This window comes from Microtus pennsylvanicus, chromosome 10 (genome assembly GCF_037038515.1).
Source record: "Microtus pennsylvanicus isolate mMicPen1 chromosome 10, mMicPen1.hap1, whole genome shotgun sequence".
Classification (NCBI taxonomy): Eukaryota; Metazoa; Chordata; class Mammalia; order Rodentia; family Cricetidae; genus Microtus; species Microtus pennsylvanicus.
This window is the reverse complement of record NC_134588.1, coordinates 25,597,436-25,651,947: the sequence shown is the minus strand read 5'-3', so window position 1 is coordinate 25,651,947 and position 54,512 is coordinate 25,597,436. Positions and strand designations below refer to the sequence as shown.

Genomic DNA, 54,512 nt, shown 5'->3' with positions numbered 1-54,512 from the left:
CCTGTTGGGGGCTGGACAGTAGTGGAGACTGCTAGAGGCCCTGATGATGAATGTGGGCATTTTGCTCCTTTCCTAGCCAGGATCATACCACACAAGGTCAGTTGTGTACTGATGCCAGTGGCCCAGCTAGGGTGCTGTAGTCTAGAAACTAGTACTTGACATTCCCTGTGTATGTGTGTGTGTCAATGTTTTGTTTGCCAACCCAGAATGTACCTCACTAAAGGGGAACTTGAGCTATCTCGAGTTCCTGTGTTTCTGCTATCTGATGCTCTTTACTGGTTTGTTTTCTGCTTCCCCATTTGAGGGGTGTAAAAGGTGCCATTAATAAATTTGCTTGCCTGGCTCATCAGATTTTGCAGCCCTCCTGTCCCTAGCTTTTGATTCTTTTCCTCCTTTCATTATCTATTTCTTTTTCATCCCTGGTCCTCCCCCTTTGGACCCTGTCCAGAATGTTGGACAGGGCAACTACCATCTGGGCCACATCCCATCCCCTTTTCTTTTTTAATTAACTTATTTTAACTCTTCTATCACATTGGGAAAATGCAGGTCAAATATTTTGTAGCTGCCCCCAAGTCCTTTCTTTTCTTGACGCTTCCTCAGAATTTGAATCTCTTATTTGTGTAATTTCTTTCACTTTTGAATTTTTGACAATAGCATAGGAAAGAAGCCAAGGTCTTATTTGACATATTCAAAAGCCCTGTTACCTTACCCACTTCTAATGGCACAATGATCACCTGGCTAAAAGAATAATTATCAAGTTTTTATATTAGAAACTTCTTGCAAGTAGAAGTGTCATGTGTAAGACTTAAGTCCTCTGGAATAAAAAATTAAAACTACAGAAGGATCTGATGTCGCATCTGATTTTCACTGGTAACTCCAGCATCCATGGATGATTCTTGCCTGAAATCATCATTGCTGTGATTCTGCCCTTGCTTATTTTTCTAAATCTTTAACTCCTTCGTACACTAGCTAGAATTCTGCTGAAAGGAGAGTCACATCTTTACTTGTTCATTTATATGCACACTCAAACTATTCTTTAATTCCGTAAGCTATCAACTGTTACCAATATATTGGCTTGAAGCATCTCAAGTTTGATTGGCAGGGGCTTGTCCATGCTGGGTCTTGAGTCTTTTGAACGTGTCACTGTTATTTTAAAGTACACATTTTCCAAAAACCCTTCATTTCTGATACTTGGGAAGATCTCTCGTGCTCACCTATTTTTCCTGCTTCCACTTTGAAAAGAACTATTTCTCCAAGGAATCCTAATTTCATTCACTGAAGAAAGGCATTTAGAAATAAGAATCTTGAGTTCCTCAATTTCTCTAGTGTGTTCAAGGCAGGTGTGCGAGTGTGTGTGTGAGTATGTGTGTATAAGTGATAATCATTAACTTCATATGCAAACTAGTACTCACAAAAAGGGCTTCCCAGAGAGCTAGTAAAACATTATTTCTGGGTGAGTCTTGGAATGTTTCTAGACCATATAAATATTTGAAGCAATGGTGTAAATAAAGACAATGAACCTCACAATGTGGGCAGCCATCATCTAATCCATTGAGCACCCACCCAAACAGGGTGGACGGATGGAGAAAGAGTGGATTCTTGCTCTCTTCTTACACTGGGGCATCCCTCCTCTTCTTTCCTTACAAGTCAGAGCTTCTGTTTGACTTATAAAGGGTCCAAGAAGTTTTGACTATAATTATGCTATTAATCGCTAGAATACCAGCAACAAGTCCTTGAGGGGAAAAGTTAGGTAACACAGTTAATAGAAATATTAACAACTTTATATATAGTTCGTTCACAATGGTGATGCATAGTAGTTCTAAGACTAGTTAAAGAAGAAAAATACGAAAATGGGTTGCATTGTTTATGGTGTCCTCATGCCGTAAGTTCAACAAGTCCATGTTGTTTTACAGACTTCTTCAAAGAAACAGCAGTGAAATGCTTGAAGAATTAGTGTTCAAATAAGATTGTTAGTAATTTTGAGAATAGTGTGAAGTGTTGCAACATAATTATGTTCAATTTTCGTTATTTTGTTCGTGCGTATTCAAATATTATGGCTGAAGCCAGATCTAATATTAAATGTAAGTAATTCAAGCATTCAGGGGGCTGTAGCAGGGGGGGGGCATGACTTTGACAGTGAGATCTTGCCTCAAAAAAAAATCCAAAAGTTTATTGCCAAAGTTCAGTATTTCTCAATATCTTAACTATTTGTGTTTGTAAACCTACCCCAATTAACGTTCAATTTGATCAGGTAGAACTGCAAAACATGGAATTGAAAATCTTTACTTCTAAAGTTGTAGGCTGGAAGCTGTTTGTTCATTCCTGGCTGCCTAGACCACGACATAATCACTCAAAAACTATATTATTTGCAATACTGTTTGGCCACTAGTTTAAGCATATATATATATATATATATATATATATTTACTCTTATATCTTAAATTAACCCATTTCTATTAATCTGTGTATCGCCATGTGACTGTGGCTTACCAGGTAAAGTTCCTGAACATCTGTCTCTAGCGGAGGCTACATGGCTTCTCCATGACTCCGCCTACTCTCTCTCTGTATCTTTCCCAGCCTGGCTCTATTCTGTTAAACCACTGGCCAAAAGCAGCTTCTGTATTTATTAACCACTAAAAGCAACACATGTACAGAAGGGCTTTCCACACCATAAAGTGAGCACACAATGCACTGGAGTCTGCTGCTGAGCCCATCATGCTGTGCCAGCATCCACAGTCCAGCCATGATGACCTTGATGTGACATTCCCCTCTGTGTGCTGGGACTATGTTTGGTTAATGGATAAAGAAGCTGCTTGGGTCTATCACAGCGTATACAGGAGTTAAGGCGGGAATTCCAAGCAGAGATAGGGGAGAAAGTAGGCGGAGTCAGTGAGACACTATGTGGCTCCCCAAGGAGAAAGATGGTGGAACCTTGCCAGTAGAACACAACTTTGTGGTGATGTACAGATTAATAGAAATGGGTTAATTTAAGATATAAGAGTTAGCTAGAAAGATGCCTAAGCAACTAGGCCAAGCAGTATAACATAGTTTCTGTGTGATTATTTTGGTCCTGGATGGCCAGGAATGAATGAGCAGCCTCCACCTACAACCTGACTTATCTCTCACTCAGAATCGGACCATGAATCCCTCCTTCCCCACCACCAGTCCATTTCAAAGCTGCAGCGGAAGTATTCTATCCGGCACAGACGTCTATATTCTTACTCTGTAAGTATACAATCCTTCACTGCGAAACTACAAGTGACTTGAGCACAGACATTACGCTGTGCTTATATTGACAGCCTCAGCATTAGTGTAAGATAGTGTGTGCACAACCCAATCGCTGTAGCTTCTGCTACTCTAGGAAATACCAGGCAAACATAACATATGCAGGTATAAGTGGACATGAGCTTAGTCTCATTACTTTTAGGACAGCTTAAAGAATGCCCCACCACCAGAAATCAATTCTGATGATGGTACCTTGATAGAAACATACACCTTTTGCTCCAATGCATGTTCAAGTCTTTGCATATGGAACCTGCTTTAAAGTATTTCAACATCAAGACAAAGAATACAGGCGAAGCAATGGATTCATAATTGTTTTTAGCCTCACTGCGTGTATATTACAGAACAGTCTACGATTAAAATACAACTGAAGATGATAAGATTATATTCAAAGCCTATACATTAGTGTAGTCACCTTTAGGTGAATCAGTAACAGAAAAAATATTAGAGGACAATGTGCCCAAGAAAGTACAATTTCAAAAGGAGCTAAAAATAATTCACATGAGGATAATCAAAAGACAACATCCTTACTACGTAAGAAGATGAAAAGGAATCTCTTAGAAATAAAAAAAAATCACATTTAAGAAAGAAATTTCAAATATTACATGAGACAAAAGTGTGATTATTTATTTATTTCTATTTTAAAGAAAATATTTTTTATTACATATCTTGATATACATTTAAAACCAAGATGGTCACTAATATAAATAAGTATAAATAGATTTATCTTAATATTACAAAAGAATAAGATTTACAATTTGGCTATAAACATATCACTGCAAAATTACAGAATCTTTTCATGTAGCGGTTATGACAGCTCTGGACACTATTTATGACCAGTCAGTGAGGACACCTTCCTAAGGCTTTTTCACAGGAGAAAACAAAACAAGAAAGGATTTCCCTGAGAACAAAACTGCAGCTTATTCTTCAAAGTAGTGACTCATATCTGTACGTTTGAAAGGAGACTAGTCTTCAACCAGCCCCTCTTCCTATGCTATCAACTTAGTCAAAAGGCTCAATGTTCTATCATCCATCCAAAGGCTCAGTGTTCTATCTATCTATCTATCTATCTATCTATCTATCTATCTATCTATCTATCTATCTATCTATCTATCTATCTATCTATCTATCCAGCTATCATCTATCCATCCATCATCCATCATCTATCTATCTATCTATCTATCTATCTATCTATCTATCTATCTATCTATCTATCTATCATCTATCAATCTATCTATCTATCCATCCATCATCTATCCATCTATCTATCTATCCATCCATCATCTATCCATCCATCTATCTATCTATCTATCTATCTATCTATCTATCTATCTATCTATCTATCTATCTATCTATGATGTTTGTTTGTTGAGACAGAATCTCAGGTATCCCAGACTGGCCTGAAACTCACTAGGTAAACAAGAATGACCTTGAATTTATGATCCTCTGGCCTTCTCCTCCCCTGTACTGGGATTATAGACGCGCCCTGAGGAAGGAAGCCAGACAATTATGCATGGTAGGCAAGCTCTCTACCAAGTGAGCTATCCCCATCCCACTGCTGGCTTGTTAGGGTGCTCTTCCTTAATAACATCTTGTCAACTCATATTCATGGAAAGTCCAAATGAAAACACCTTCAGGCAAAGGGTTAAACTAAGATGTTCCACGCCTGTGGCAATTTTGCTTAGAAGAAAGAAGATTTAGTTTAGGGTCTTTATTCTACTTTTGCAGTCTCATTAGTATGTCTAGCTTTCTGTTTTCATTGTAAGCTGGAATAATGTGATAGATCAAGCAAAAGAAGTGATTTCCCTTTCTCCAAACTCCCATTCTAAACATGAAAAACTCCACATTTTTCCATACCTTTAGAAAAGTAACCATTCAGTGTTATGAATTTTCTAGTTTTGAAATAAATTCGAGATACTTATGTGTATCAAGAATACCAGCCCAAGCAAACTCCTTTCTTCTTGGTTTGTTCACGTACCTAACACAGCTTAAAGACAGTGATAGCATGCCAAACAAAGAACACTATTCAATTTATTGTATCCATTCATCCTAGACATTCTAACAAACTAGAATGTACAACTCTGGTTGTATATTTTTTCTTCTTGACTCTTCTTTGGCTTAGCCAACTAGCCAATGAGTAATAGCATCATCGCATGCAAAACTGTCAAGGTTATTAAACATGTACGCCCTGAAAGTTAAAGGAAAAAAATTAAAATCAAAATGATTTTAAGTACTGATGATAAACATTAATTTTGGGGGTTGCTATGTGATAAAACACTAAAAGAATTGGCTATTAAGAACTCAAAAACAAAGGTTAACATGATGAAGTCAAAGGGAATAGAGAGCCTTCAGTTTACTTCAGTATGCCTCCACTCTTGGTTTTTTCGCAGCCAAGCTAGAGACAATGAAGGCACTCTGAGATTAAAGAGTCAATGAAAGTCCCCTGAACACTACGTGTGAGGGAGAGGAAAGTTTCAAGAGGTTAAGACACCCAATAACATTTACATTAAGCTATTTTCAAATAAAAACATAATCTACAATCTATAAATAGTCATGTATCTTAACATGGATGTTTCTGGAACACTGGAAAGTCTCAAAGTCACCAAGCAAATAGAAAAAACACAAGATAAGCCAACCCATTTATGGTGGAAACTGCCGTAACAAAACCATTTTTACTAAGCCCTAAGTATCACCATTCCCTCTCTCAAATATTTCTGGTATTATGAAAACCTAAAAATTGTAATATATGAGTACAAACAAGATGAAATGATATATCAGAAATTGATGCAAGGTAGGTGGTGGGAGGGCAAGGTAGAGGAGGGGCTTAAACCCACATGGAAACCTACTATTTATTGTGGAGGCTCCTAAAATATATACATATACAAAATGAGTTCAGATGGGTTTACCGTTAACTATTTCCAGGATAAATATTTAATTTACCCTATAACTACTGGGGGCATAGCAGGCTATCAAACAAAAAGCCCAGTTCTGGGTGTGGATAAACTGCTGCCATTCTACAGATGGATAGTTTATAATCAGATTACTCGGCAACAATAAAAACAGAAAGCCGGGGCAAATGCAGACAGTACGAGGGGCAGGTGAGTGGCTCTTGTCGGACACTTTGGCCGAGGCGTCTGCACCAGCAGCTTTATTTTTCATGTGATTGCATCCATTATTGCTATGCTCTGAACCACACTCTCAAATGCTCTGTGAAAGTTATGTCTTAATGCATTTGCTACTGTAGAATATAGAATATTTAACTGGTATTAAATGCCTGTGAAAACTACTTGCCTTTCTCCGCTCGTCCCGCAATATCCCAAGACCTAACAATGGGATATTTTTAACAAAAGATGGACTCTTCTAGTGGTTTAAATAATATTCATACACTTTATATACATTGTTTTGGAAGAATAGAAAATACTGCTCCTTTAAAAGCAGCCATCTCTTGGCATCTGCTATGATGTGAGAGACTGGTTAGAGGAAACCCCAATGATTCTAAAAATCTGCAGATGCCTAAGCTCATTCTATGAACTTGTATAGTAATTACAGATAAATCAGAATCTGTAAACCTTTAATAAAAGTATGCACACAGACTGGAGATGAAGCAGTTAAGGCCACTTCTTTTCCAGAGGATCTGGGCTTAATACCCAGCAAAGATAGTTCACAACCATTTGTAACTCTCGTCCCTGGGAACTTGATGGCCTCTTCTGGTCTCTGTGGGCACTGATGGCATGAAGTTTACAGACATACATGCAATCCAAACACCCATACGCGTAAAACAAAACAAAAAAGAAAGCATGGATACTTAAACACTGTTCTTAGATTAATGAGAACAAAAAGAGATATAGAGGGTAAAAAGAAAAATAGTCTGAGGTAACCATTAAAATGGGCAATTTAGTAACAGCATTATATAGTAGTTACTCTAATTAGTTAACTGATTAAAATAGGCAGGAATTAAGTCAGTTTAGAAGTAACTCAAGTGTACATAAATTATTTGATTTCTGAGTAGTTAAACCTCCAAAATAAAATAGGATGAATTTAAATTACTGCACTTGACCACAGGATATGAGCGCCCATGACATTCACAGTTAGTATGTACATTCAAAGCACATCAGATATTTCAAATAAAACTGGCTTTTCCTCTGCTGTTGTCTAACATTTGGACGTTTGCCGTATGTTTTCTTTTATTCTCTTTGCAGGTGATCATCCTCAGTCAAACCCATCAGGTAGATTTGCATTTTTACCGTCTTAAAGATGAAAAGGTCAAAGGACTCCAAGCCCCAGCCCGTAAACAGATCACTTGGGATTCAGGCAGGCAGCCAGAATTCAGAACTGGTCTGGTTGGCTACACTTCATGCCTACATACTGTGTGGAAATCTGCTTAATCACAGGCAATTTCAACATGTAATGAGACACCTTTTCCTGGATTTCTTCACTTCTGTACAATGCACAGATATTACCATTAATTAAATTGAGTAGGACAAAAAAGGAGCAAATCGCTCATGTATCGTGAAGAGAGACTTTGACCTTACAGTCAGTTTTCTTTGAAATATCATTGCTATCCTTAAATATACTTGGGGACCGGGCAGGGCTGTCCCTTCAGGGCAGTAATTATAAGGAAAAGACAGCATCCAAAAAAAAGAATCGAGCTAAGGCAACTATTTACTGACACAATATTCAAACCTAGCTGGAAAAAAAAAGAACTAAGAATAAATTTTTTAAATCATCAAAATTTCTTCTCACCCTAATTTTTCATAGTGCTAAAAATGACTAGCATTGGGATATAAATTACAACATCAGCAGCAACAAATCATTGAGAGGGGAACTCTGGTAACACAGAAGTACTAGCAATGACCTACCCTGGAGTTTTAGGATGATAACATATAGCAGTGAGAAGGCCAGGTCAGAAATAAACAGGAGAAATGAATTGCATTTTTCATGTGGTTTCCTCATGCCAGAGACCCAGTAATAAATACTGCACGTCACTCACTTGTCTTCTTGGAAGGAGAAACGAGTAAATTACTTGACCCGTCCCAGTGCCTCAGTAGTAGGGCCTGATGTCACTGGGAGCAATGGGCGGTGTGTCCACATAACCTTGCTCCAATTTATACACTCTGCTTAGCAGTCAGTGGAAGGTGCTGACAAAAGATGCAAATTTAGATCTAGAAGGTACCTGGGAATTCCCTCACATTTGGTAGGTAAATATTTTGAACCTCAGGGAAAAGCTATATACGTTTTATAAAGAGGCCGTTTGTGGAGCCCATAATCAAAACACTGTGTCCCCACGGGGAAGATGCTTGGGGGAGTGCAGAGCAAACAGCATTGACTTTGCCTACAGCGTATGCTTGTCAGGGCTCTGCCACTGCACGCACAATCCCATCTAGGTTAGGGATTTACCTTACTACAAGAGCCCTTTGGGGGGAAAAACAGCAGAGGGAATTTGGTAAGCACCCCACTACTTTCATAGCCTGGTTTGCTGCTGTTTGCTTAGTTCTGGTCTGGGTATGGAAGGCAGGGTCTTGCACACAGTGGGCAAATGCTCCTCCTGCTGTCCCCTTGCATCAGCCTTTCCTCCCTTTCCTTTCTGCCCCGCTCTCTGTCCCTAGACTCCACTCATTTGATGTGTACTCCAAAGGGAACCGCAGAGGACAAGAGAATAGCAAGCAAAGCAGACACGTCTAATAACTCAGAGACAGATGTGTCACAACTTAAGAATCAGTGATTCCCACAACCGGGGGACTTTCACAGCGTCTCACCTACTGTTTCTTTAACTGATCCCCCAGCCCCACACTATTAGTTGAGAAAGACAATTAAATCCGGATTGCTCAAAAGTTTTGAGTTTCCCTTCCTCTCACAAGTTCTTATTAATCTCATCATTTCAATGTCTAACTTAGAATTTGAAGAAAAAAATGAAGATAGAAAATATAAACATGAACCTGAATGTCAGGGTGGCAGAAATAAAAAGCTATTTCTAAAGCATGAATCAACACGTGTATGCTCAAATAATCAAGATTTTTGTTTATTATTGTTGTGCATTGCAACAATAAAAACCTTACTTTTAACCCAAAGTTCAGGCCACAATTTTGATGGCTCATAACATTTGGATGAAATATTAGATATGCTGGAGAGACGGCTCAGAAGTGGAGAGCAAGCAGTCCTCTTGTAGAGGAGCTAAGTTCAGTCCCCAACACCCATGAGTGGCTCACTACAGCTCCAGTGGATCCAACACTTCTGCATTTATGTGCGCAAACCTACACACATAATAATAATAATATATGCATGATTCTTAAAATATGTGGAATTATTCAAAAAACTGTATATCAGGTGAGGTTCTAATTAATATACAGACTATCATTTCCTGGCTAAAAATCAGTCAGACATGTTTCTGCCAACTGATGTTCCTTAATTGGTGCTTGTCACATCGTGTGGGCTTGCCCCATCTTTTCACAACGTCTCACTTGTGAATCTAGCAGCATGAGATGTGATCCATCACGAACAACTGAGACTTCAGAGTTTAGATTTGGAAAAAACAATTTTTATATATGTAAAAGTACAGGAAAAATATTTTTATATGCAAAAAGTACAGGCATATAGATAGAATAAACTGATTTACAGTGTGTGGGTGGAATTAGTATTTCATGTGTGGTGATAAGTCAGGGGGAAAATGCCTGAACAGATTCTTAGCAGAGGAAGACAAGACAGAGATGGGGAAGGGACTGACCCTGGCAGAGCCAGTGTCAGAACCTTTAAAATCCACACCAGTGGCAATTCTAAGCCAAATTAAAGAGATCTAATGATTTCTACATTCACTTAGAGGAATTAAGTGGGGAAAATTGCAAATTTTCTAGTATATTACCATATAACCCGCAAAAGCATTTTCCCAGGGATAAAGTGTAATGATATATACACATAAACACTTCCCAGGGACGCTCACTTCTCCGTACACCCTCTACAAATCAAGTGAAAACTCTTCCAATTGTCTATAAAGGAAAAGAATGAAGGAATAACCATCCTCTCTGCAGTGTGGGAAGTAATGACCTGATTCAAAGGTAAATCTATGAAGTAACACTTTTGCCAGCTGTCTGACTGCAGGAATGAGTTGTCAAAACACAGGTAGATCCCAACACGTCCTAAAGAAAGTTTCCTGAAAAGAAGTGCACACACTTGAAGAATTCCAAGTGTGAACAAGAGATGAGGGATGCCATTCATCAGTAGAGCGTTTGCTTGATATGTGCAAGGCCTGAATTGCTTTATATTAATTACATTTATCTAAAACATATGAAATAATAAGTATTTCAAATCTCCACAAAGACCACGGAGTAAGTAACAGAAACTCAGGCACTGAACTCACCACTTCTACAAAGCATTAAATAAGAAGATTTTTTGTTAGTTTAGAATATATTTATTTCTCTATAAAATATAAAATGAACACAAGCAATCCCACCCGCTGAGCTACTTCTAATGAACACAGACCAAGTGTGGCAAACACTGGCAAAAGTAACAATAGAAACCACGTCTCCACTTTCAGGTTCATGTCCCTTAGCTGACACATTCATGTATGAAATAGGGGCATCACTGGTAAGCACACATTTTAAAAATAAACAGCTTTTCATAAGCGGGTATTTTCAGTTGCACATTACTTCAGGATGCTACTTTGCTATATTGCTACTTAACAATTTCTCTTACCATTTTGTTCAGGGGTTTGTTGACCTTGTTAATAAATAGCAGTAAACAAAACTGTACAAAGAAAAAACCTGAACAAATGCTAGGGAAATTCAACACAGATGTTTTTACCCTCATTGACTATATCAGCATTAAGAACATATATTTGGTTTTGTTTGGTTTTGTTGTGTTTCAAGACAGGGTTTCTCTGTGTAGCCCTGGCTGTCCTGGAACTAGCTCTTGTAGACTAGGCTGGCCTTGAACTCAGAGGTCCGCCTGCCTCTGCCTCCTGATTGCTGGGTTTAAGGGCGTGCGCCACCACCCAGGACAGAATATATTTTAAGAGAACTTTGCTGAAAACGATTATCAGAGGTGGAGGGAGCTGGCGTCAAGATTGAGCCCTGTCACATCTGGACTATAACAGATCTAAACCTGGAGTTTAGATCAAGAGTTTAAACAAGAGCTGGTTAATTATAAAGCTCTTGGGATAGAAACTGCACTGACAGCTGCTCTTATGCTTCTTCTGTCCCTAAGACAACATACTGACACATTGGGCGGTCAGGGCTACCCGACTGACTGGCCAAAGGATCTGAAGCTGTCCTACGGCTTCCTTAGAACAAGAACACTGTTGGGAATATGACGGAGCATACCGGGAGCCTAAAGGTGTCCACAAAACACGCTGGTAACATGTGTTTACCCAACTTCCCTTCTGTGCCCATAAACACCGCATCTTTATAGTTTTCCTCAGACAGTTAAAAGATAAAATTCTCTTCCACAGATACTGATTAGGCCTCCCACAGTGATGGCAATTTCTTTTAACTCCCTGGGAGTCAAACTTACCATATATAAGATGGTCACCACCTAAAAAAATAAAAGGAAGAGGAATACAGTTATAAAAGTAAACATTTTAACCTTTCATTCATTTGCTGATAACTTAATAGATGTATATATTAGTCAGCTATACAAACTTTCATAAGTTAAAAAACCAATCATATATATATATATATAATAAACACAATTATACATTGTTTACTTCAGCATAAGCGCTAATATATGAATCTATTGGACAGTTGCCAATGTCGATATAAGCCATGACAATTCTAGAATGCCAAAACAAATATTTACATTTATTGTTATGTGACTTGATGACAAGAAACAAGTTTGAAAAGCTTGAATAGAAAATAAATGGCAATATAATCTATGATCAAGAACTACCAAACCAAGAATGGAGGCACAGGCCTGTAATGGCAGCATTTGGGAAGCAGACAGTGGGTATCAAGAGTTCAAGATCATCCTGGGATACATGATAAGACTGTCTCAAAAAACAAGAATAAAAACCCATAACAAAAACTGTCAGACACTCAAGTCCCTTTCCACAGATCCTAACAAAACTCAAAACTACCATATTAACATCTTTATTATATTGCGTAGTGACGTCTACCATATCAACATCTTTATTATATTGTGTAATGACGTCAAAGCACGACTAGGGACATTGTAACCATAATCAGTTGGAGACTATGGAACCCTGCAGTCTTAAATTCCCATCACAAAACATTAGACCCGCACACAGGAAACGTGAACAAAATCAGCTCACCTGAGGTAGACCTTTCTTTCTCTTTAGTTGTTCTTATTGGATGATGTGTGGTTGTCTTGGTAGCAGGTGCACGCTGTGTTGCTGTAATACGAGCAGAAGTGAATCTTTGTGTAACAATCTGGAGACCCTTGGTGTGAAATGGGGGCTTTCGTGTGGCTGGAGGATTCTGTGTGAATGAAGATTTTGCTGTGGCAAATCTCTGGGTTGTTTGTGCAGTCTGTACAGCAGAAGAGTTAGCTGTGGTAGGATTCTGAGCTATTGGTGGGCTCTTCACAGATACAGAATTTGATAAGTGGGGTATCTGAGCTGTTGCTGTTTTTGTGGCTGAACTTTTTTCTGTGATGGATTTCTGTAGAGTTAGTGAGATGTCTGTAGCTGGGACAACTGTTGTATTAGTTTTCTGAGGTGTTGGTGGGATTTCTGTAGCTGGGACATTTGCTATGTTGGGTTTCTGAGGTGTCGATGGGTCTTCTGTAACTAGGACATTTATTGTATTGGGTTTTTGTGGGGTTGAAGAGATTTCTGTTGCTAGAACATTTGCTGTGTTGGGTTTCTGAGGTATCAGTTGGTCTTCTGTTGCTAGAACATTTGCTGTGTTGGGTTCCTGAGGTATCGGTGGGTGTTCTGTAGCTAGAACATTTGCTGGGTTGAGTTTCTGAGGTATCAGTGGGTCTTCTGTTGCTAGAACACTTGCTGTGTTGGGTTTCTGAGGTGTCAGTGGGTCTTCTGTTGCTAGAACACTTGCTGTGTTGTGTTTCTGAGGTGTTAGTGGGTCTTCTGTAGATAGGATATTTGCTTTGGTAGGTTTTTGAGGTTTGGGTGGAACTCTTGTACCTTGAACATTAACTGAGGTGGGTTTCTGAGATGATGGTGGACCTCTTGTATCTGTAACATTAACTGAGGTGGGTTTCTGAGATGATGGTGGATCTCTTGTACCTGGAACATTAACTGTGGTTGCTTTCTGAGTTGTTTGTGGACCTCTTGTACCTGGAACATTAACTGTGGTTGGTTTCTGAGATGTTTGTGGACCTCTTGTATCTGGAACAGTAACTGTGGTTGGTTTCTGAGTTGTTTGTGGACCTCTTGCACCTGGAACATTAACTGTGGTTTGTTTCTGAGATGTTTGTGGACCTCTAGTGCCTGAAACATTAACTGTGGTGGGTTTCTGAGATGATGGTGGACCTCTTGTATCTGTAACATTAACTGTGGTCAGTTTTTGAGATGATGGTGGACCTCTTGTATCTGTAACATTAACTGTGGTGGGTTTCTGAGATGATGGTGGACCTCTTGTATCTGTAACATTAACTGTGGTGGGTTTCTGAGATGATGGTGGACCTCTTGTATCTGTAACATTAACTGTGGTGGGTTTCTGAGATGATGGTGGACCTCTTGTATCTGTAACATTAACTGTGGTGGGTTTCTGAGATGATGGTGGACCTCTTGTACCTGTGGTTAGTTTCGCAGATGTTAATGGAACTCTTGTAGTTGGAACATTAACTGTTGTTGATTTCAGAGTTGTTGATGGGATCTTGGATTTCTCTGTAAGAAAACAATGCTAAGTTAAAAAGTAGCTAAATACTGTTGACCAAGTAAAGCTTTCCTAGTCATGCCTTGCTCAATGACTATTCTTTTTCTCCACCCACAAACCCCTAGACAAGACTTATAGGATATCAGTCCTTATTATGTCCCTCACAATGCTTGACCTTAATCACTGGGGCTCACTCTCCTCTCTTCTTAGTGATCTTTTCCTTTTTTTCTTCCTTTTTATATTTTAGTTATAGGAATAGGTATGTGGAATTCTCCAATGATGACTATATATTATTCTGCTTTTTCTTTCTGTCCATTCAATATTTTTGGTTCTAATATTAATCTTCTAAACAAGAGACGAGAAGCAGGAGGTCATTCAAAAGAAACACCTTCATGGTAAAGTGTCTAAGGGTTCGGCATTGATTATTCAACAAAGCCTTGACCCTTCTCTGCATGGTGTCTTGGGTACATTGAAAGGAATTCAGTTTTCTATACCCAAAGTTCTGAATGAGCGGCAGCCAGTTTTTGCACTCAGATTCAGGTTCAGCATCAATTGAGATAGAGTGACTGAGATAGCAAAGCACAGGTTTTAAGACAACAGGCCAATGTCACTATACCTCAGGAACCTGGGCCGCACTCTGACTTTCTGCAGAGACCCCACTGCTCTGTTAGTCTTCCGTGCATGCTTAGTCTTCCTGGGCTTGGTAGGAGAGGCAGGAACAGGGCAACACCCAGGTGAGTGGCTGACGCTCTACTCTAGGTGGTCCTTTACCCCAAAGCTCCACAAGAGACAACAAAAAGAACACTGAGATTGGATCAAGGCCCAACTGAGGAGCCTGCGGCCCAGGGCATCTGGTAAATATTAATTACAAGTGTGTCTCAAAGAGTACAGGATGTTGAATTCTGACAATCATTTGGAGGAAAGAGACATTTTAACCTTTTTTTCCAAAACAAGGTTTCTCTGTATAGTCCTGGTTGTCCTGGAACTCACTCCATAGACCAGGCTTCTGCCTCCCAGGTGCTGGGATTAAAGGTGTGCGCCACCCCCCCCCCCCCCCCCCCCGCCTTACATTTCTATCTTTTACCAGAAATCTTTTTAGTTGATTGGTTGGTGTAGGAGTTCCTTCTGACTATGTGTTGTTTTCCTTGGTTGAATAAAGAAATTGCCTTGGCCTTTTGATAGAGCAGATTTAGATAGGCGGAGTAAACACAACAGAATGCTGGGAAGAAGGGCAGTGTGGCCGACGCCATGAACCTCCTGCCTGAGACGGACGTAGGTTAGACTTGCCGGTAAGCCACAATCACGTGGTGATAAACAGATTTAATAGGAATGAGTTAATCAAGATGTGAGAGTTAGCCGAGAAGAGGCTAGAGCTAATGGGCCAGGCAGTAATTTAATTAATACAATTTCTGTGTGATTATTTCGGGTATAAGCTAGCCGGGCAGCCGGAACAAGGGGCCCTACTCATACAATTGGTGAGTTAAATAACACATGATTTTACTTGTTTTAAAAACCATCCAAACAGTAAGTATGCATAAATATACACTAAGTGAGAAAGTGTGTATACGAAGACGAATATAGCACATTACCTATGCACTGTGGTGCTGGGCCGCTCCATTCTCCTTGATCACCATTCAAGGTACAATAAATGGAACTGTTTCCAACCAGGACGAAGCCTTTGGCACATATATAGGTGACAGAATGTCTATAGACGTAAATTTCACTTTCTCCTCGCATTTCTCCATTCTTAATTTGTGGTGGATCTGGACAATGAATTTCTTTAAAGAAATAGAAATATCTTTTTAAATAAAGAAAAAAACTGTTTTTATAAATGAGACTAAAAGATGCTAACATTTTTGAAAAATTAAAATCAACTTTTTTTTTTTTTCTGAGCTCAGCTTTAGCACAGAAGGGACGCTGACAAATGCCTATTAGAATTGTTCTCAACCTGTGGGCGGCAGCACAAGGTCTACATTCTTACATCTAGGGTAAGGAATTTTAGGGAGGACTGATTATCTGAGACCTTACACAGGGCAGAATTACAACCAGTTCAATTAAAAATAATAAATAAATAAAGTGCAAGCTATGCTGTAATGGTTATACTGTAGAAAGATCCCTTTCTGATAGTTATCCTAATAGCAAGACCAATGGGTTTCGTGTTCTTTAGCATCAGTAAGTGAATCAAGAAAACAATATAATTCCGTGTGCACATCAAATTAAACTGCCTTAAATGTACTTAAGCGGGCATAGGATACTAGCAAATTCATGATACATTTTAAACTAAGCAAGAACCACCCACTGGATCAGTCCAAACATGCTAGGAGAAACTAACACATAGCACTGTCCTTTGAGACCAGCTTGGGCTACAGTTAGATCCTGACTCAGCAAAGTAAATATGGAAAAACCTAAGTGCCAAAAAGCAGGCAGATAGTGTTTGCCTTCAACACCACTAGGAGCTTAGATCTCTAAGTGCTCAGACATTCTGATAAGCTTGAAGAAGGAAAAGACAGGGAACATCTGTGTTTCAGAAGCATCACCCTGGGCAGACTATGAATGAAGTAGTAATGAGGTACAAGGAAAGCCCATTCTCTAAACCCTGGGATTCTACCTACTGAGGTTCCTACACAGACCCCTCATTTAAAAGGTGTGCACTGCCCTACTGTGGCTTTCTTGTACTAACTGAAGTATCTATTAGGACTAGTGAATGTGTCCAGTGACAGTCTGTCCTACCACCAATTCCTGCAGTATAGGACATACTCAAACGTCAAGAATCCCCTGTGCCAGTTCCTCCTCCTGGGTTCTTTCTGCTAGCTCATATTCTTGAGGGCAGTCTTTGTTGGTAGTGTGCTCATTTCTAATGCAAAGGACAAGAAGTCAGCATTAAGTTCATGGTAGACGTGGCTCGAATGTATAAAATTTGCTGCATTCTTATGTGTGCCAGAGGATCCATGAGCCTCACAATTGTGTAGGAAAGGGAACAGTAGCTTTGGGGCTATGGGTCATTTTTAATATTCAAACATTGGTCTTAATAATGTTAGGAGTAGTTCTCAGTACAAGAGTCCAGATGGAGAGAAGTAAATGGTATTAGAGGTAACACAGAAGGGAGTAAGACACAGTAAGTACTTCCATATATTGTGGAAGTAGTAAAGAAAAATACCTTAAAGAAGCTAAAACAAAGAGAACAGTCTGGGAAGACAGTCATAGTAGAGAAGCATTGATCAAAGGTGAGCAGGTACCATCAGTCAACTGAAATTAATCCAAAAGAAATAAATAAAGTCACAACAGTGAGAGAGGAAAAGCAGATCCTCCTGAGAGTGAGGCTTCATTCAGTCAAGACGGCCCCCTACCCATGCCGTGTTGGCATTTAACTAAAGACGATCCTTGAATGTGCCCATCATTGCTCGAGTCATTTTCCTCTGACCCTGCACCCTCAGCCATCTAAGTACCAAGGCTGCACACCGGAACTGTCACCAGCTAACAATTCCCCTCCATTCAACTGGGAAGAGCTACACTTCAGAGGACTCCGTCTTCTCTAAGGGGCTGGCCATGCTCCAGCAAGTACATGAGCAACACAAATTGGACCGGGTGTTGTTCTTTGTTTTTTTGAGGGGGAGGGCTGTATGGGTGGGAGGTTAGATCTGGGAGGAATGGGAAGTGAATGTTATTGGGGTGCATTGTATGAAATTCCCCAAGTAAGTAATAAAAATACTATGTTTATGGAAAAATAAGAATATACTTTCCAGTTTTTCTTTAGGTGATGTCAAAACAAAATTTTAAAAAAGTAATTTAATGTGGAAATCAAAAATAGATTCTCACACTTGGGGTTACAAGAATAGGCAATAACACTGGCTTGCCCAGGTACAAGGGATTTTCCAGGGGAATGTGGCTATCAGTAGCTGCCGATGGGGAGGTGGCTGAGAGTCAAGAAAACAAGGGTGTTCACCAGAAAGAGCAAAAAGAAAACAGGCTGTTGCTTAGGTGCACATAAACAGGAAGTGGGCTTTCTGCAAACACTTCTTTACTAGGTACATTCCTGACGGGCACTTTTCTGTGGCCCTATGGCAACATCTACTCACAAAAATACTGGCTTCAGCCTTGGAACCTCCTACCCAGGCTTTAGGCCAGGTTGTCTGGGCCAACAAGCTATGTATTCCAGCTCCTCCTCAGCCTCATCTTTAGTGTCGTTCCAAGGGCGTTTACTATGAGTGGGACATAACGATGGTAGTGAGTGGAAATGACATGGTGGGTTAGCAGGGTGGGCCCACGATGGGTGTGACGGGAGTGGGCTCCTTGACAGCAGGCTTCCTATGAGCTGTTTCACGGCAACGGATTCCAACAGAGTGTAAGTCCACAAAGGACTGTCTGTTCAACTTTCCTCCTCCTAGTAACACCACACACACACACACACACACACACACATACACACATTTTAGAAGCCATTTGAAGAAGATGTATGATGTAGGAGGGTCATCTATCTATCTGTTGTTTCATTGGTTAATTAATAAAGAAAACTGCTTGGCCTGATAGGTCAGAACATAGGTAGGTGGGGAGGACAGAACAGAATGCTGGGAGAAAGACAGTAGAGTCAGGCATCGCCATGAAGCTCCTGCCTGAGATGGATGAGGGTTAGAATCTTCCTGGTAAGCCACGACCCCGTGGTGATATACAGATTACTAGATATGGGTTAAAGCAAGATATGAGAGTTAGCCAAGAAGAGGCTAGATATAATGGGCCAGGCAGTGTTTAAATGAATACAATTTGTGTGTTGTTATTTCAGGTGGAAAGCTAGCCCTGCGTGAGCCAGGCAGGACGAAAAGCAGGCCTGTTTGCCACATCACTACAGGTGTAAGTTAAGTATCAAAGGAATGAAGTCTACATTTATTTAAAAATGTCTGGGGCTTAGTGGGATTTAGTGGCCTCAGCATACCTGAGGACCAGAAACCTAGCCCTCAAACAAATGAACGAACTGCACGCATTTCCCTTTTCTCAGTTTTTAAAGAGAGCCATGTCTCTAATGGACCTACAGGTGACTGGATTCCTCTAATGATAAAAACGTCCTACTTTCAAACCTTCTAGAAAATTATCTCGGCTGACAACCAACTCTAAAAAGAGTCAGGTAGGCAACACTGGATCTTACAGGAGGAACATTTGTGGTAAAAGACCTAGATTAAATGCCTTGAAGTGACACACTTTTGAGAGATGGAACCGTGGGGCCTCTGAGGGGCATTTCCTTCCCTGAAACTGGGAGTTCTCCTGCTTCTCTGATTATTAGAAAGAATGGTTAGACAGCAAATGACCAAGTATAATATAAACCAAAGTCAGTTCTTAATTCTTAATGAAATTATCCTGTAGTTAAGGATATTAATGCTAAGAGCTAACTTTAGGAGGACTCCCATAGGTGATAAATTAGTAGAGACACTGAAAAGTTGGGGTACCACAAATATAGACTGTGAATAATTCTTAAATGAAAAATAATTGATTTCATTAATCCTTTGGCCCCACAATGTGAGGACTCAGGCTTTTAAAAAGGGAACATACCTGCGCATTCTGGGAGTGGGTCACTCCATTCGACAGTATTTCCCGTAAGGTAACAGAAGGCAGACTCTACACCAATTAGCTTGTACCTGATGGAGAAGGGAAGGCTGCTATATTCAGCTACTTAAGTCTGATTTTTTTCATTCTCCAGAACATCATTTCAAAAGATTGAGTATACCACAAGATGGAGACAAAATGACAGTTGATAAACATATCCATTAAAATTTAAAAGAAAACTGTTTAGTTCACGGAAATGATATTGAAACAGCAAGACTTCCAGACATGCAAAATGCTCTGTTAGCTTACTGTATAGAAAATACTTACATGGAAAAAACCTTCTAAAATCATGTTTGATGAAACCCTTTATTCTAAATTCTAAAAGAACAGGCTTCACAAATAACAGAGTGCATTTATATTTAAAGGGTTCATGGTGCAGCAAAGCCAAGGGCTTACACTACGGATAACTCCTGACCCCACTGAACCTCTGTTTAATAAAGGCAGTGGCAAAGCGCTGCTACCTCTTTCCCTGTCTTAAAGTTGGAAATGCATTTGCTTCATTTGTTTCTAAGAAGACGTTCTGAGAACTTTACGCATGACTGTAAGGAGTTTTGATCAGCCCCAAAGCCACTTCCTCCCGCTTCCAACTCCTCCTCTAGTCCACTAGGCCCCCTTCTCCCCTAGTTCCATATGCTCCTCCGGACCCACTAAACTCAGTGCTGCCTCCACCTGATATAAAGTGGGGAGGGAGGGCAGCGACCCAGCTTGGAGACACAAAGAAATGAACTGAAATTTCCCACTGCCTGAGACCCTGATGGCATTAATTAAAGAACTTCCTTGTTCTGCATGTAGAAAAAAGCCTTAGCAACCTTCTCTTAGGAGGGCGTCTTCACACTCAGCATTTAAGCCCATGACCTAACAGTGTGTCTACATACAGAAAACTCAGATGCAAATTAACATGTAAGTCAGTTTAAAACTGGCTTGATTTTGAACACTTTAAGGATTGTTAATTTTGTATCATCGACAAATATCAATTGTTTCTTCACTAATCATATTTAGAATTACATACGTATTGGAATCTAATAATCTAGAGACGTTAGAAGTATAAAAATCTTTTCCAGGCCCACATTACTAATACTAAATGTACAATTAGTTTGTGGCAAGGGTTCTTTGGGAGAGGCATTATGTCTTTCCACTTCTTTTCCATAGCTTTCATCTGACATTTATATGCATGTGCATCGCTATGCGCATTTACAGGCGCGTGCATCGCTATGCGCATTTACACGCGCGTGCATCGCTACGCACTGTTCATATCACCCCCCACTCTCATCTGGGGGATTATTTTGCTACCAACTAGTGAACAGGTCACAAATCTATCAGTGTCTACTGAACTCCTAATTTGTTGTCATTAATTAAACACAAAGCTTTAGTGTGATGAAACTTACCCTGTGTTGCATGAGAAGTATATTTCTGAACCAAATAATATGTCCGTTCTTATGTCGATATTACCATTTTGCAATTCTCCAGGATTAGGACATGATCTTTCTAAAAAGAAAAAGAACATTTTTTTTTCATTCAATTACTAGACATAAGTAAAACACAAGTCTAACTGTACTGAATATGTTAATGGAGTGAGTGGTAATAGTAATCATATATATGTGTACACACACACAATGCTAACAGTGAGCGGGGAAGACACGGTCTTAAGGGAGCAGCGATGAGGAAAAGTAAAGGTCTACATGGAACGTGACAGCAGAAGGACGGGAGACCCCGGATCAGGAACCAGCAGGAAGGTGAGAGACAGTGAGAGCAGAATAAGACAAAGTAAAATGAACCAATGTATGAAAATACCGCAGAGAAACACATGAGTTCCATTAGAACTTAAACAAAATTTAAATGGGGGAGGAAGTAGAGAGAAGGCTGGGCTGGTAATGTTCTTTCCATGTAAGGGCGAGCACCTGACGCTGATCGACGGGACATACATAAAAAGCTGGCCATGGTATCAAGCACTTGGCAGGCAGAGGCAAACAGAGCCCTGAGGTTCACTCAGGCCTCCTTGGGAAGCCCCAGGCCAATGACAGATCCTGTCTAGATATAAGGTAAACAGTACCTGAAGAATGACACCCAAGGTTGTCCTTTGGTATAAAAGTGTACACACACACACACACACACACACAAGCAAAAAGAAATCTGTACACACATAGAAGCAAATACAAAAGAAAATTAAGGGCCTGGGGAAATGTCTCAGCAAATGAAGTGCTTGCTTATTGTTTGTGTCACCAGAATCCACGTAAACAGCTGGACACAGTGACACACCCTGTATTCTCAGGGATAAGAGAGAGACAGAACCCTTTTAAAAGACAGCGGGGAGAGAGAGAGAGGACAGCATGGGCTATGCAGCGAAGTTCCAGGCCAAAGCACCTCAGGACTGACACCTAGGGCTGTCCTCTGACCACAAACACATATACCATAAACATGTACAGTCATACCTACTTATGGGCACATACATGCATGCATGAAAAACATACACACACAAATAATATTTTTATGAAATAATCTGCACCTTGAATTTACATGATTTTTACTTTCTAAATATAACTTAGGACAGCGGGAAAAAAGAAATATGAGACCCATACCCAAAATCATTCTCTAAGCCACTGATAATTCTAATCCTTACATTTTTTAAATTTTACATTCATTTTTTGTTGCTTCAAAAAAGCAACATACTTAGAGTGTATCATCATTTTAGGTAACCTTAAGTAAACACGAAATCTTTGAGTAAGTATTCCTATTATGTAAACAGTTGTCTAAATAAAAAAACCACTCAGCTGGGCAGTGGTGGTGCACACCTTTAATCTCAGCACTCTGGAGGCAGAGACAGGCAGATCTCTGAGTTCAAGGCCAGTCTGGTCAACAGAGAAAGTTTCAGGACAGCCAAGGCTACACAGAGAAACCCTATCTTGAAAGACAAAAAAAAAAAAAATCATAATTATTTGAAGAATCATTTATATATAAATAATATATATGTGTGTGTATTTCCAGCACAAACATACAATATGTATGTGTATATATGTGAATATATGCACCTGTGTACATATAGGTATACATATATATGTACACATATGTATACACACGTATTTCCAGCACAAATAGAAGAGATATTTTTACAAACACAGATGATTGGGATTAGTTATTCAAATTATACTCACTTTTACAAAATTCAGCAACTGCGGACCATTCTAAATTATCAAGACAAGTTGAACTGCCTGACAGTGAAGTTACTCTTCGATATCCTGGCCGACACTCATATTCCACAGTGCTACCAATTGGGAAATAATTCAAATTCATATAATCCATTTTGAGGGATGCAAAAGTCACTCTTGTTGGAGCATTACAGCTTTCTAAAAGGATTAACAAAGTGTCAGAAAAAGGAACAACACAGATTGTAAAATAATCGACATCTCAAAATATCTGGCAGTTAAACCACCCCCATTTCATTTAGCTATTTACTTATTTTTTGGTATGGGTCCTTACCTCTTTATATATTCATTTTTAAATAAATATCACTGTGGTATTTGCAGTATATCAAGTGTATTCACATGATGCCTTCATTTCCCGGCTACTAAGTATCTGTTTCCCCATTAATTGTTAATAATAATAGGAATAAAAATATCTTGTATTTATTGAATATTCCTAAGTGACTTACACACACTTACTCATTTACTCTTACAGCAGCCCTTGGTAACGAGGGCCAGATGAACCAGCTGTACATCAAGTGTACACCAAGTGTAAACAGCTGGAGCAATGAGCTCTAGCAAGACAAGGAGTAGAGTAAGAAATCGTGCCTCAGTCGTCCCGAGGCCCAAGCTTGAAGCCTGGCTTTTTGGCAGAAGAGATTCTGGTCTTGTGCATATTATTTACCTTCTGGTAGAAGATTTCCTCAACTTTGAAACTGAGAAGAGTCCCCACATCCATAATTCATGGGGTGACTTGAAGGTTTAGGTGAAGCAATACTGAGGGAGAGTTACAAACTCTAAGGCGTGGTAAAGGCTGATGGCTTTCTTGCCTTCAATAGCGGCTGAAAAAACAACTGCAAAGTCTCTTTCACGTATGGGTTCAAGAGTTCGTTTTGAATGATTCTGAATTTACTGTAGCTTCTCCCAATTCAGGTCGCTCAAAGGCAGCAATCCAGTCTTTTATCTTTACTTTTCTGAGACTACAGAATGATATTCTGATCCATGATGGGCCACATACATAAATGTGGTTCCTGCAGGTATGTAATGGAGCGAACTATTCCTGTTGCCTAGCAACACTGCAGCCATCCTAATGTAATTTCTTACTAACATGTTTGCACTGGTGCTGGGGATAGCAACTGGGGTCTATGAAATTCATGAGGGTGGAGCACATCCAAACACCCAGGGTAGATAATGTTTGGTAGGAAGTGTGTAGGTTCAAAGTCCTGTTCTTATCAGACTATAATTTTTATTGTTATTTTAGAGTGTAAAAAGATGAAAGGGGGGATGCCAGGTAGGTTATAATTACAGACACTTGAGAGGCTAAGACAGGAGGATTTTGAGAGTCCATGAGTTCAGGTCAGCCTGAGCAAAATACAGTCAAACAAAAAATAAAAAAAATATGGTTAAAAAACAAAAAAAAAACTAATGCTAGTAGATTACTTTTTAAAGAAAATTAGCATAGTCTCGATGTACAGTGTCTGTAAAGCCTAAGTAGTGGGCACTAATGCCTTAAGCCCTGAGGGCCACTCCTCTCTCCCTGACTAATGAGCTACAAATGCCAATGCAATTAGCAGAGGAACACAGGCTTATAGTGAGAGAACAGGCAGCAGGCAACACCATAGAACCCGGATGGGCAGACACCACTCAGTTCTGAATCCCTGTACTGTGTTCAGATACACCAGAATCACCTACAAACTGTATCTTAAAGCTAACACAAGGCTATATATGTACAACAGATCTTTTTAAAGTAAGATCTTAAAATGTCTCCCAAGAGTTGTACTCTCTACTTAACAAAATGAAGTTGAAGAAGGCAGATCACCTGGGTGTGTGTCTCAAGGTACTTGCCAAATATATTCACATATAATTTACTCCCTGAACAGGACCTATCGTTTATTTTCTCTATTAGCCTGTCCCATAGAAAGAAAAACTCTTAATGAAGAAGCAGGACCTGCTATAGGAAGTACCGCCTTCAATTAGCTGGAGTGTGAACTGCCAACACGTATACTCTGGGGGTTAATAATGCTAGAAAACTATCAATTACCAGTCACTCCAAAGAGGAGTAAAAATAACCTCAACGAGATACACAGTCCATCACATTTCTACAAAGAAATGAAGAACTTACTATTACAGAATGTGTCCAGGCTCGACCATTGACCATTTTCAAGACAGAACACTGTGTCTTGCTTGTTTGGAATTTTTTGATAGTCTTTATTACATAAATATACCACAAAACTTTCTTGGGGAAAACTGGTTTTTCCATCCACCTCTGGCGTGGCATTAGGTATTTCTGGAGGTGGGCCGCAGTCACCTAGGATGATGAGAGCAGAGGTAAAGTAGACAACTCCCCACACCCAAAGATTTTCTTTCCCCACACCTGGAATAAGGAAAGCAGCAATGACTCTTTACTTCCTCCCCCTGCTCAACCTTCCCAACAGGAACTTGCAATGCCTAGGCGCTCTTCAACACAACACAAAATTAAGTGAAGAGTAAATATTCCGTCCCCCTAAAGAAGAAGTTCAGAATGTCCTCAAAATCCACGCGGATACTGCGGCTAGCAAGTTCAGACACCGGAGTATGTGTTGCCAGACGCTGCTCGCCGCTGGACTCTCAGGGGCACAGATGGTCCGCCATCTGCCCTCCACCTTAAGTATTAAAGAACCCGAAACAGGGCTGGAGATTCGCACACAGCTCTCTCTTTTAATTTTTCTCCCGGTCTCGGGTAGCGGGATCCAGTCGCAGCCCCGACAGTCCAGCACTCCACACCCATCCCTCCCGCCTGCCAAGGGCACCTGCTCACGGGGTCCCCCAGTTACGGGGAACAATGCCTGATGAGCATGCGCGCGTCTGACCGGCGCCCAGCTCTGGGCCACTCACCCCGCACGGTCGGGGACAGCAGCAGCAGCGGCAGCAGCGGCAGCAGGGACAGCAGCAGTGGTGACGGCGGCAGTGGCGAGGACCGAGTCCCTGAGCCCATTGCCCCAGGTAAGAGTGAGAGAGAGTCCGGCTGCGGGTGGACCCTTTTCGCGCCGCGAAAATTGAGTGACTTCGGCGGGGCTGGGCGGGGCTCTTATGACCATGGGTGGGGCGGGCCTCGTGCAGAGGGCGTTCCCTCCGTGATGTGGGCGGGCCTGGACTTGAGCGTCACCCTGGGGACCCAGCCTTGGGGTGGACCTGCTATGAGTTATGTCTGGAGAGGGACTATGTGCCTTCTAAAGCAGGGGTAGGCGCGGTGGAATTTCTGGGCTGGTGGGAGCGGAGAAACAGGGCACACCCAGGTCCTCTGTGGCTTCAGCTGCAAGATGTCAGATGAAGGGTGGGAATCGGTGACACAAGTATGTTGTCTTCATGATCTCCCCATGGTGTCAAAACGGAAAGTAGGAGATGAGCCAAGAAGACAAGACTAGACTAAAAGAGATCTGGAGGCCAGCCTGGCAGAGCCCTCTCAAACAACAGAGTTAGGGAGCCTGACTGATGGCTTTTAGATCTTGTCTGGGTGAGGAGTTGCTTTCTTAGTCCTTAGTCAGGTTATGTACCAACGACCCGTTTTGAATTCTAACTTTAGGATTTAGTCCTGCTATAAAGTGAAATTCAGAAATATGTAGTAGACCCTAAGGCAAAGATTTGTTTCGTGCTGTGCAAAATAGCCAATGATACCCAAAGTGAGCCGCACATTGGAATCACCTGAAGTCATTAAAAATAACAATAATCCAGGGGGTGAAGCTGTGGCCAGGACAAGCTGAACATCTTTGAGAACAGCTCTAGGAATTAGGATTATTTAAGGTGTGTCACTGTGCAACCTGGTTTGTGAAGCCCCTGATCCAGGTGATACCTTTAGACCAATCATGTACCCCAGGGTGATGCTGATGGCGGGGGGGGGGGGGGGGACACAGAGGACAGAGAGAGAGAGAAAGGCAAGTTGCAGTTCCTCAAGTGAAGAGCTCTGGAGTTTAACAGTGTTTGGGTTTGGTAGCAGAGTCCTGGCCTGAACTATCTGCTCCCATAGCTTCTGTGCCTGGCTGGTGAAGCCCCTCAGCTGAAATTCTGTCTTTGATGGTGGGCCAGCTGTGTAAGTGTTTGTTACACCCTATGCTGATAGTTTTTCCTGAAGTTTACTCATGGTTCCTTATAGGGCAGTGTGAGCTTCTGAAGAGGAATCTTGTTTTCCACACTGTTTGATTTGTTGAAAATCCTTTGCTTGATGCTTACTTAGTTCACCAAACACCATGTTGCCCAATGCAGAGTTTATAGGAAAGGGTCTCCTATAGGTGCTTGTTGAAATCTAACAGTATTTAAATGTTCTGAAGTTGACATCATTCTGTAGTGACTCACGCCTGTAAACTTGGAAGGTTGAGCAAGAGGTTTAGGGCTCAAGGCTAGCCCAACATGGCCTGTATAATGGGATCATTTCTCAAAAACAAAAATATCCTATAATTTAAAAATCTTACAAAGGTGGAGAGTTTTAAAGCCATCAAGTGTGTTTCTCATACTCTATGGCAAAACTGTACCATTCCTTAAGTATGTAAGGGCCCAGCAGAGACTGAGAAGCAGTATCAGTGGGGCCTTCATGTTTTCCCGCAGAGCTTTCTGTGACATCATTCCACACTTTTCTTCTGTCAGGCCATACTGTCAAGGACTGGCCTTGACAAAATCACCTCTTACCAGGGTCAGGGCGTGGGAATTGAAGAAATATAAGTAAAGAATATGAAGGCACATAAAAATAATAAGAGAGAAAACACAGAATAATACCAGGAGGGTATTCCAGCGATTACTGAAATCACCCATGTTTATTTTTTCACAGCTTTTATGCCCAACTAAAGGGAGGGGAGGCAACAAAAGACTTTATTAACATGATACTAAGGTTAACTCACACAGTCAAACCCATTATCACTCTGACACATCAAATCATTAGTATTGTGTTGTCTAGGTAGCAAAATTGCTATAGGTCATGTATTCTGAAGACTGCGCTTCCCTAGGTGACCTCATAGTCACAAAAGAAGGAGCAGAAGTATCCTGCCCACCTGTCAGGATGGCTTCAAGCTATCTTAATTTCAAAAGAACCAAGCAGTCACATCCTGAGTTGGGAGTGGCAACTCTGCTTGTCAATCTCCAAACTCCCTGACCATCAGACAAGGTGGACGTGGGCCTGCAGTTTTTGGCCTCCACATCATAGGTAGATTGAGTCAAAACCAGGTAGGGAGCTCTGGGAAATCTTTGAAAGAGTTCTCTAAATGTGTGTTAAATGAACACCGTAGCTTTCTTTCTAGATAGAACAATGGACTCAGAGTGTCAAAAACTATCTTCATCATCCAGCTTAGAGCAACACTGATTACTCTCAGCATTCACTTTCTAAAGTAGGTTGTTCTCAGGAATAAGTTCTTTTGAAAGGAGCAAGTAGAAGAAATAATGGCTGGACCCTTAAGTAATGCTTGTCAACACCCAAATAATTACAAGACTCTGGAGGGAAAGAATTAAGAATATCGCATGATTCACTTACTTAATTCAAAAAAGACACGCACTAAAATGTAAGCGTGACTACGAAAGGAACAAAACCTCCAAATTTATAACTTAGTGAGAGTATTTTATTTTAAATGCTGGCCCCATTTGCTGTATTCCTGTTGCTTTCTGTGTGTACCGTTTTACCGGCACAGCTTCAGAAACTGGAAATGCTATCGATATTTCACAGATGAAAGAACAAAATGGTTATTTCTACCAAAATCTGTACATTAAGAATTGACTGTTAGGAAAAATCTTAAGATGAGCCTCTCCGCTGACACATAATCACTCCAATCAGACCAGATTAGACCAAATCAAAGATGCCCCCGTTTAATAAATGCAGCCCTCCTGGGTGGTAGAGAGCATGGGAGAGATAGGGGAGTTCGATATATGGAGAGAGACCATGCAAAGCCAACCACATGTTCCTTTTCAGGCAGGAGCATAAATAGCCTGCGGGAGTGGTCCTGGCCCTTCCGGGCGAGGGGTCAGCGTTTGGTGGGTTTTTCTGGAGGTGGAGTCCGGCCCAAGGCAACTCCCAAGCCAGGGACTGGGGTGACACTTCCAACTTGATATTACAGTGACCAGATTCTGCTAGGAAATTTCTTCTCAACCCCTTGAGAAAAGGGGGTGGAGAGTCCTACAATCTGCTCATGTGAGGGCCGCACTGATTGTACCAAACAGGACCAGCTCGCAGAAAGGGCAGGACTGAGAGTCAGGCTATAAGATCTGAGGAGCTCATCTGTACAAGCTGCTCATGAGAGTTAGCAGACTGTTGAGCGATTGCAGGGAAGCACTGGGTAATTTGGAAGTTTTGCACGGATTCTGGAAATGCAGCGACTCCAACAGCACCATAGTTGAGAGGTCAACACCAGGGAACAGAAATGTCTTAATTTCAGATTTTTAAATGACGAATCTATATTAAAGAAGTAAACCTGATATTCTTAAACAAAGAAAACCTCACATTATTCTTACAAACCCTTGGGCTTCCGTTCTTGTTTAGACCAAAGGCATTTTGAAGGAGGAGTCCACAGAATTTGACAACTGAGCAGAAGCTAAACAATCTTAAAGGTGACTCTAAAATTCGAGCATGTGTAAGGTGAAGAGGCAACTGTAAAAGGACCCTTATTCCCAACCCGGGAGGCAACTGAGGGACGAAATCACCAGTTTGGCTTTCTGCTGGTTAAGTTATGAAAAGTGTCAGCAGCATGTTTAAGGACATGCGCAGCATGAGTTGAGTGTAGAAGACATTGCTGGAGCTAGAGAGACCCATCTTAGGGGGGTGGTGGTGGGGGGTATCCAGGGCGAGGGCAAACAGAAACTCAGAGGAAAGTCTTGAAGTCACACCTTAGAATCAACAGTGCCGGGAGCAGGTGTAAAACGGAAGAGGATATTACAATTTCCTGAAAGACAAGGCTGCCTTACGGTCAGCTGGATTCCGTCAGTCTTGTAGGTGAGGGAGGCCACTGGCATTCAAAGGTGTTGCGAAATTTAAACCACTTAAACAGCTGAAGGTCTCGGGACATTCCACCTCTCTTCTCTCTCTTCCAGGAAGTCTCCCAGGTCAAAGGTCACAATGGAGTACTTTGCTGCTTTCTGTCCTACACACGCACGCACACACACACACACACACGCGCGCGTGCGCGTCACTCAGTCCCTCTTCCTAGGCACCTTCTCTGTGCCTTCCTAGTGGCCTTCAGTATTCCCTCCTGAATCTGAGAGCACCCAACAAAAACAAGACCTTTGGGCTGAGGTTTTCTTTTTTTTTTTTTTTTTGTCACGCAGCTGCAATTCTAGGCTGCTCTGCACTGCAAATTACGTGAGGCATGTTTTCTAGAAGTTCATAGAAACAGATGAGCACACCTGCTTCTTGTTTATTGAAGAAACATTCCATACATCTGATCGTGGATTCCCCACCCTCCCCACCCACCCGACTCCACACCCTCTCTCCTTACAGAAAACAAACAGGAAAACAAACAAAAACAACAGCAACAACCAAAATAAAAAGGAAGAAAAAAAACAAACAAACAAGAAACAGACACATACACCCACCCCCCAAAAACCCACAAAGTTGGAATTCATAATATACAAGCAAAAGATGGTAAGACGAAGAGAGGTGTTTTTATTGTTGTAATTATTTTTTAAATTTTCATGCAATATATTTTGGTCATGTTCTTTTCCTTTCCCCAACTCCTCCAGAACCTTCCACTCATATCCTCATTTCATAGTGTTTCTCTTTTCTAAAAAAGAAAGAAAAGAAAACAAGTGTGTGTGTGTGTGTGTGTGTGTGTGTGTGTGTGTGTATGCAAAGGACCCATTCACAAAAGTTCCATATCCGATACCCTGCATATCAGATATTTACATTACAATTTATAACAGTAGCAAAATTGCAGTTATGAAGAAGCAACAGAAATAATTTTATGGTTGGGAGCATCACCACAACATGAGGAACTGTACTTAAGGGGTCGCAGCATTAGGGAGGTTGAGAACCACTGATTTAGCAGAATAATTATAGTAGCTGTTCCCTTGTCCAGTCTCCGGTTCTTGGCCTCTTTCTCCCATAACATTTGTGCCACTATTGGCTTTAGGCAGGTTGCTATTGTAGCTCAAAGGAGGTTCATAGTTGGATGGGATCAATGATTGTGTTTTCTTCTACAGCAGCGTGTATAGTACCTTTCAACACTATGAATGCTAATCAGTAGGGGTGATGCTCAATGTCTCCATGAATGTGGTATCTTCAGGAGTCAGGTCCTAATCTCAGGTTGTGGAGGGCAACCTAATAGCATCGGCAATGGCCTGTGAATTTGAAGGACTCTATAGGACTCCTTTGTCTAACAACTCAAAAGATGTAAACCCTGTCCTGGCAGTGGGGGTTTTATTAAGTATCATAGGATGTCCAGTTGAAGCATTGTCTCTCCCATCATATGGTATCTCCATTTAAATTATATGTGTGTGTGTGTCTGTATGTGATATATATATTATATAGTGTATATATAATATATACATTATTTTAAGGTGTGCAAGTTTTGTTTATGCTATGGAACATTTGTTTAATAATGTAAAGATTGTTGCTTTTGTTTATGCTGCATTTGTTTAACCCCGTAAAGCTGTGATTCTTTGCTTGTGTAGAACTCATGATGGTCTAATAAAGAGCTGGATGACCAATAGCAAGGCAAAAGCAAGGACAGGTGGGGCTGGCAGGCAGAATAAATAGAAATAGAAAACAAGGAGTGTGTGTGTGTGTGTGGGGGGAATCAAGAGAACAAAAAAGGTGGGGCTTAGCCACCCAACCACAGTGAGAAGGAAGTGAGATATATAGACATAAGTAAAAGAAAAAGCCCAGAGGCAAAAGGCATTTGAGATAATATAAGTTAGAAAAGCTGGCAAAAATAAGCCAAGCTAAGGCCGGGCATTCTTAACTAAGAATAAGCCTCCGTGAGTGATTTATTTGGGAGCTGGGTGGTGGACCCCTTAAAGAGCCAGAAGAGTAAAGATGGTACAAGGGGAACTTCTACAGTAGTAGGTTTCCATCTTCCCATCTGGCTTTTCAAAAGGCCTTTAGTGTGGGTTGTCCTTCCCCATATTCCCTCCTTTACCTACACACACACACACACACACACACGCACGCACGCACGCACGCACACACACACACACACACACACACGCACACGCACACGCACACACACACACACGCACACACACACACACACACACGCACGCACACACACACACACACACACACACGCACGCACACACGCACGCACGCACACGCACACACACCATTTAATCCTACTATTCTGATTTTCTGTTTATCCCTTTAAAACACTCTATTTTCCCTTCCTTGGAAAACCCCTTCTTCCTTCCTGGTCCCTTATTAGCTACCTAACCCCTGTGAATATTCTAAATAAAACACACATTGCTAACACTAACATGTTCATTTAAGAGAAATATAGTGTTTGTCTTTCAGGCTCTGGGTTACCTCACTTGGGGACTGTTTATAACTTCATCCATTTTCCTGCGAATTTCATAATTATGTTTTCCTTAACAGCTGACTAATATATCATTGCATAAATAATATGCCATTTCAGTATCCAAATTCATCAGCTAATAGAAATCTAGACTGCTTTTTGTTAGTTTTATTTGCCAAGAATTCACTAATTAAGGCGTGAGCATGCTACAGAAGTTCGGGGCTGATTTGTTTATTTTTCACTAGGTTCAGGTTCAGCACCATTTGGTTAGCGGAGCCAATAAGATGTAACATGTCCACCTGGCAGAACCACTTCAGCCTGCTCCTGGTATGTTTGGGGAGAGAGTCTCCAGGCGAGTGGGAGGGTAATGTTGACCTTGCATGAGCAAATGCTTCTTCAATGGGCCCTGGTTTTATGAGACTCCAGTGGATTGTCACTGCCAAAGCAGAGACAGAGAAAGGGCAAGAAAATTCAAGCCTGTGGGGGCAGGGGGAGTGTGTGTGTGTGTGTGTGTGTGTGTGTGTGTGTGTGTGTGTGTGAGAGAGAGAGAGAGAGAGAGAGAGAGAGAGAGAGAGAGAGAGAGAGAGAGAGGAGGGGTGAATGAGTGTGTGTGTGTGTGTGTGTGTGTGTGAAAGAGAGAGAGAGAGAGAGAGAGAGAGAGAGAGAGAGAGAGAGGAGGGGTGAATGAGTGTGTGTGTGTGTGTGTGTGTGTGTGTGAAAGAGAGTAGGGAGCAAGTGTGTGTGCGTGCATGTATGTGCACACACACACACCCATGATAAAAGGCAATGCGGCACAGGGCAGAGTTCTGAGACTCAGAAAAGCACAGGCTCTAACACTGACACTTCCTTTGTCTTCTGTGTGGCCCACTGTCAGCCACTCTGGGTATAAAATAGGCAGGAGCATAGTCCCGATCTCACAGTGTTGTGAGGAACAAAAGAAATAAGAGGTATCAAGCATCTGGTTCTTTGCTTAACTTAGAGTAAATACTCCATAATTCATAGGCAGTCATCACTGGCAGTGTCTGACATAAACATTTCAGATACCAAGTGGGACCTGCCCATGGTCCCATGATCTGTCAAGACATAGACCGAATAAACCTGTTAAAACTCAGATTTTCCAAAGGGAGGCAAATGGTGCTGATGTAATCCATTTGTCCTCATTCTTTCTCCACCCCAGTAGAATTTATTCTCTGGCAAAGATTATTATTTGGGTCATTTGTGCAAATATTCAAAACTGTTGAATCGCTGGGCTCGTTCTCGATGTCCCAGTCAGCCCAGCTGTAGTGTATTTCCCTAATTTCTGCTCTTGGAATCCAAGAAGCAGACCTCCATGCTGTCTCAAGAGGACAGGGTGAAGAGAGAAGTGAGAAACACTGTTAAGGGCGCCGTGTCCCCTTCTAGCTTGGGACCTTGCCTGGTTAGCCGTCACCGCGCTGCAGTCTTTGTACACAGATTTTACAATTGCTGTATCATTCTGTCAGGAACGGCACAACCAAAACCAATTTCCCCTGCTTCCTAACTTAGCACCTCAGCTTTGGTAATGCTGCCCCTGTATTGTGGTTTGGGTGTCATTCGCATGCCCCTCCTGGACTCGGGTTTCCTATGTTAGGCTTGTTCCCAGGGAGACAATATCCGGAGGTGCTGGAGCCTCTGTAGCTACCACCCTCATCTCCTGACTCCTTATGCTTCTCCTGCACGACTGTTGTAAAAGGAACAGGTGTGGCCCTGCACAGCCCCTGGTTGGAGATGCAGTCATTTACATTTGTCCCTAGAATATAGAAAATGTCTTATCTTACCTCTGATTAATTATATCTTTCGGTAGTGGGGTGTTATCTTTCCTTTCTGTGTCACCTATTTTCTGAGTTCCTGTGGGTCTGCAGTTGTTAGCTTGACTCTTTGTTTTCAAGCTGGACCTTCCCCAGGTGTCTAACACTCCATGATTTGTTGTCTATGAAAGAGTGACTATTCAGAAAGCTGGTGGGAAGTGCTGGCTACGTGGTTAAGACTGGCTTCCTGATGAGCCGAAGTGTAGGGCTATTAGGACCGGAAATCTGACTGTGTATATAATCATCTAAAAGCATTTTACCTCAGACTCACTTCTCTAGAAACAGAATTCCCAAAGTCCTGTCTAAGTGAACAGAGAAGTAAGTATATGCCGATCATTCTGGATCCTAAGCCCAAAGAATCAAAGACCTTGGCATTCATCATCCACCACTTCTATTTCTTTTCTTTTCCCCTCTGTTTTTCAGGTTCAGTGTTTCTGAGCCTTTTTTCCCCTTTCATGTTCCCTACCCCGTTGAGGCAGGAAGGTCACTCACACACTGCATTGGGGGAGGGTCCTTTGGATCTGTGCACTCTGAATACCCTTTCAGGTGACCCTAGTTTCAGTTCCATCCCTCATCCTCTTTGCAGAGGTTCCTGGGGCCTTAACATCCTGCACCATCAGTGGTTGGTTGCAGACTGTAACATTTCAGCTTTCCCTTCTGCCCTAACTCAGTACGCCCTTCAAGACCTGGCTGGCATCTCCTCTCCTGTGTTTTCGTGCCTTTAAGACGCCCCTTTACTGTCATTTACTGAGAGGCATTTTTTAAAGGAATGCAAATATGTATAAACAATCATTTAACCATTTTAAGCTAGAAGCGGATGTGTTTATTGCTTCACCATTGCATAGAAGACTCTGGATTGTCACCTTGACTACAGAGTCCTTCATCAGTCACTATTTATTTAGCATCTGACTAGAGATTTTGACAAAACTGGTTATATCAATGAAAACTTTAAAAAACGAAGTCATAGGTTGTAGAATAGTATTTTAAGATGTGTTACATTTGTTTATGCTATGGAACATTTGTTTTAATGATGCAAAGATGTGTTGCATTGGTTTTTGTTGCATTTGTTTAACTCCGAACCTGTGTTACTTTGCCTGTCTAAAAACCTGATTGGTCTAATAAGGAGCTGAACAGCTGATAGTGGGCAGAGAAAGGATAGGCAGGGCTGGCAGGCAGAGAGAAGAAATAGGAGAAGAAGTCTGAGAGACCAAGGAGCAAGAAAAGGAGAAGGAGAAGAGGACATCAGGGACCAGCCACCCAGCTACACAACCGGCAATGGAGTAAGACAGAAAAGATATACAGAAATAGAGGAAGGTCAAAGCCCAGCGGAAAATGATAGACAGGATAATTTAAGACAAGCTGTCTAGAAATAAGCCAAGCTAAGGCCAGGCATTCATAAGAAAGAGTAAATCTGAACTGAGTGGTGGGCCCCCAAAGAGCCAAAGAACAAAGAGGGGGAAAAACAGTCATAACTTGGAAAAGAATCTCCTGTCCTTATGATGGGAGTGCACAGAATGCAAAGCAAATGATGACTCAGCTCTCTTGTGTTATACAGCAGGGGAGAGGGCTCTTTGGAGAGCCAGTTAACTTGTGAAGTATAAAGGAAAATACACAGGAGCTACCTGTTTCTTAATGAACTGGAAAATGCTAACTCAAGTGTAGGCCTTGATGGGGATGGTAATGGCCCTGATAAAAATAATTGTTTTCCTTAATCTAGTCACCATTGATCATGCCTGTACTTTGTACCTGAAGAAGGTCCCTAGGCTGTGTGCCTAGCTTTTCTCATAGGTAAAGTAGGAAGATTGTGGGATCAAGGTATCTTTCTTTCCTTCTGCAATGAGTATTGCTATGAGTGCCATCCACACCCCCGCAATTAGGATGGCCACACATGAGATTTGCCTTTTGAAAATTCTCAGTTCATTCCTTTCAATACCACACTATTATAAGAGCTATAGGAATCTTAGGTAAACAGACATCTCACCAGGAGGGGAATGATTTTTAGGCAGATAATACTAAATGTTCCATTGGGGAATCCTCTCTGGTAAGATTGGTTCAGGAGCTTACAGACTCCACCCGGATCCACCACAAGGTCCCTCAGCCTTCAACTGTGGCAGGCTAGGAAGATGGCACTGTGGGAGGTCCCAGAAGCTACTTGAGAGGGTCAGCCAGAGGCTAGTGCTGACAGTGAGCATGCATAAGCAAGGCAATGTACCAGAAATGCATGATCGCTGAAGCCAGTGCCACAGGTGGCCAGTCTCAAAGTCCCCTGTGGATGAATATCATCTTAGAGGCTTAAGATGCCAGCCATTCCTTGCTCTTCTAGGGTCTCCTGCAAAAGTCCAATTTTTGTTTTATTCTATTGGGCCTGTAAGTTTGTGCCATCAGTGTTCAGTTAGGGCTGCTTCAATAACATCAGTGCCCTGTGCCACATGGAGTTGGTTCATTACCATATCAAAGCCTGCCTTAGGCTTGGTTCCAGTTGGAGCTGGCTTGTGGTTAGCTCCTGTTTCACAAGCTTTACATTATTCCAAGTCACATAAAAGAGTTTGCCAAAGTGGGGATACAGGTGTGCCACCTGCCTGAGAGGAGTGGCCTCAGAGGCTAGGTCTGACTAGCTCAATTTACCCCCCAGGCTCCCATTCAGGGCCTTGGGTTGACCCACCCTAGCATCTTACCCCATCTGTGACCTATGCGAGCATGTGCGGGACTGGTCCTCAGATGTTACCTGCAGGATCACCAGACATCCTTTCCTACAGCATCAAATGCTTTGAATTTTCAGGACATATGTTTGGTCTGGACCACTTTTGTAAATGCATAGGACTGGTTGCTTAAATGACAACTCTTCTTGGAGATCCGAAAGAGGTTTTAAATCTGGGGGAGGGGAAAAAGAAGAAAAAGGATTTTTTACCATTTCTTGGCACACCTGTATCCCCACTTTGGCGAATGGCCATCCATTCTCCATCCAGTTTTGGTCAAGCTCCCTGCAGTCATCTTTCCTGCCTACCTCAGTTTGTCTTATACTCCACCTAGAAATCTAACAAATATTCTACTGTCCTCCCTACCTTTAAATTATAGCTCGAGTTTGATAGGCTTCCCCTTTCTCATGTGACAGTCTTATGTAAGCAGCCTTCCTTTCTTGCCTGGGCCACTGCAGAGACCCTTTGGGAAGTGTCTGCCCCTCCCCTTACTCTTAAATTCTGAGGACAGGTTACTCTGCAGCTCCTAATGTGTCCTGACTTCCTTGCTTCCCATGACACAAACTTGGACCCAATCACTGACCAGCTCCTTGTGGTCCCATTCTCCCTTTCTTCTCAGCCCTCATCTCCCCAGACTCCCTGCCCATGATTAACTCTTTCCCTCTCTTGGCCTTTGAGCTCACTGAACAGAGTCCCAGGCTGAGCAAAGTCCCACTCAGAGACAGTGAACCTGAAAACAGGTGTCTATGTGGCTCTCTTTACATCCCCCAAGGCCTTTTATTTAAATGCTTTGGTAAGGCCCATTTATGCCATTTTGTTTGATATAGAAATAATTTCCCAAATTATAGATCAAATGCCCCCCTGTATTCCTTCAGTGCTTGCCTCAACACAAAACTTTTTCTAGCTTGTTATTTGTACTCAGCAGTTAAGTGTGAACTTCATCCACAGAAAGTCTTTTTGTCCCTTGTATCAAATGCAAAATCCCAAACTCTCAGATTAGTGTCTTATACGTAGTTTGTGCTCAATAAATGTTATTGACTTATTGAATCTATACACAAAGATTTCTGTCAGACAATATGCTTATATTTCCTCCTAAAATATCAGAAAATTTGGCAACACTGGGGGATAGCTTCCCGGGGTAGCGGTCATCTGGGCAGGCTGAGGGGCTGTTCCCACCTGATGCTCTCCATCACTTCCTGTTGTTCTCTCCGTGCTGACTGTAATTGACTCAACTCTGCGTGACTTCCAGTCTGGTTCTGTTTCTGTTGATAAGGAAACAACACCTACTCCTTTCCACGAAGGTAACAAACTCTTTTACTTTTTAAAATCGCTTTATTATACTGAGGTCAACAATAAAATCATCATGCAGCTGGGTTGAGAAAGTCACTCAAGCCAACCCTTGTGCATTCCGGAACTCTGCCATCTTCCATGAACTTCTGTTGGAATCGCCATCTGAAGCTTCACACTGGATCGTTTCCTCTCCTTATAAGTTCCGTTTATATGTACTTAGCCTTGCCCCACACAGAAGCCAAATGCTATGATACAATTGAAACCAGAAAGACAATTACTTTATATCTTGTTGTGATGCGTGTGTCCTTTTGCTTGCATTCTGTCCCCCTTTTCACCTAATGTCACCCTTTCTTGGTCTCCTCCTAAATATCATACTATATACACATACAGATGTTTTTATATATAACATTTATATAGCATATGTATGTAATTTTTTGAGTTTGGGTGACATTGCTTAATATAATCCTAAATTCATCACTATTTTACTTTTTTCTTTTCTTTTTTTAATAAAGAAAACACCCAATCTTTTTTTCATTTTCCATATCAATCCACTCCCTCCACTCCACTCATTCCCTCCACCCTCACCCCAACCCAGCCCAACATCCACTCCCCAGAGAGGTCAAGACACATTGCATCAAGGAAGGACCAAGGCCTCCTTGCTACTATATCTAGGCTGAGCAAGGTATTCAAATATCCAAAGAGAATGGATAAAAAGCCAGTAAAAGCAGCAGGGGCAAATCCTGGTGCCATTGCCAGTGGCCCCGCAGTCTTCCCCAGCCATACAATTGTGACCCACATTCAGAGAGTCTAGCTTGGTCCCATACTGGTTCCTTCCATGTACAGCTAGAGTTGGTGAGCTCCCATTAGCTCAGGTAAGCTATTTCAGTGGGTGTCCCCATCATGATCTTGACCTCTTTGCTAGTATTCTCACTTCTGCCACTGGTCAGTACTCCACTGTGGATCTCTGCCCCTGTCTCCATCAGTTGCTGGATGAAGGTTCTATGGTGACATTTAAGGTAGTCATCAATCTGACTACAGGGCCTGGCTAGTTCGGGCACCATCTCCACTATTGCTTAGGGTCTTGACTAGAATCATTCTTGTGGATTATTGAGAATTTCTCTAGTGCCTGATTTCTTGCTAGCTCCATAATGGCTCCTTCAATCAAAATATCTCTTTCCTTGCTCTCTGTCCCTGTCCTTCCTCCATCTCAACTATCCAAAGCATGTTCAATCATACTACAAAGACATTTGTTTAACTATGTTCATAGCAACATTATTTGTAATAGCCAGAACCTGGAAACAACCTAAATGCCCCTCAACCAAAGAATAGATGAAGGAAATGTAGTACATTTACACAATGGAGTACTAGTCCATGGTAATTTGCATGCAAGTGGATGGATCTAGGAAAAAAACATCCTGAGTGAGGTGACCCAGAAAGATGAACATGGTATGCACTCACTCATAAGTGGATACTAGCTGTAAAGCAAAAGATAATGAGTCTACAGTCCATGATCCTAGAGAAGCTAAGTAACAAGGTGAACCCCAAGAGAAACATTTATAGATTCCCCCTGGGAAGGGGAAATAGACAAGATCTCCTGACAAAATTGGGATCACAGGGGTTGGGGGAGAAGGGAGGGCGAAATGGGAGGAATCGGGGAAAGGGGAGGAGAACTTGAAGGAATTGGATATTTTACTTTTCTTTACAACTCAGTAATAATTCTGTTTTGCATATGTACTGTAATATGCCTGCTTTTGTGCTAGGACCATGCTGTTTTTATTACTCCAATGCTGTAATAAAGCTTGGAATCTCTCATGGTAATCCCCCAGCTTTGTTCCTTTTGCTCAGGGTTGCTTTGGCTATCTGGGATCTTTGGTGCTTCACTATGGATTTTAAGATTTTTTTTCTATTTCCATGTAGAATGTCATAGATATTTTGATTGGAATTACATTGAATTTTCATGGAATTTACAAATTGCTTAGTAGGAAGATCATGTTGACAATATTAATTCTGTCCATGGGCTTGGGAGTCCTTTCCATTTTCTAATGTCTTCTTCACTTTCTTCAGAGATGTGAAGTTTTCACTGTAGAGGTCTTCCACTTCCTTGGGTAGGTGTATTCCCAGATACTTTACCTTTATTGAGGCCATAATTGTGAAAAGGAGTGTTCGTTGTTGGTTTACAGAAGGATTTTATGAGTCAATTTTGTATCCTTCTACTTTGCTGAAAGTGTTGACCATTTAGAAGACATATGGTAGATTTTTGGGAGCCCTCTTAAATATGATACTATATCACCTTCAAAGAGGGATAATTTTACGTTTTTCATACATGGATTCCTTTAATTTCCTTCTCTTGCCCTAATGCTCTGTCTAGGGCCTCACGCACTATGTTGACAAGGTTTGGGGATATTGAACAGTCCTGTCTTGTTCTTGATTTTAATGGGATTGCTCTGAAATTTTCCTCCACTTAGAATCTTGTTGGCTGTGGCCTTGTCATATACACCCTTATTATGTTGAGTTGTTTTCCTCTAATCCTATTCTGTCTAGAACTTTTATCAGTTGGATAAAAGGCATGTTGGATTTTATCGAAGACCATTATGGATCTATTGAAATGATCATGTGATTTTTGTCTTTAAGTCCATTTATATATTATATTTATTGACTAGCATATAATGTACCATCCCTATACCTATGTCTAATGCCAATTTTATCATGGTAGGTGATCTTTCTGGTATGTGCCTATATTTAATTAGCAAGTATTTTATTGAGAATTTTTGCATCTATTTGCATCAGGGATGTTGTTTTCTTGTGTTTCCCTACTTTTTGTTTTAGAGTAATGATGACTTTGTAGAATGGCATTGGAAATAGACCTTCTATTTATTTTTCTTTATTTTTGAATAATTTTAGAAGTGTTGGTTGTTGTTCTTTGAAAGTCTGGTAGAATTCTACTGTGAATCTTTCAGGGCCTTGATCTTTTTAGGCAGAAGATTTGTGACTGCTGTTTCAGTCTTTGTTGTTGTTTTAGGTATGTTTAGGTCACTGAAATCTCCTTGGCTGGATTTGGTGACTTGACCACTCTGGAAATTCACCCATTTCTTTTAGATTTTCTAACTTAATAGAGTATAGGTTTTTAAGATATTTCATGCCAGGCGGTGGTGGCGCACGCCTTTAATCCCAGCACTCGGGAGGCAGAGGCAGGAGGATCTCTGTGAGTTCGAGGCCAGCCTGGGCTAGAAGAGTTAGTTCCAGGACAGGAACCAAAAGCTACGTAGAAACCCTGTCTCGAAAATTAAAAAAAAAAAGATATTTCATTAGGACATTCTGAATTTCTTTGTTGTCTATTACGGTGTTTCTCTCTTCATCTCTAATTTTATTTATTATTTGGATTGCCTCTTTCTTTCTCTGGGTTAACTCACCTTTGTTGAACTTGGCTATCTTTTCTAAAGACCAACTATCAGATTTGTTGATTCTTTATACTGTTTGTTTGCTTCTGTTTTGTTAGTTTCTACCCTGGCTTTTATGGTTTCTTCTCATCTCCTGGACTTTGGATTGTTTGTTTTTCTTCTCCTAAGTACTTTAGCTGCACCATCAAGTCACTCACTTGTATTCTTCCTAATGTTTTAATGTATGCACTTAGAGCTATCAATGTCTGTCTTATGACTGCCACTAATGTTTCTCAAAGGTTTGGTATGCTGTGTCTTTATCTTCCTTTATTTCCAGGAATGTTTATATCCATTTTGATTTCTTCTGGACTAATTCATTTTGCAGTAGTCTGCTATTTAATCTCCACAAGTTTATATAAGTCCTAGAGATTCTTTTCTGTTTATTTGAGACTTTATTGGATTGTGGTCAGATAAGATATTCAGTTGTATAAATTGTTATTTATTCTTTGAGATTTGTTTTGTGTATGAGTAAATGCTCTGTTTTACAGTATTACATGGGCTTCTCTTATTTTTTATCTTGAAGGCATACTTTAACTTTATTTTCTCAGATTGGAAAGGTAAAATTAAGGTACCTAACATGCCTAGTAAGAATTAACTGATTTTATTTTTAAAAATAGGAAGCAGCTATTATGCTCCTCTTTTGTTAACTAAAATAAAAGTGAATTGTCTAACTCATATGTTAACCACAGTTGGTGTGGTTTTGGTGAAATAGTATGAGAAACAATAAAATCTATTTCTTTGAATTAGTTTTCTTACTGACTGAACATTATTTCATTTTCTTTTTCTCTCCTTTATTAGAAATAGATTGTTTTCTCATACAGTCTAACCTAATTACAGTTTCCTTTCCCTCTACTCCTCCCAATTCCACCCCACCTCTCTTTCTATCCAGATTCACTCCCTTTTCTATCTCTCATTAGAACAGAACAGGTTTCTAGGATTTCAACCAAATATTATAAAATAAAATCAAAGTTGTGTAAGGTAAACCAACAGAAGGAAAAGAGCCCTAAGAAAGTCACAAGAACTAGAGATCCACTCATTCACACATTCTGGAGTCCCATAAAAATACTAAACTGAAAGTCATAACATATACACAGAGGACCTGGTGCAGAGCCATGATGGCCCTGTGTTTGCTGCTTCAGTCTCTGTGAGTTCTATGAGCTTTGCCTAGTTGAATTAGAGGGCTTTGTTCTACTGGTGTGTTCCATCCCCCTGGCTCTTACACTCTTTCTTCCTCCTCTTCCAAGGGGTTCCCTAAGCTCTAAGGGGAGGGATTTGATTACAAGAACCCATTTAGATTCTCTCTCCACATAATGTCTGACTGTGGCCTCTGCCTCTGTTTCCATCTGCTGCTGGAACCTTCTCTGATGATGGCTGAATAAGACACTGCTCTATGAGTAGAGTGGAAAACCATTACGAGTCCTTTTAGTGACCTCTCCCCTTTTCTGTCCAGTAGTGTCTCGTTTTCCCTTAGATCCCTGGACTATCGAGTTTCTGGTTCTTGGTCATCCAAGCAGTGTCAGATATACGTTCCATCAAATCAGATATTGGTTGGTTATGCTCCCAAGCTTTGTGCCACCATTGGCCTAGCACATTTTGTAGACAGGACAGACTGCAGATCAATGGTTTTGTGGCTGGGTTGGTGTTTATGTTTCTCTTTTGGTAGCCTGCAGAGTACCTTCCCATACCAAAGTCACTAAAATGTAGGGGTCAAGGTTCTATGTAGGCACCAGCTCACCCTCTCCATGTTCAGTGAGTTGTGTGGAGTTGTCTTCAGCAATGGACCTTCCCAGTTTGGGAAGAGCAACCCATTGTCTTGGTAGCAGCCTCTCATTTACATGGGCTTCTAATAAGAATATGTATTCTTTGATGTTTGGGTCTAATGTTACATAGATACTGGTTGGGATCATTTGATGTGTGATGTCATTTAATTTTAATGTTTCTCTCTTTATTTTTTGTTGAGATGGCCTGTTTATTGGAGAAAGTAGGGTATTGGAATCACCTACTATTACTGAGTTGGAGATAATACGTGTTTTGAAGTATGATTTTAATGAAATTGAGTGTTCAAGAGTTTAGTGTATTTATGTTCAGGATTGTAATATCTTCTTGGTTAATCATTCCCTTTATTGTAATGAAGTGTTCTTCTTTATTTCTTCTGACTGATTTTAGTCTGAGATCTATTTTGTCAGGTATATGGATAGCAACACTTGCTTTCTGGTCCCATTTGGTTCTAAACTTTTTTCTATTCTTTCACTTTAACGTAGTGTCTATCTTTGAAGGTAAGATGAGTTTCTTGTAGATAACAAAAAGATGGATGTTGTTTTTTACTCCGTTTAGCTAGCCTGACCCATTTGGTTGGGGACTTGAGGCCATTAATATTTACAGTTGCTATTGAAAGGCTTGTGTACATTGTTGTCATTTTCTTTTTCTTTTCTGTTTGTGTGCTTGTTTCTCTTTTGTGTCTTAGTAATTATAATTTCATTTGTTTTCTTTCTATAGTTTCTTGGTTATGTTCATGCCTTTCTTTAGTTTGAAGCCTTGCTTCCAATGTTCTTAGCAGAGATGGTTTAGTAGACATGAATTTCTTTAGCCTGTTTATGTCACAAAAAGTTTTCCTTTTCCCTTGAATTGCCACGTATAGTTTTGCTGGGAGTAGTATAGGTTTTTATGTTCATATGGATTTTAGGGTGGTCTCTTAGAATGCAGATAGCATTACTCTAAGCCAGTGGATCTCAACCTGTGGGTCACAATCCCTTTGGGTGTTGAACGCTCCTTTCCCAGGGGTTGCCTAAGACCATTAGAAAACACATATATTTACATTATGACTCAAAGCAGTAGCAATATTGTAGTTATGAAGTAGCAATAAAAATAATTTTATGTTTGGGGGCCACCATAATATGAGAAACTGTATTAAAGGGTCACAGCATTCGGAAGGTTGGGGACCATTGCTAAGGTCTTCTGGCTTATAAAGTTTCCTTTAAGAGGGAAATTGTTATTATTATGCATTTTTCTTCATATGTAACTTGTGATTTTCCCCTCTTATAGCTTTCAACAAAGTCTCTTTATTCTGTATATTTAGTGTTTTAATTATAACATGTCTTTGGAGTGTTCTGTTCCTGTCTGTTTGGTGCTGTGTGCCTTTTGTGTTTGTATAGGCAAGTCATCCTTTAATTTGGGGAGAGACTTCCTCTTTGATGGTATTTAAGATATGGTCTATACAATTTACCTGCAAGTCACCTGCTTCTATGCCTATGATTCATAGAATTGAATTTTTCATGGTGTCTCAGAGTTCCTGTATTTTCCTTTTGTGTTTTTCTTTTAATTATGCTACTCTTTAATTGAGTGGTTCAATCTCTGATTTTCTATCTTCTACTTGATCCATTCTATAAGTAAGATTTTCCTTTGTGTTTTTAAATTGGGTTAGAGTTTTTCACTTCCATCTTCATTCTTATTTGGATTTTGTTCAGTACTTCTATCTCTTTATTGAATTTACTTTTGAAATCCTGAATTACCTTTGGCATTTCGTCCAGCCTCATATTGGTGTTTTCTTGAACTGCACTCGGGAATTAATTCTTATTATCATTAAGATGTTTGCTGCTTGTGTTCTCTTTAAACCCCTTGAATTCTATGGTCATCTTAGTGATTATTCTTTCAAGTTCTGTGTCCTGGATTCGTCTAGACAATTCTCATTTGAGAACATCTCTATGGTTTGGGAGGGGAACATATTGTCTTGACTGTTGATATTGTTGGTGTTTGGGAATGTGACCTGGGCAGGTGAACTCAGTCAGTTCTTCAGAGAACATTTTCATTTTTATTGGAGAGATGGAGGTAATTTTAATTCAGTGGTTACTGAGAAAGCATGCCAAAGTGACTCCTAGTTGGATCAATGTAGGCAGGCAGGGACCTGGGCACTCTCAAGTCATGTGATCCAAGCTAGGCCTGAGAGTGTGGGGATGGCGCAGGTGGGCAGAGACCCCTTCAACCTGTTTTCCAGTCAGCAGTCCTATAGTTTACCTTCTAAACACCTCCTTTTTCTCTCAACACCAGTGTTTTTCTTTCTCAGTCTCTCAAATCATCATTGGAGTAAACTCCTGATCTTAAAATCTCCCTGCCTTCACCCAAGTCCATTACAATCCATGTCATTAATATTACAGTTTTAAAAAAGATTCTATCTTATGTAGATTTAACTCTTATGTTAGAATCTAAACCCTTGTTGTTATGTCTTCAGATCCACTCCCTGTCTGCTTTCTCATGTGTCCCCCACTTCTTCCTTCCACATACCCTGCCCCGTGGCACTTCTCTTCTTTATTCTGTTCCCCCCCTTACCTGTTAGATGCCTTCCTAACACATATCTGCCTGACTTCTCTTATTTCACGAAGCAAATTAGCCATTGGCATCTCTGGGAAGTCTTCTGTCCTAGTTGCTGTAATAAGACACTGAACAAAAGCCACTTGGGAGGCGAAGGGTTTGCTTTAGCTTATACGTTACATCTCATCATTGAGAGCAGCCACAACAGGAGCTCCCAGAGCCGAGAGAGAGGAGCCAAAGCAAAGACCATAGAGGAACAGGGCTTACTGGCTTCCTTCCAACCTCATGGTCAATTGTCTTTCACAGCCCTAGCCCACCTTACCAGGGATAGGACCACCCAGACCACCTATGGTGTACTGGGACCTCCTTCATCAATTAGAATTAATTGATGTGCCCACAAACCAATTTGATGGAGGCCATTTCTCAACCGAGATTCTCTCTTCCCAGATATGTCTAGGTTTGTGCCAAGCTGACTAAAACCAACAATGACTCCCTCTGTGGCTTTTATACAATAGGCAGTGTTCTGTTACAGCAATGATATGTACTTTATGTTATCATCAGACCATAGCCTTTCAAGAACAAAGATTAGAGTTTAATCTTTTTTTAAATCTTGACAGCTAATACAATGTGTGACATATAAGATATGCTCAATAAACACAAGAATGAATGGGTAAAAGCTACCTGGATAGAGAGATATTTAGCTTAATCTGAGGCTCTTTCATTGCCTGTCTTGACCTTAGGGATATGTACTCATGGCTCTATAAAAATGAAACCAGAAAATTAAAAAAAATCACAGAACTTTATTTTTCACTATTTCATACACCCTTTTAAAATCATATTCTTTCCCCCATCCCTATTACTCCCAGATCCTCCCCCATACCCATGTCCCGAAGTCTATGAATTAATAGATATCTCACAGATATGCCCACAGACCAATCTGATGGGGTCCCTTTGGGATTGGCTACCTATTGTCGGGCATGGGGCCGGAGTCACTCCATTGAAGAAAACTGATTTCCTCCCCTGCCAGCTCTCAAGAGGAAACAGCCTATTTCTTGGCTAGGGGTAGGACTTTGTGCCTACTTCCCCTTCTCAGTGCTGGAATTTTGTCTAGTTTAAACCTGTGTAGGTTGTGCATGCTGTCACAGTTTCTGTGCGTTCACATGTGGATCAGTCCTATTGTGTCTAGGGAATGTTATTTCCTTAGAGTCATGCACCACTTAGATTTACAGTCTTTCTGCTTCCTGGTATGTGTTGGTCCTTGAGTGAGGACTCTTGAGGGAAGAGTTTGATAAAGGCGGCTCATTTAAGGCTGACTGCTCCAAAGGCTCTGTACTTTGTCCCGTTATGGGCATCAGTCATATAGCTTGAAGTCAGTAATTAAATGTCCCTCAGTTTTCCTAGGAACTATGAGTCACAAGATCTGGGTGTTGTATATGATGTATCATAATAGTAAATATATTATGTAGGCTATACAGACACAAAGAAGAACTGAAAGCATAAAACTCGTAGAAAATCAAGGGCAGAAAGCATGGCTTAAAGAAAACATGTAAAGTGAGAGAAAATATACTTACCATTTATATAAGATGCAAACTCATTTCCCATTTAAAATTATATTTAAAAAGAATAACAACCCAGCTCCACTAATTCTGTGGTTCTATCAGTGCATAAAAACTTAATGTTTGTTCCCTATAAATTTAAAGCCATCCTCCTCCACCCTTGCATTGAAGTATTTCTAGAAAGAGTTACATTAAGCACCAACGTTCTACAACTTTGGATTGCTGCCAGCGGCTGATCTCTGTACCAGGGCTATTCCCTGACCCTGAAGGAATGTGGCACCCCCACAGCACTCCTTTCTATCCACTGAAGTCTCCAGAACGACGTCATCCATGCTTGATGATTTAGACTCCTTTCCTTGTCTGAGTCACCACCCTTGGAAATGCTTCATAGCTCCTTCCCTGTACTCACTCCCGCGGCTGGCACACCCTGGAATCTGTTATCATCTGAAGTGGTTTCATACGTGAAAACTCCATTTCAGACACCAGACTCTGGGATAACCTTTAACCAATTACTCTAGTTTGTCATCAGTTGTCGTCACTAAGACCCGCAGTTCGAGGTCACCTACTTTAGATCTCCCTCTCTTCCTGTGTGCCTTCTTTCCTTCCTCTTTTGATTGACATCTGTGGTGCTCTGCTTCTCCTTCCTTGTTCTTAATGCCCTTAACTGCCCTGTTCTTCTCTTCCATTGTACCTCCTGACAGCACACAACACTGAGCCTCGTGGTTTCCACTTTAAAATCTTCAGAGAAAAGGGGATGATCAAATGGATGCTCCACCATCCTCCCAAATATACTTTCCTTGACCCTCAGTGGGAGATTTTCTCTACTGATTATTGGGTATAAGGCAAGCATCAGCTCCTCCACTCAACACACACACACACACACACACACACACACACACACACACACACACACATTGATGGTACTGAAGGTTTAGTTCCCTGCTATTTCTAGAGAAGAAAGTATTGTCCCTCTGCACCCTTGTTTCTCATCACCTTCCTTAGCTCCAGCGAGGCCACACCCTCCGCTGACCCCTCCTCCTCACAAAGACACTGCCTTCTCAAGGAGCTTTTAGCAGAGGAGTAAATATAAGGAAGACCACACATTTAAGGGGGAATGCTTTCGTGTAAATCTGTCCCGATACATCAGAACCCCATCTTTTTGAAATCTATACAATGTAAATATTCACTTCAATTTGAGAGAGCACATCCCACCTTTATGGGTTGGTCTGGCTATGTGACAATGTGCCCAGTTCACAGGTGACACCAGCATGAAAATGACAAGAAGGGAGGATGGCCAATGATAGAGAAGGGAGGATGGCCAATGATAGAGAAGGGAGGATGGCCAATGATAGAGAAGGGAGGATGGCCAATGATAGAGAAGGGAGGATGGCCAATGATAGAGAAGGGAGGCAAGGAAAAGGGAGCGACAGAACATGGTGATGAGGTTCTGTAGAGAACAGGGCCTGTTTAACCTGCTCTTGTTTCTGGCTCAACATCTAGTACAAAGTTTGAGGAATCATGAAATTTGAGAGTTACTTGAGACAATATAGAGATGAAATGGAGACAGCCTCAGTGCGAATACTTCTGTCTGTGCTGTGGATCAAATGTGTTTCATATCTCCTACTGACAAGAGCAGACAATTCTTGACTTCCTCTCCTTTCTTTAGCTAACTGTCTATTCCTTATGGGGTTCAGGAAAGACTTCTATAATGTCCATTGATTCTTGGTCCTGGAGTTCTTGGACCACTGATGACCTGAAAAATCCCTCCAGTGCTGTGTTCTTTAACCATATGTCTTCAACTTCACATTTAATGTCAAATTAATATACATCTTAATCACAGGAACCAAATTGATGTTGACATCCTCATTCTGTACATGCTGCCAGCACACAAACCCACCCTGTTAGAGAGGCTTGGAGTTGTTGAGAGACAGTTCTTTTCCATGTCTAGTAAAAAGAGAAAGGAGTCAACAGGAGCATCACATGAGGTAAGAGTCCCCAGAGCTGTTGACCTTAACTGTTCACTCTAACTTTAAGATCGGAAACTGCCACAGTGTCCTCCTAAAACCTGTGTGAAATAAATCAGCACAGAGCCGCTAGCTGGAAGGATTGACTTAAGCCCACCTCTGTTTAAGAGACAGGCATGGAATCTCTATGAAGAGAGATTTCTGTTCAGGAACACACAAGGGCCTGTGTCCTTTTATTAACACCAGTTTATTCATTCCTATCAACGAGCCTGGAGCCTTCCAGATGCCTTAAAGTATCTCATTGGGATTCACTTTCCATCCCCGCCAAGTCTACTCTGCACTTCCATGAGCTGGTTGTAGCTTGCTTTACCTTGGGCAGAACTTGGTGTTCTCTGTTTTCTTTTCATTATTCTTTGACACCTTTGTGCTCCAAGAAACTCACCTGGTCGTTCCTCTCCACTCTTTCAGAAATCCAGCCAGGTCAGTTTTAACCGTCTTCAGACACATGGAGCATCTAGCACATGGCACTTCCTGTTAATGGCATATTCATGTGCAGTTATACTTGGCCATTCCAATAAGTGTTTGCAGCGCTTCTGCTGGGTCATGGTTTCCATACCTGATATAGGAAGTTACAGTTGCTCTGGTCAAGTGTTAATGTTTTCATTGAGAAGAACCAGCTCCCACACATCTCCAAAGCTTGCAAGTTTTCATTTTCCTGGACCCATTATAGTTTATATTGTTCCTATCATCTAGAGGATATAGCATTCCTTCTTTATAAAATTATATCTTGGGTGTCAAATGAGAGCAATATGAATAAGCTGTGCATAGCACATGTTTATAATAAAATATATTTAGCTTTTAAGTTTTAAGCAATGAGTTTTCTATCCTAGAAGCAATGATTTTACTTTGGGCCCGAATATAATCTATCTAGGACTTTGAAAAGGAGGTCAAATAGATCCTTCTTCTTACTCACATAATAGACATACTGCATGTATTTGATTTATAAAATAAGAATGCTCAGAATCAAATTACAGATACACTAGGTACTTTCAAATTCAGTGCCTGCTAGACCTTGCTGGCCTCTGTGGAAGTCCTTGTAACCAAGCAAACATGTTATTGCTATGGTATTGGCTCCTGGAACAAAATAAGGCCCTCAGGTCTTTGGGGAGCTGGGCCACTTTGGACTTCAGCTCAAACTGGAGCCTAAGGAATTTAACCATAGAGCTCACACTCATGTACCCACAAATATAGAAAACTTGGCACCCACCTTCCCTGTTCTGCATGTGAATTTGCTCTTCTTCTAGGCTGTCTAATTCGTCATTTGATAAAAGATCGAGTGCCAAGTTTAAATATGTATCTTTTAAATAAAGCTGTATTTTGTTTTAAAAATAAACAATTAAAAGAAAATAGCAAGAGTTGGAACTGTGTGCAGGAATGTCAGAGTGGAAGAACTCAGATGCGTGAAAGTGGAGTTCAGTAAGACATGAGTGTACCCTATTCTAAATACTGCCCAGAGTGGAGCATTGAGATCCTGTGGGAAAGGAGGGAGAGGGTACGTACAACTGAAATGTGCATTTTCCTTTGACGTTTCTCCTTCATTCTAGGTACTAGCCCACTACAAAGGCCTTGCAGAATCAAGGAATCAACGTTGTAGAGTTGGGTATCATAATTTTCACTAGCCTATTTATTTTATTTTGCTTTCTCAAGACAGGGTTTCTCTGTGCAACCTTGGCTGTCCTAGAACTTGCTCTGTAGACCAGGTGGCCTCAAACTCACAGAGATCTGCCTGTCTCTCTACCTTCTAAGTGCTGGGATTAAAGGGATGCGCCTCCACCACCACCACCCAGCTAACTAGAAGTTTCTTAATCCCATCATTGCATAATGCCACCACAGAAACCAACTGTACTTGGGACTTACCAGTCTGTGCCTCCATCACAGAACTGTGATAGGGATGGCATGAGGGAGATAGAGTGTCTTCCTTCCTTTATTTCCTGGATTACAGTGCTGTTTATACTATTTCTGTTCGTCTCTGATTGGCTCTTGAACAGCCCACATTTCCCTGTTTCACTCTAGTTCTGGCTTTGGTCTTCTATTGATTGTGAAGATAAGGCTCTGTACTAAGTAGCAAATAGAAAGCCTGAAGCATACGTATTTATTGAGTACGCGATAACTAAAATGCTGTATTGGCTGCTCTACACCAGCTGCTCAGCTCTCATGCTCAGCATCCTCAGGAGTGCTGGTTCATCCCGAGGTTAAGCAGATGTCCAAACACGAAACAAATGATGGAGTAGATTCCACGTTTGCATTTCTCTGGCATCCAAACTCTTGTTTCCCATGGAAATGTGCTTTAAGTTAGAAGTGATTTTGAAATGCTTTTCATAATAGTAACCTCTGAATTTTACCCAAGAGACCCCAGAGATGGGTGCAGGAAGAGCCAGAGAAGGGACGGCAGAAAAGCCCAGAAAACTGGAAACGGTGTTTAACACTGTAAGGGTGCAGCGCAGAAAGTTTTGTTTCATCTTTATCTTCTGTTCCTTTCCCAACCCTAGTTACTGATCTTAATTGTGTTCTCTGGCTCCTCGCTGATACCCCAAAGAGGCAAGTTGTTCTGTTCTAAGTTAGGTCCCTTAGATGCTTTAGATGCAATAAATTGTCCAAATATCTCCAAATCCTCTTAGCCATTCTTGTGTCCTCCCCCCACCCCTGCTCCCCTCAACCCCTCCCCCTCTCTCTCCCTCCCCCCCCTTGGCAATGCAGGCAGGGGACCAGTTCCCAAGACTTGATTCCTTAATGAATGGAAAGCTACAAGCCCTGCCCTTGGGGAGCACCTGAAGCCAGCTCCCTGCAGCTTCTAAGTTCATAGTTGCTGGCCACCAAGGATACCTGGCATTAGAAGTGGCTGCAATTTTAAATGTCAAATCCTCTAGGAAAAGACTGTTTATACCTTTCTCGAGTTTTTCTATAATTTTTAACTCCTATTGAGCCACTCTTCTTTACACTGCAGCTTGTTCGGAAAGGCAGAGTCAGCCGGAAATGACATCCTAAAGAACAGACATTCTGAGCTGGTGGACGAGAGAAATGACACCTAAAGAACAGACCTTCTGAGCTGGTGGACGAGAGAAATGACATCCTAAAGAACAGACCTTCTGAGCTGGTGGACGAGAGAAATGACACCTAAAGAACAGACATTCTGAGCTGGTGGACGAGAGAAATGACACCTAAAGAACAGATATTCAGAGTTGGTGGATGAGAGCCTCCTGAGCCTTAAGCTGTTTGGTGCTGGTGATTATCTGTTCCACACAGAGTTCTCTGTTCAATGTAGTGTGCACTTACGCCCATTCAGGTTCCAAATGGACTGTTAGTGTTGGGGACTTATACACCTCATTGCATCTGAACACTAATCTACAACATTATAGACAGTATACTGCATCTGGACTTTTCCAAATTCTACTCCATCATACACAGCACTGCACATAAGGTCCTCCAGACTCTACCACATCATATACAGCATCATGTCTAGACATCCCAAAACTCTACCACATCACATACAGCATTGCATGTGGGCTCTCCCAGACTCCCACATCACACACAGCACTGCATCTGTCTCCCCCAGGTCCCCACATCACACACAACACTGCATCTGGGCTCCCTCAGACCTCACATCACACAGCACTGCATCTGGGCTCCCCAGACCTCACATCACACACACCACTGCATTTGGGCTCCCCTAGACCTCACATCATACACACACCACTGCATCCGAATCCTCCAGACTCCCACATCACACACAACACTGCATCTGTCTCCCCCAGACCCCACATCACACACAACACTGCATCTCAACCCCCCAGGCCCCATTTTCTATTATATGATGTTTTCTTTTTCTCTGACACAAATACTGATCACTTCATACATATTCTGGGCAGATAAATGATCTGTTTTCTCATAGCTCAGTTTGAAAACATACGACTTACAGATGTTCCTATCATGATACAAACTGATTCATAGCCTAGCTCCAACATATATATATATATATATATATATATATATATATATATATATATATATATATATAGTACCCATAATTTACAGAGTGCAGCCAGTTATTCCTTACAAACCATTTTTTTAATGCTTAATAAAGCTAAGATGTGTTCTTGTGAAATCTTTTTTGGCACTCTTCCATTTGGAATTCACCCCTGACTGAGTTTTTACTCGTGCGTCCCCAAAAGTGCTGCTTTTTCAGCCAAGTCATCAAAACCAAGATGCTTGAATTTAAAAATAAGTAAGTAAAACCAAATGTAATTTTCAAGTGCTCAGCATTACAGAAGTTTGAATGCTGTCCTAATTCTCTATGAGAATGACATCTAAATGTAGGGGGAAACTCAAAATTATGTATTATATGATTATCTGGATATCATACTACTGGTATTAAATAAATTTGAAAAATATAAAGGATAGGGTGTTTTTTTAAAAAAGTCATTTCTAATTGATATTCAGTGTTCTGCTGTCTTTTCTCTCAACATTTTGTTCTTTTATTTTTACTTAATATTGTACTATGACTATAACAAAAACTCTTAATCATGAAATTGTCTATTTCTCACTGGTCAGCTTATGTTCCTCCTCCTCTTGTTGGGCAGTCGGGTTATTTCTAGTTTGTCAGAGTAAATGAGGAAGGGACACATGTCAGATGCACTTCTGCAGTATTTGAATTATTTAATTACACGATCCCTATCTCACCTCACATATGGGAAAATCACACAATGGATTATAGGCGTGAGTGTAAGTGCTGAGACATTAGAGCTCCTAACAGAAAGCACTGAGAGGTCTACAACATTGGTCTTCACCATGATTTCACGGACATGATTTCAAAAGCACAAGAAACAGAAGAGAATGGACAGGGAAGACTTCCAAAGCTTAAAATCTGCACATTAAAAATGAAAAACAGCCTATAAAGTGTGAGAAAACTAGTATTTGCAAAACATTTATTTAAAGATGTGTTCATATCCAAAATCTAGAAGGAACTCCCAAGATCCACGTGACAAAACAAAACCCTGGAGTAATAATTTTTAGCGTCTGTAAGAAGTCCCCAAAAGACCACCAGTCATGATGCAGTCAGCAAGAGCGTTTATTAGATCACATGCAC

At 41.0% G+C, this 54,512-nt stretch overlaps 1 protein-coding gene and 1 long non-coding RNA gene across 4 annotated transcripts; one reads left to right on the top strand and one right to left on the bottom strand.

Moving 5' to 3' along the window:
- Positions 1 to 3,582: 3,582 nt before the first annotated feature.
- On the bottom strand, positions 3,583 to 25,902 carry Cd55 (CD55 molecule (Cromer blood group)). Of its 2 annotated transcripts, none has more exons than XM_075987818.1 (10): positions 25,712 to 25,902; positions 24,960 to 25,145; positions 22,811 to 23,002; positions 21,047 to 21,146; positions 19,608 to 19,693; positions 15,659 to 15,847; positions 13,988 to 14,080; positions 12,542 to 12,622; positions 11,785 to 11,805; positions 3,583 to 5,470 (listed from the first exon to the last, which is right to left on the bottom strand). In XM_075987818.1, exons 1-10 carry the CDS (start codon positions 25,809 to 25,811, stop codon positions 5,409 to 5,411), a joined length of 1,110 nt encoding a protein of 369 aa, XP_075843933.1. In that variant the 5' UTR covers positions 25,812 to 25,902; the 3' UTR covers positions 3,583 to 5,408. The 2 variants fall into 2 exon arrangements, with proteins under 2 accessions (XP_075843933.1, XP_075843932.1); XM_075987817.1 differs by having other exon boundaries at positions 3,881 to 5,470; positions 12,542 to 12,628; positions 13,943 to 14,080; positions 25,712 to 25,892.
- LOC142858511 (uncharacterized) lies at positions 25,749 to 53,440 on the top strand. Of its 2 annotated transcripts, XR_012912034.1 has the most exons (5): positions 25,749 to 25,819; positions 32,541 to 32,622; positions 49,246 to 49,390; positions 50,974 to 51,024; positions 52,374 to 53,440. It is a non-coding gene; the product is annotated as an uncharacterized LOC142858511 (long non-coding RNA). The 2 variants fall into 2 exon arrangements; XR_012912033.1 differs by lacking the exon at positions 49,246 to 49,390.
- Positions 53,441 to 54,512: the final 1,072 nt, after the last annotated feature.

Excerpts from the sequence above, each read along its gene's own strand:
- Cd55 (XM_075987817.1), bottom strand. The coding sequence starts at position 25,811 with ATGGGCTCAGGGACTCGGTCCTCGCCACTGCCGCCGTCACCACTGCTG. Across the intron at positions 19,694-21,046 it reads TACTTCTCATGCAACACAGG|GTACAAGCTAATTGGTGTAG; the intron begins GTAAGTTTCATC and ends CTTCTCCATCAG. Across the intron at positions 12,629-13,942 it reads GAAACCCACCACAGTTAATG|TTACAGCAACACAGCGTGCA; the intron begins TTACAGATACAA and ends CTTCTGCTCGTA.